Below are 71,827 nucleotides of genomic sequence, written 5' to 3' on the forward strand. Positions count from 1 at the left end.
GGCTTCTAAACAAAAGGGAACTCTTTTCCTCGGTGTCAGTTTGCTAGCAAAGCGGTGGCTGGCTTTAACACCGGGAAACACTGCACCCGGTAATGAGTATGTCAGTTTTAATTCATAGAAAGAACCGTTTCCTTCTCTGCTTTTATAGTGGCAATCGGGGAGGGGGGAAGAGGGAGATCCAAAATTGTGAGAGATTCTAATCTCCATTACTGTGCGAGGTGGGAGGTATATTTTCAAATAACTTCCACTTGAACAATCGGTAACTGTAAAGCATCCCTACATTTAAAGCGGTATTTCCCAGACAACACTAATAAGGCAGGGTAGCCTCAGGGAAGCGTTAAGCAGGAGGTGGATTGACCTTTTAATTGTCGATCAGTGACCTGAAGGGTACCCAGAGGCATCTAAGCACATCTCTTCCTTTTGGTCTGCTCCAGAAAGAGCTGTCATCGCAAGATGCAGCTAGTGAGTGAGGCTCACGATTTCGCTGTTCATCCGTTTGCGGGAGGGGTGGGGGAGGGAGAGAGGAAAAAAAAATATATATTTCCCACACTGCCAGAGTAATGCCAAACTCTCTGTGAGTGGGAAGAGCAGAGCAGATGCTGGAATGAGATGCCAAAGCAGCTCCCCTTTCCCCTGCGCTTTTGGGTGCCTATAAATTGCTCCAGCGCGCTCGTCAGCCTCCTCCTCTCCTGGCAGGTGGCACCCGGGCAGGATCCCGCTCTTCCTCCGGCTCCGGCTCCAGCTCCGGCTCCGGCTCCGGCGCGGCGCGGCGGTGCGGGCTCTCGGCGGCGGGCACCGGGGAGGCTGCGGGGCGGCCGGGAGGCGCGTCCCCGCTGAGGACTGTCGTCTCTGCGAAAAAAAAAAAAAAAGAGAGAAAGATAAAAAAAAAAGAGAGAGAGAGCGAGCGAGGAGGCGAGCGGGGCGATCGCGAGAGGAAAGGCAAGTTCCAGGGAAAGTTGACTCGGACTGGCACAGCCTGCAAAAAAAAAAAGTCGATCGCCAGCGGGAGGATAAAAGTGCGGGCGGCCGGGGCGCGGCGGCAGCTCTCCCTCTGCCTCTCCCGCTCCTCGCCCGCCTCCCGCCGGCTGCAGCGGCCGCAGCCCGGCGCCGCGACCCGCCGGAGCCCCCGCCGCCAGCGGCAGCGGGAGGGCGGCGAAGCCTCCGGGGAGCCGAGCTCGGGCGGGCTCGGCGTTTTTTCGGCTCTGAGGAGGTCCCCCGCCAACCATCAAGATTTTGTCCAAAAGCAGGCAAGAGGATCGCCCTGCGCTGAGCCGGCTGGTGGGCAGCAGGCGGCGGCTGATCGCGGCCGGCGCGCTGGGGGTGGTGATGGTGCTGCTGCTGGTCATCCTCATCCCGGTGCTGGTCAGCTCGGCCGGCACCTCGGCGCACTACGAGATGCTGGGCACCTGCCGCATGGTCTGCGACCCCTACGGCGGCACCAAGGCGCCCAGCACGGCGGCCACGCCCGACCGCGGCCTCATGCAGTCCCTGCCCACCTTCATCCAGGGGCCCAAGGGGGAGGCCGGCCGGCCGGGCAAAGCGGGGCCCCGCGGCCCCCCGGGGGAGCCGGGGCCGCCCGGCCCGGTGGGGCCGCCGGGTGAGAAGGGGGAGCCGGGGCGGCAGGGCCTGCCGGGTCCCCCCGGGGCGCCGGGGCTGAACGCGGCGGGGGCCATCAGCGCCGCCACCTACAGCACCGTCCCCAAAATCGCCTTTTACGCCGGCCTCAAGCGGCAGCACGAGGGCTACGAGGTGCTCAAGTTCGACGACGTAGTCACCAACCTGGGCAACCACTACGACCCCACCACCGGCAAGTTCACCTGCTCCATCCCCGGCATCTACTTCTTCACCTACCATGTACTCATGCGGGGCGGCGACGGCACCAGCATGTGGGCCGACCTCTGCAAGAACAACCAGGTGGGCGCCGCGCCGGGCGCCGGGGAGGAGACGGGGACGTGAGAGCAGTGGGCGCCGTGAAGGCAGAGGGCGCCGGGGGGGAGCCGGGCTCCCTGAGGGGAGCCAGATACCGTGAGGGGAGTGGGCGCCCGGGGAGAGCCGGGCTCCCTGAGGGCACCAGGTGCCCGGAGAGAGCCGGATTCCACGAGGGAGCGGTCGCCCGGTGGAAGCCAGGCTTCCTGAGGGGAGTCAGGTACCGTGAGGGGAGCGGGCTCCTGGGAGAGCCGGGCTCCCTGAGGAGAGCGGGCGCACGGGGCGAGAGCTGGACTCCCTGAGGGGAGCAAGTGCCCGGGGGGAACCGGGCTTCCTGAGGGGAGCAGGCGCTGTGAGGGGAGCGGACGCCCGGGGGAACCGGGTCCCCTGAGGCGAGCGGGCGCCCGGCTGCGGAGCTGGAGTTCCTGAGGGAGCGGGCGCTGTGAGGGGAGTAGGCGCCCGGGCGGAGCCGGACTCCCTGAGGGGAGCGGGCGGAGCGGCGCGGCGCGGCGCGGGCGGGAAGCGGGCGGCGGGTGGGGAGGGGGAGCCGGGCGGCCGCTGGAGGCGTCGGGAGAGAGGGGTCCAGGGCGAGCCGCCGGGGGAGCTGAGGGGAGCCGGGTCCACGACCGAGGCGCGGTGCGCCGGCTCGCTTCGCCTCGGGTGCCCGAGGACCCCTGAGGGGCCGGGGGATCCACGCAGAGCCGAGGCCGCCCCGGGCCGCCGGGTGAACGCGGACTCAACGCACTCTCTAACTCGAGAGTCGCGCCGCTGTCCGGCCCGGCCCGCGGGCGGAGCACTGCCCTCAGCCCGGCCGGGCCGGAGGCGGTCGGGGGAGAGTGGAGGCCAGGCCGGGGCCGGGCGTTCCCTCAGGAAGGGGAATGTCCCCGGGGAGGGAGGCAGTGGAGCGGGGGCGCCGGGTGAGCTGAGGAGAGGGTGGTCCTGCGCGGGGAAGGGTGAAACGTGAGGGAGGAAAGCCGCCACGGCGCGGGACGGGGCGCCCACACAGCGGGGCTCCGGTTTAGAGGCGCTCCGCCGCCCGCGGGAGGGAGGTTTCCCTATGGCCGGTGACCCACGGTGTGAGCTCGGCCTCCGTGGAGCTCGCCCCTCGGCGGGCTGGCGCCGGGGAAGGCGCCGGCTGAGGGATCGCGCAGCGCACTGGGCCCCCGGGGAGCCGTTCTGCCATACGCAGTTAACGGGCACAGAGAGGCTGTCTCTAACTGTGGCCGGGCTGTCCGCCATCCCTCCTGCTCCTGCTGCCCGGGGGCAGTGCGGTGCGCCCGGGCTTCCCCGTGTCTCCGGGAGCTCGGCGATGCTCCCGCCGCTCCCCCGGCGCCCCGTGCGGGGACCCGCCGCTCAACAGGTCACTGCCTGGGCTGTCCTGGCACACCGTGGGCTGCGGGGCCGGGCCGCCGGCTTTCCCGAGCCGGGGTAGCCCGGAGCCCAGCGCTGCCGCTCTCTCCGGACGTTTCACCCTCCGGCGGGGTGGGATGAGGGGAAGTTGATCCGCTCTACGCGGTGTCCGCGGGACCGAAAACAGGTCCCCGCGTCCCCGCCGTGCCGGGCGGGCGGCGGAGGGGCTCGTTCGTTTGCGCGCCTCCTCCCCCGCCGAGCCCCGGCAGCGCGGCGGGGCCCGGAGCCGCTCCACGGCCCGCCGTGCTCTGCGCAGGCGGCAGCACCGGCCGCCGGTAAATTAATCTGATATGCCACTTAACCTTTTGTTTATGGCTCCTCGGAAGTGCTGTGAAAACAGAATAATGAGGACATCAGCAGCAATTAATTAAATTAGAAAACGCCTACCGTAAATACTGTCTCAGCAGATAAACCAGGACTAATAATAATCGTAATATATTCACTTTGATTTCTTCATACGAAGGCAATATTGTCCACCACGAGAATACCATTTTACTTGCAATTACAACATTAATCTATTTTTGACCCCTATTTATAAGGTTTTAAAGTCTTTATTTTCCCAAACCATGAAAAATAAAAACATACCAGTACTTTTAAAAAAGTAACCAATTATAAAAATTAAATTTAGCCTGAAGTCCAACTGTTCCCAAATATAACTACTTCCAGTACCAGACATGAGAAAAATTAAACTCATGGTGATTCGAAGAAAAATAAAAAGGCAGGGGATTCTATGTATATATTTGTATATATCCATGCAAAGATAAGTATTTAGGTAAATATCTGCATACAAACTATTTAAAATTGATCACCATTTTAATGAAGCAGTGTCTCCTTTTGATTATGATTCATACTTGAAACACTAAAGACTGATGGGATGTGACAGCAGTTAACTTTGTGTATTATTTGTAAGAAAGCTCAGAAATTTTGGAAGTGAGTCTTTAAATGGAGTTTGGCAAAGAAAACATTATAAATTCAGTGTTTTCTCAAAATGAAAAAACCAAAACCATTGGAAAGTGTATGACTTACAGAAAAAAATCATTCCTAAGCGATGCAGAGGAGGAATCTCAAGGTCTTCACTGTTAACACATTGCTGTCTTCAATGGATATAAAGCTTGACCAGGGAAGTGCTGAGATCATACAGTTTAGCTAGTATGTGTGTGCAACCTGAGAGTGTAACTTCATGAAAGATGAGGTGAACAGTCGTACAACTTATGAAATGTATAGTCCATTAATGGTTTAATTTAATGGTTTAATTTAGAGATACATTTACCTTCTTGCAGCAGTACACTGAGAATTCATTTGAGACTGGTCTCCCAGGCTTTAAAAGCTAACCAAACAAGAAGGTAAAACCTCTTAAAAATAGCACACTGGAGTTTACAGGACATTTTTCGCTATACACAGGGCAGTAAGATCTACACTTTGGTTTCTAGACTTCAATACCCAGAATCTTTTTATCTTCAGTTATTATGTACTATGTAGAATCTTAAAAATGAAATACCCATCGCTGTTGTAGTCAGTGCCCATATGCTGGCTCCGTTAGGATAGTCACTAATGCAATTCGAATTCTCCTTTACCATCCACAGAAACACAACATTTTAGATAAATCCATGAAGTAGCATTTCATTATGATGTAAATGGAAATCTGGAAAGTAACTGAAACCATTTTGTTTGCCAGTATGCAAGATACTAGTTGTCTGTGAAAGTTTTTCTACCTCATCCATAGCCTTTTCACACCTTCCCATTTGCCCTTTCCATTTGCACTACCAACAACAGTCTCAGCCCATTATTTTCTTTGGAGGCTATTTCCAGGGTTAATGGCCCAGAGCCTTCAACTCCACCCTGCCCGTCATTAATCCAGAGGAAATACCCAGTGTTTAGAATAATTATTGCTTAAACACTAGCAACATAGATCGCCTTTGTAAACAATACCAGGCAATTCAGGATCAGGAAGTCCTGAAATAGTTGGGGTTTATCATCATGCCATGTATCATTTTAAATTTGCAGACTGTCACACCACTGCAAGCCTTTTAAGCCTTTCTCATTCTTCTTACAGGATGTATAAAGAATTTCCAAGTACTGTGATTTTTAAGCTGCATAACGCCATAAAATCCTGCATGGTAAAAGAACCCCCTCCTTTTTAACATTTCAATATTAATCTGAAATCCTATCACATGAAAATTTAATTTGGAAATTTATCATTTAAACTTTGAAAGGAATCCATGGAAAATTGTGACTTATAGCCTATTTTTTCAATTCAGAACAGATAAAATCCCACACACGGTACGCCAAGTCATGCATTATTACTTAGTTCAGGTTTGCAATACCACTAAATCACTTACTGCTCTGTAACTACGCTAGAACAAAGACAAGCAACAAGCAGATGATGTGTTACACTGAAATAAATCACATACAACTAAGTTTAAATATTTTACCAAACAGGGTCAAATTATATATAAATGATTTGGAGACTTACAATGCTACAGACTATTCATTGCTGGAAACCAACATACATCTTAAAATTACAGGCTAAAATTACAGTTTGCTAGTAATGTCAAATTTAATCAGTAATGGAATAGCAAGGGCAAAATGGAAAAAAAAAAAAGTATGTTTCAGTGAAAGCTGTAAATGAAAAGTCCTCAAATGGCTTGTCAATTCCAAAACCTCTTAAAGCAAATAACGACCTGCCTATGATTTTTTCGAATGTGCATCTCTTACAACACACAGAAATTAAATGTTTGCTTACTGAAATGTGGCTGTAACAGTTTTTCCAAACCCCAACTGGGATCCTTACCTGTTTGTGTGCATTGGCGTGTGCCTGTGTGTGGGTGGGTGTGTACTTTTGGATTCTTTTTGCAGCACAGTCCTATTGGTAGTATGACAATAAATCACTTCTGGAAAAAGTCCAGCCTGGTATCAATAGGGTCTCACTGTGGATCCTCGCCAATGTCAATCAAATGTTCCACTGACATAAAAGTTACACCAATGTAGAACTGGCACACAACCAGATTCAGTGCTCCAAATTCCAGGCGTTTTTATGCATATATTTTGAAAGGCTCCAAATATTTACAGGAGGGCAAACAGTTGTGTATTAATCAGATGACCGAGAAAGAAGCAGGTTATGGCTTTAGTTTCAAATGTTGTATTGTAGGAGAAAACAAGCAATAACCATAGGAAAAAACTACAATATATGTCGCCAGACATTTAAAGTGGCAACTTATGCGTGCGGAATAAAACGCTGAGGATATGCTTTAATTTCACCATGCAGGAAAAATAACCTGAGTTTTCTTAACCACTCATTATGTATTTTATGTAGGTTCGAGCTAGTGCGATTGCTCAGGATGCTGATCAGAACTACGACTATGCCAGTAACAGCGTGGTTCTTCACTTGGAGCCAGGAGACGAAGTTTACATTAAATTAGATGGAGGAAAAGCACACGGAGGAAACAACAACAAATACAGCACTTTTTCTGGATTTATTATTTATGCTGACTGAGAATGAGTAAAAAAACCCACCAAACCCGTCCAAAAATGAAGCTTGCTCTTCTAAGCAATGGATTTGCGTGGCAAAAGTCAATGAAACAAGCACCCCAGCAGAGAGCGACCACCGAACACCTCAGTAGCGGGGGAAAAAAGTCGAATGCTACCTGATTCACATCTGTACAACGCAGAGAAACCTTACGTTAAAAAAAAATCACAAAACAAGTTAGACAGATGTGCGATCCACTTACCGCCAAAGCAAATACTTCCTCATTGTTAGTGTCCATGTGAATGAAGTCCTACATAGATCAAATTTTTATAGAAAAAAAAAAAACACCCAAAAACCTAAGGACGCTGAGTTATTTCTTCAGTGTATATGATACTTTGATGTGTTATGATCTTGCTGCTTTATCCATACTTCAGCTTTGGTTCTTGTGACTTACTTGCTAACAATGATGCTTGGAGTCCACTCATAGTGTGGTGAGGAATGATTTTACAATAAAGGGAAGAGGTAATCAAAATATACTTTCTCTCTCCAAAGGAATTGTTTGCCTTGTACTTTTCTTATCCTTCCACTTAAAACTAGAAACTAATCAGCTTCGAGCCTTAACTCAATGTTCTTGCTTTGTAGGTTTATATTAGACTTTTAGCATAAAATCAATCCAGTGGAGTTGTTTAAATTTTGTCTTCCCCTTAGCTGTGTTCTAAAAGAAAAAAGGATAGAAGAAACCTTTTTTTTTTTTTTCTGGAAAATATAACAGTTGACAAACTATTCTATTGGATCAAATCCCTGATTCCACTGAAGCCAATGGCAAAACTCCCATTGATGTTAGTGGAAAAAGGATTTGGCTTTTAATTTGTAACCATGTGTAAATATATATTTAGACAATATTACAGGCCCATTCTTGATGGTTAGTTGTGTAAATATTTAGCACGCCTGGCATCTACATTCTCAGACTAAGGTAGAGTGTTTTATTTGCAGCAATTAGTCTTCATTAGTCTTTTAGCACTTAGTCTGTACTTGGGTACTATTTTTAATAAAATAGTTATGACTTAACATACTGCAGATGTTCAACTAGAATTTCGTAGGAATATAATGGGTCAAAACCTTATTTGTCTTAGGTGTCGTGTCTCACTGCAGTTAGTGGGAATTATTCCCACAAAGGAAGAGTGGGAGATCTGACACGTGAGGAAACGTTGTCACCCAGACCTTTTCCGTGGTAGCTAGTTACCAGTTCGTAGTAAGGCGTGCCTATGGAATGGACACAGATAAGCATATTACCAAAAATGATATCACATATGCAAAGAAAGAAGCAGATATTTACATGCAAAAAAAAAAAAGTGTGTATTAAAACCTATTTTTCTCATTCATATATATATATATATAGATATATATATATAAAGTCTCAAAGAAGTTTAATCCATATAAAGGATTAATGGCTTGGAGAATTAAACTAAACACAGGTACTATGAGTTACATAGTTATAAAAATGCTTTAAAATCAGTCATACCAGTAATGTCCACAGAATACTTTTATTTGGAAAATGGACTTCTTATTTGTTTTGGTTTTGGGAGGGGAGGCTGTCTATTTCTCTCAGGTTAAAACTTGCAGATTTCATTCTAAACCTAAATTTTAGCAAGATAATTAACTAGCTCCTTAGCACAGTTGGTCATGTTATTTATTTTTAACATCTTTGGCAAAATCAAGGTAACATTTCTATAAATTGTTAGAGAGTAATAGAGGCTGCCCCTAGCATTTCTATTTCATGACATTTGCCACAAGCAACCTTGTCTAATGTACTAAGGGTACAAACTCAGATTTATCTGCACTAAAATGTTGAGAGTGTCTGCCACTGTGACAAGAAAGCTCTTCAGTGCTGGCTGCTCAGTAAAAGTCTGACGAAGGTTTTACGAATCTCTCTAAAAATCGCTTATTTGGATGAGTGAAGCTTTTCTTAAACAGAACGTGTTACTCTGCTTCTGTTTCGAGTCGTCCAATTCAAAATCAGTGCTGAATCAGTCTAGGCTGATTGAGAGTATTGCCAGTCTAACTCGTCTAGGATTTATAAAGGGACGTTTTGCTGCCAGTTGCTTGTGTATTATCGCACCAGAATGGTTAACACTTCTACTTTATGACAAAGTGCCAACCTATATCCGTACACTGTAGTGATTACTCCTGGGTTGTTTTTTTTCCTACAAGGTAATGTATTTTACTAACCAATGTGTAACTGACTTCATGTCTGTTTGTTCCACTGTTGCTTTTCTTGGTTTGCGCCCTCACAACAGCAGTGTGGCTAGAGATTTTCTACGTCGTATCGAACAGTAACGTGCCAAGCTAGAGATCAGTTACGACTTAGCAATGCGTATTTACTAGGGTATTTATTGGAAAAGCTCAACGCTACAAGACGTATATTGTCAAATTTGAAGAAGCTTTTGAAATCAGGCTACTGCTGCTACTGGATAAGACCATTTTTTGGATAAATCACCCGCCCTGGTTAAAGTTAGACAAGAGCAAAGACACACTTTATGTGAAAAACACACGTAAGGCAAACATTTCTTCCTTTTTTCATCATATCTTGATATACTGATTTGTAAAGACTTATATCACAACCTTTGTTATAACTATTGCAACTCATTAAAACTGTATTATGTAATATATTTTGACTTTTGGTGTTGCATCCTTACAAAAAGAAAAGAAGCTCAGCTGCATGAAGTTTCACATGATTGCCGTGGGATTCCAAAGGTTCAGGATAAAAAATTAATGCGGTTAAAACCAGACATCCGTAATAATACTGCACATAGTTTAAGAGGTCATCAAATTGCTTTATTCAAAAATATATTTTTCCATGTATTTTTTACACTTTCAGTTAAAAATAAGTAAATTATTAAAATAGCAAGAAGCAATATCTTTTTAGAATTATTTGAGATTTCTTTTGCCTTCTGTTCTCTACGGAAGCTATTTAAAAGTCCCAGACCTTTTATCAAGCATTATTTAAAGAATGCAGGTATAATTAGAAAATTGTCAATATTACAAGGTTTAAAATCATCCCCTGGAGAAGGGGAATTTAATTGAAAATCATCATTTCCTTCAAAGTCCAGATGATGCATCTTCAAAAATATTTTTGTGTAACTTCTAATAACAGTATTAGATTACTTTCTAGAAACAATTATTTTAAAATGTCAATTGAAAACATTTTGCAGGTAGGCTTATATCCAGTAAATCATTCATGAATAGACTTCTAGAAGGGACAAAATGCAGAGAGAATACATAATTTTGTTGTTCTAATTAAAAATAAGAGTCATAATCAGTTTGTTCACATGTAATTCATAACTTCTAGTTTCTCTCAAAAGAACCAAGTTTTAAAATGACTGCTCTCCTGAAACAAATCTGAATTTTATCAAGCTTCCCTATAAAATAGGAATATTTATTCATTATTCCTATTTAAAAGTCAACCACCGCTTTGGATTTGCTTGGAGTATTTTATCAATTTTATCTTGGGATATGCCTCTAATTAGCATTTTAGGAACTATATTTTTAAGGATATGTGAATATCCATGACCTCCATATTTCATCAACCTATTCTTAGTGTGCACATCATGAGCGATCAGAATTCTGTCTTCATAGCCTTCATCGATCAGCATACGAATCCTGCAGAAATAAGAAGCACAGCCATCAGTGAAAGGTTCTCGCTCTGCACCAGCACACAACTCAGCAGCATTTACGTTTTTTACGTTACTGTACAGCTGGACTGTATTATAACTGAAAACGCTTGTTTTTAGGTACTCAGAAGACATATTCTTTATACTTAATTGAAACTCAAACACTTATTGAATGAAAAAACCCACTTCTGAAAATGTAGCACCACACATCTCAAAGTGGACAAGGAAAACTCTTTCTAGCTGGCACATGGCTTTGTATTCCCACTCCCAATAAGTCCATGGAGGAATTCAAGAACTTCAGCACCACTGAGCATAGTACACAGGTTTTATACACACGAGTAAGTAATAATTTCCTGTATAAACTCCTTCTCGGCACAATCGATTCATGGGGTTAGTTCCTGCTGCTGTACAAAGCCAGTCCCATGACATTTGTTAAGAACCAGACTCTGTGTGTGACGGGTCCTTTAACAAGCCTGTCTCATTTACACAAACACTTCCGCATCTTTCGTTAATTCCCATTTGGCAAACCAGGTTAATAAAAATTTCAAGTTGTCAGCATCGTATTCCAGACAGACAGTTATCACCCAAACACGTTTCAAAGACGTTCATTAAAGAAGAAGATAAATAAGAGGCATTGCCCAGTGCTAGCACATGCCAGGAAACAAGAGGCGTTCATACAGCAGCCCAGCTAAACGCACCCGGCAAAACCACATCAGCTCAGCTCGGAGAAAGAAGTAATGCTGTTGGTCACTCCCTTGTAACAAGTCCTTCTGTTCCACATCTCACTCTGGGAACCTTAATCCCTTGCTCAGCTCATTTTTTAGAATTTATTTGGTGGGTGGCTGTGTTGCATGACTGTTACGTCTCCCACGAAGCTTCAGTTTGGTTTGGCAGCAGATTGCGGCACTGAAGCAGCAGAGACAGACAGACCAGACCTGGAAAGGGCTCATTCCTCACAAAGGCACTCAACGCCGTCATTTGCCAGCGCTGTGAAATTCTAATTCTTACCTTCCTGACTCTGCTTTGATTAGCAATGAAGCAAATACTAGTTGTATAAGTAACCACACTGTATCTGAAAGCCCTTACTGTCAGTTTTTATTACAATTAGTTACGAGGAGATACACGTAGCAGGATCAAGTCAATATGGGCAGCAGGAAGAAGGCAAGTAAGATAGAAGTTGGGAAAAAATTAGCACCTTTCATAAAAACACCATAAATAGTGCCTTTTAGTGCACAACACTATGTGTACCATAGTATTACAACATCATAAATACCTTCTCCAGCCTGAAATAGAGAGACCACACGCCAACCAGAGAATGAGAGCAATGACACTGGAGGGATTAAGTTTCTTGCTGACCAAACATCTTAGAATCATCTCCTTTCACATTTAGACTCATTTCATTGGTCAGGGAGGCATATGAACCTTTATATTGCATATTCATTGCTACTTTTTGCTCATTCCTGTAAGTTTAGTTAGTGCTTGCTTCTGACTCAAAGAAAAACTGTCCCTGAAAAAATTCAGTTTTTAACTTGCATTGGCAGTAGGCTGTGTTTGAGTAGGTACGGCATGACTACAGAAGTTTACGTTTTGAACCGACAAGACCTGATCGTGTATTTTCCATTTGGTATTTCCATCAACACGTGTAAAGGTCAGTTTGATTTCCACCTTCTCTGGAGCTGTTTGACCAAAAAAAACCCCAAAAAAACCCAAGGAGATTGCCACTGCCATCCTATGTCCAGTGTGGCTCCATCAAAAGCCCCACAGAATCCATTCAATGGCACCACACAATGAGAAGACAAACCTGTCTCATTTTCTTTCTATAGACAGCCTGCTGCAAGAAATAGCCAGATGCCAGAAGTTTAAGGAGAGACGTCAGTGGCTGAGCAAGTCTCATGGACGGAATGAAAACTTTGCCACGGTTGAACAGGCGCTTGTTAACCAAGGCACGGTCCGTTCCTCTACACACCATGCTTCTGTCCGTGCTGACCTCCCGTGGCACAGGAGCGGGGAGGAGGCACAGGGGAGGGCAGCAACTTTACCCATTCTAAATGTGAGAACTGCAGATTCATTGCAACAGTTTAAAATACCGAGTGCAAGACTGAGAGCCCTGTTAAGAGAGAGAAATGATTTCTAGTGTGAAAAGCAGCAGCAAACGCTTGTCAGTAAGTGGAATAGTAACCTCGGCACCTTAAGAACAGCCTGAAAACAGAGAAGAAAAGTTTTGAGGCTAACCTGACAATGAGGGGCAGGGAAGCTACGTCTGAAATGTAAGTGAAAGCTAGTAAGTTACTTCATTAGTGATCAGGGATCATAAAATCTTTCTCATCAAAGAGAAGGAACAAATTGTTTCTGACTCTGGGAGGGAAAAAGGCACAGGCAGGACGGCACCCCCCCCTCAGAAACCTGCCACTTCACTGCACACAAACACCGCGGACCAACACCCCAGGAGGATCACATCCCCGGAGAGAGTGGAAGGAGTGAGAAGCGCATCCCCAGCTGATCCTACTTGTCTCGGTTTCTGCAAGGAATGCACCTCCTTGGCAATACCTTGGTTTAGCGCAGCACAACAGATTTGCTGTGCAGCTGAGCCGAGACTGCGTGTGAGATGACGAGAAGCAGGGAAGAGGTATCCTGCCCGTGGGGCCAGTATTTGCACTTTGTGAGCCTGAGGAGCACGGGAGTTCTGAGGAGACGGGCATCGCATCCTTCCAAAGAGAGAAAGGGCAAAAGGAGAGGGGGAGGAGAAGCGATAAAGTGTTTGGAAGAAAAAAGTTTGGTTTTCAGGACGGAAGCACAGCATCAAATCCACCAATGACAACCAATCAATTTTGCTCGGTTAGCGCCTTCGTGTAAGAGGCTCAGATGATGCTTAGTAGCAGCACTAGGTTTCCAACACTATGCTTCAAGCAAAAGCCAAACCCTAACAGAAATCCAGTATCTCCAGTCTTTTCTTTTTTACAGTCTATATAAATGCAGTAACTGATAAAACTCAACCAAATCGGCATGGAATTAGGACACAGAATGAAGTTAAAAAAGCTCTTGATCTTTTTCTCAAGTAACTTTCTACAACGCTATGATTCTACATCTTCCTTTGCAGGCAGAAGAGATTATACATGCTGCCCTAAAGACGTGACAGCAGCGGAAAAAAAAAATTGTTGTTATTTTAGTATGAAAAAAGACAATTTTGAACAGGAAGCAGAATTATTTTGTGATGCCCTTAAAACAAGTACCAATGATATTAATTTGTCAGTGGTAATGCTATAACTTAAACAGCATGGAAGCAGATACCTTGCAATTCTTTCGTTGTCACTCGGCATGTCAATATCAGGATGGAACTGGTAATGAAGAAATTCTGTACCAAATAGGTCATACTCTAAATAGCATCCCAGTTTAGCAAATTCCAGAAGTTTCTTGGTATCAAATATAGTCCTGCAGAACATATATAATGCAAAGTCAGCATTGTAACAGGACGAAAGAAAATCTCATGGTATGAGGATAGGTATTTTGTGACTTCCTACTTGCAAGGAACAAAACCAATACCCTAAGATTTAATTCACCCTTTTGAAAACCAGGACGCCTGTTTGACATGTGCACCTTAAGCCAACACACGACATTGTCTTTCTCACATTCACCTGGGACTTCATGCATTAAAAAAACCAACAAAACAAACCCCAACTCTTTCCCCATGAAATAATGATAATCCTTAAATGGAAACAGGAAAGTTACTTACTTTTGATATCACTAACTCTCTCAACACACACCCTACCAAGGAAGGACATTTAAGGAGGAGGTTAATTCATAGTGACATTTTAAAAAAAGACAATGCATTACTTACACAAGACAGATTTACTTTCCCAAAAGAGTTACAGGAGACAGCTACATCCAGGGCTTGTTTCATCCATCACACACCGGTAATACACAACTTTGTCTTTAGTTTCTATTCTGTACAGTGATGCTTCTAGATTGTCATTAGAACAGCAATATATCACTGTTTGCACTGGGATCTGGCCAGAACGCCTTAAGGAAACGTTCTCACCAAAATACATAATGGCAGTGTGAGTACCTGGGACACGGGCTTTGCAGAAGATTTGAAAAGTGAAGGAACAAAGCTACCAAAACCCACCACTCTTTTGGAAAAGAATGGCAAAACAAGAGCTCTCTAGAATACCTTTTTTTTTTTTCTTTCAAACATTTTTACCAAGAATATAAGTTATCCAAAGGGAAAAAAACCCCACACAAATGATACATTATAATTTTATCTTTATAACCACAACATAGTCTTTTTCATCTAAGGAAAAAACAAGATTCCACAAGAACAGCACAGTTAACCAAAAGGGCAGTAGTTTAATCTTTTTATTATTGCAGATATTGATGTCACAAAGTAATTTTAACCTATACAATTGCATCACAGTCTGTTGCTATGGAAATGTCTGATGTCACAATTTCAATATTATGACTTAACAACAGAATCAAGTAGGAGGAACAGATGGGTTGAGAGAGAGAAAACCCTTGTTCAAACAAGCCTGCCATCAGCAGGAGTCTAAGACTTGCCAACTGTAATTAATAAAAAATGTTATTTTAAAATAAATGTTACAGTTTACAGAGATTGAACATTTAACACCAAATGAGTTTTCAAAGTGCAGAGCAAGAGAACGGGTTATTTTAGATCCAGCCCCGCTCAGTTCACAGGGAGACGGTAGCGAAGAGTATCCAATCCTGTGCAGGTGGCAAAAACCACCCAACGATCTATGTCAAAATCACAGCCAGAACAATTTCTTTTAAAAACTATTGTTAGGGTTGTGCTTTTGGGTGCTCTGTCCCAGGGAAGAGCAGGAGAGCTTAATTTCATCAGCCGTTGGGACCCCTTGCAAGCCACAGGGATGTAGCAGCAGCAGCAGTTCCCAGCTCAAATTGCTGATCTCCAAGCTGGAAGTAGGTGTTTGGGCAATCCGTGTCCCTGAGCAGCCCTGAACGCACAGAAAAGGAGGTGGGACACAGGGAAGCATCCTGTAGTTCGGACCTCATCTATAAATCACTGCAGGGACATTGACCATTATCAAACAGGCATTCACAAGTTTGTGTGAGCCTTCTAACAAAAGCTACTCAAGTGAATCGATGCTGATCTCTACCAAGGTATTTTTATAACCTTAAACCCTAATAAACGGCCAAAGCCAAGACTCAATAGCTTTTGCTTCCCAGCCTTTATCTACACCAGTTTCACTATGGACACTTGCTACCCTTTGTTCTAAGGTGCTAAACTGCAAAACATGGTAGCCAGCATTTTAGTTTTATCATTTGACTGTAAATCCACCTGAAAACGACCATGCTTGTCTGTGTCTCAAGCAGACATGAAATATGGAGCTATGTACAAATTTATCTCACATTTAAGGGACTGGGATGCTCCCACGTGGATTCTTCTCACTGGATGAGACTTAAAATGTTAAATGCACGTTGCAAAGCCAAACTTCACAGCCATTTAGAGTCTATGTTATAGCAAGTGCCAACCTGAATGTGTGAAAGCAATGATAGGAGGAGTATAAGAAAATGTCATATTGTGCATCAGCGGCTGTAGTGAAACTGCGCCTCTGTCTCGACTGTTTTCCTACTTACATTGCTTATTTTCCACCAATAAATCACTGAATTCAATGATTTACAACAGCATATAATGGCATAAAAAGGTAACCGGATGTTTATATTGTATCAAAATGGCTATGTAAGTACTGACACCTGCAGCTTGCTCAGTCTTCTTTCACACAAACATTTAAATTCTCAGTTTTTCTCTATCAATGAGAGAAAAATACAGCTATAGATACAATAGAATGCAGGTAAATATATAAAGAAAGCCCATACCACTTATATATAATCAAATATAAATAAAATTTTGTGGCACTGAATTTTATGCTCCTAAAATCCCCAAGTAAAACACTGAGCTCTGTGTGAATACAAAACACCTGTAGCTTGATTTTATATAGCTGATTTTATATAGCTCTTAGAGCCTATAACCATTAGAAATTTGGAGCACAGTCCTCTTGCCTGCGTTACACTCACATTGAGGGCAAACAATCCAATTGCTGAGAATCATATGACACAAACAGTCTCCGTTATTCAGCAACTGGCCAAAGTAATCAATGCTTGGACATCTTCCAGCTCACCATGAGCAGCACAAGGTCACACAAAACCGATTTGGTAACAGAGGCTGTGTTTCTAAACTGGAGAGAGAAAATTCCTCTCCATGTCTGACGTCGGGCTCTTGGGTTTTGCTCTCAAGCTAACTAGAAGTCAGCTCTCTGGTCTATATATATAAAACCCAACTATGTTCTTTTTCAGCAGTATTTCTTCTGTCTGGTAGCAGAACTGAAAAGATCTGACTTCTGCTTTGATCCAGAATCCAGACAAATCAAGGAGTTCTCCACTAGTATCTGAGAGATCTTGTTCAGGCCCTTAAGAGTGCCCCAGTTTGCAAAAATGCTGGAAGCCCCGCAGCTTCCCACCCAATTTGGTAAGAGCTGCTCAATGTCCAATGCTTTGTAAACGCAGTGATTTGTGGAGGGATATGAATTAATGGAATCCCCATTTTAAAAAAAACCGTGCCTCCAGTTATTCCTGACGTCACTTGAAAGAGTGTTTAAAATCCCTAAATCTCTTTACCAGTGTGAATCTAAAAGCTGATCCTGACTGAAGTGCTGGGAAGCTGATCAAGGTCTATATATGCAGTTTCTTATTTTCAAATCAGTAAACTTGAAGATAATTCTTCACGTTGTGATCCTAGCGCATGACAGAAACCTAGCTATTTGCGGAGTAGCTCCCTCAAACCCCGGTGGGCTGTGCCAACACTTCCGTAAGTACAACAGGAGAACAGTCTGCTTACCTGTCGAGGTGAGACATGACTGTCTTTGAAGCATCAGCCCCAGCTTCCTGCAGAATGCGAATGATCTGGAAAGGTGCATCGCTGTTCCGGCCAGGATGGATGATAACAGGGCAGCCGAGCTGTGACTGAGCCTGCGCTGTTGCCTGAAGGACTCGGTGTTCACTTGGAGTCAAAGGCCAGGAGCAACCTATTTCTCCCACCACACCACACTTGATGTTAGTCCCATCCGCTCCATTGAGTATCTCATCAACAATAATGTCTGTAAGCTAGAGAACAGGAAAATGAGATTTTGGGTTATTAATACCATTTGTGTTAAATAGCATCAAATTTGGCCCATGGACACTGTGCTAGTTATACTCCTGAGGTCTTTCTGAACTTATTTAATTAACGGTTGGGTGTGTGAAAGCACTGCAGTTAAAATCTGGTTTCTGTCAACTAACATTATGCTAGCCATTCCCCAAGACCAAAATAAACACAGCGCAAATCAATTTAACAGTATCTACTCACACGGTTGCCTGGCTTTGCCGGGAAAGCTGGTCTACATAAAATTTGAACACTGATTTAGGCTGAGACTAATTTTTCTTTAAAAACCCCAAAGTTAGCTCGGCATGAAACCTGTGCTTTGCAATCCTGAATTAGCTCCCAAAACAATTCAATGTAAATTCTTGCAAAACAAGGGCTCAGAGAATAAGGAAACCTTGTGACTCAGACAGGGAAAGGAGAAATTTTGGCAAAGATCCTGAAGAGATGAGTTGAAGGCAAATCCTCCTTGTGGGAATGCTGACATAAAACAAGAGCTCCAATGACTTCAGGACTAGAAGAAAAAAGCTCCGCTGACAAACTTACAGGGTCAAAATTAGCTTCCTTTTAAAATATTCCAAAGCAAAAAAGACATCAGAATCTCGTAATAAAAGCAGTTTGTTATAACAGCTTTACTTTTTCTTTTCCAAAATAGGCCATAAATCGTAAAGAATACACTCAGAGTTCAGAGCACAAAATGGTACTGATGATGACCTTCTAACTCTTTGGCCCTGAATGTTAGGGAAATCGTGATTTTAAGGAAGAAGGAAGTGAAAAGAGGAAGAAGGAAGATTTGCAAGCAAATACACAAAACTGAAAAACCCCACGGACATTTCCAAATAAATCTATAACAACTCCACATCTTGTCTCCTCAATGGCCTCATGCAACATATTGGTAAATACTCAATCTACACGCAAAATTCAGTCCAACTAATTACAATTTACAGCAGGTTTCTGCCCAATGCTTGATCCCATGATACAGAATTCACTCCTTTCCTGAAGAACATCTCTCCCGCAGCAACATCTTTATGTCACTGAATAGCTCAGCCAGGGCTGGCAACAGAATATTCAAATTGTCTTTGCTGAATCAGAAAACGTATCATCACTGCAAATTCACTGGCAAATGAGGAACCTCCAGTTATCACGGATCAGTCACTGCACAACCCTTTCTATCTAAGTAAGCAATTGCCTTCTAGACTGGAATAAATTTTTAAGACCCGCTCATTACAGGACACCTGTGGGTGTCCAGCAGTCCACCAAATACAGAAGGGAAACCTTTGCCCCAAGAAATCTATTTGTATCAAAATTTAAGCAATGCACGAATATTTAGGAAAACTAGTACTGTCCTGTACAGCTTGGGCAGTCTGGTTGGCAGTGCTGCATCACTTGAAATCTGCTAAAGTTTTGACCATTGATTTTTAAAATGAGTTTGACTCATTTTTAAACTGTGATGGATTTTTAAAAACTTCTCTCCGCTCTGTTCACCTGCATTTACAGCCTCCTGCCTTGGAGAGTTCCCTTCCCTCTTATCCCTATCATCACATTTTCTTAATAAAAGATGAAGGAGCGTTTATTATTATAGGAATATCTAGGGACCTTGGTCATTATTAACACATTGTCTTAGGCACTGTACAAACAATTCAATGTAGACTCTGCCCTGAAAAGTCTGGACAAACGGTAGAGAAGAGAGATATAACAGTCAGCCCGAGCAAAGCAATGATTTACAACTGTCCTGTAAATATTGCAATTATTTATGCTTTTTACAAGAATTCTGAGGGATCTTATTGGGAAGCAATTAGCCAGAAAAAGAGACAAAAGAGGCAGAAGGGATATACTCCTTTCTTAAAAATTGTAAAAAGAACAGAATAATTGGTATGGAACCAGATGCCCACACATGAAGCACTTTATTCTCCTTTTACTGTTGCATTATAACAAATCCCTGAGAGAAAGTGGAGCTTAAGAATTGGAAATGCTGACAGATACTACCAGCACACACAGGTAGGGTTGGTCCAGCTATAACACACAAGCAGTAATGCTGTTCCCTAGTTTTTCACATTGAGATCTTCCAGATTTCATCTATTTTGATGGAACTTCCCTCCAACTTTGACTCACCCACAGATAATTCCTAGGAGAGAGACTCCAAAGCAATGGTTAAGACTCACCTGCTCCACTGTCATGGCCTGTGTCTGAGAAGAATGAGTGGAATCCACATAAAACCCAGCCCCAGCAATAATATGGACCCCAGTTTCTTCAGCAAGTTTCTTCAAAGTATTCATATTCCGACCAATTCCTGTGGTTGTGTTTTCCACAATCGTCCCACCACCTGCTGCTTTAAAATGCAACAGCTCCTCCTTCACAGCATCTGTTTCCTGATACAAAAGAAGGTTTTCTTTATGGCTGTAGGGATTTTGCTTAATCCAAAACAAGTTCTTCATCTCAATGGGCCCATCAGACAGAGGCTCTTGGCCTGGAGAAGGTGGACAAAAACAGCTGCTGTAGTTCATAGTCAAGTGTTCATGAGTCAATGTATAGCCAAGGCGATCTGGATCCACAGGGCCCAAGACTGTCTGCGCTTTCCCTCCCAAGGAAGGCATTTTTCTTCAGCAAAAGGAAAAAAAAATCAGATTAAAAGGGTCTGCAGAGGAAGAAGAAAGGAAACAAAAACACTTCAGATGGAGCAAACATTTCTTACAAAATCTCTGAATTCCCTCCTCTCTCTCACATGCGTACCTACATGCTGTGTGTGTTCGCTCAAAAGTTTTCAAACCTGTTTCCAGTAGAGTGGTCAATACGAAAAACAAAGCATTTATTTTACTCAGCTGTGCTTGTATCAGTGCTCTAGCAACATAAAAATACCACATTCCAGTACAGTGAAACCATCATCATTTATTGCTCTATAGTCAATATCACATTAAGATAAACGTTTCCTATTTAATAACAACCACTGCATGTTCATTTAGGATTCTCTGCTTTTCAGCAGCTGTTAAATTTTGTCAGCTTGAGCCACCAGATGAACATACTTGGCACCAAGGCTGAATATTCCTTACTGCTACGTTCATTTTATTTATCTGTGTCCTCCAAGACTCACTATCCCCCTCGCATGCCGAGGAAGCTGCCCACGTTAGGGCACCTCATCTGGCCCTCTGTATGAGGAACGCCAGGATGAGGGCGTTCTGCTCCTCAGACTTCAACAGTGGCTCAGGTTCTCCTGCCAGCTGCGCTGTGGAGGTCTGGGACAGCCCAGGACAAATCCTCCAAAGCCAACAACGGTCAATACAGATATGGCGTGGCTCCCAACCAGCAGGGCAGAAGCCAAAGTGCTTTCCCCACCAGCTTTATCGGCCAAATATTTTACCAATTAAGAACAGACCTTAACCTAACAATTTATGGGGCTCAGCCTCTAAGACACTTTTTTTCTTCATCGTTAACATGAACAAAACAACGTTACTTCACAAAGCTTCAAGTGAGTGGTGACAAACATGTACGTTGAGGCCACAATCTGCAGTTGGTTCATGTCAAAGGCATCTGCCCTCTGCAAGTCTGGCCCAACTCGCTACAGGTCCGAATTAGCTGCAGCTCTCCCCATTGGCATTTTGGGGGGATTTTTTCCTTTTGGGGGTAGGGGCAGTCTTTTTCATTTATGTGCCATATTAACATTAAACAGAGCTGACTACCCAGCTCATGTTAGATCTTCCCGATGCTAGTTGCAAGAGCTTGAGGATAAATAGTTATAATCCCTAGTCAACCAAAATCATCAGTTATGAAACAAAATACATGTTTAATCATGTCCAGAGGGTAGGACTAACTAGAGCATGCATTATTGATTAAAGAGAGAGGTCTTTGCCACTTCTGTCTCCCTTTTAGTGAATAATATCATAAACACGGGTTTGTTACTGGTGAAGCCCTCAGAGGACACTTTCCTTTTAACTGCTAAGGTTAATCTACCAGGATGACACAAAAACTGAAATCTGAAGGATGCTGAACTCTACATATCAAAGGGCACAGGAACGTCGAGGTCTCTTTGGGGATACTTTCATCTCAGGAGAAGCAGTCGTTGTCAGAGTACCAAGGCAGGAAAGGGACCTGGCCCCTGCAAAAGGCTGATATCACCTGCCAAGTGGAGTCTGTAGGGCTGGCAGTTATTTTAATACGAGAACTCGGCCATTCTTGAGAAAGGACTGACTGACTATGTTTGCTTGCCTTGTGTAAAAGCAGACTTAGGAAGAACTGTTCTTTTATGAATTTAATTTCTAGACCAGTGTGTTGACTTGTTTGAGAAGGCAGAAGAATAATTACTCTCATAGAACAGACTGCTGCCTGATTAATACAGTGATTTATTTTTTTCCAAATAAATTAAGATGTGCATGATTTCAGAAAATATTATTCTTGAGCAAATAATTAAAAGCAAAATACCTGTCTTAGTCAGAAACTGCTGCTGGCTGCAATTCAATTAAGTTGTCCAACCCAGTCATTAATTCTATCCTTGAACAAAGCTGGTGCTTTGCAGAGCAACCCACTATTTTGGAGAAAGTTCAATGATCTGAGTCATTCTTATATGTACAGCAAAGAGACTAAGATAATTTGAAGATAATTGCATTACCTTTGTGGGGTTTTTTCCCCCTTTTTTTTGTTTTGTTAAATATCTACACTCCGAAATTCAGTAAAACCCTGACAGCATAAAGAGTGATATCTGCTCTCTGCATTGGAGACACTTTTCTTTCACTATGTTCATTAACAATTTTCAAATCCATTTATTAAGTTAGGAAAACAAATCCATACAAATATTTTGTTATATAAATATATAAATTATATAAATTTTATTATATAAATTTTGTATATAAATATATAAGTATTGAAGTTCTTTTGATAGAACTTCACACAAAGCGATTACAGTCTTTTTCCTTAACAAATTTCCACTTCAGTTTTTTAGTTATTTAATAGCTCAGTTACTCAAAAGGGCCACTCTAATTGAATGTGAATTTTTGCTCACTTTCAGATTACTACTTTGATAAAAAGCTGACTTTCAACATTCGTTCCCACTAATTCCTTTCTGACACAGGTAATTTAGATTACCCTCAATTAATCTGGCCTGACCACTGCGAAGACCCGCGGCGGTGTGTGTGAGAAGTTCTTATAGCCTGAGGCTGCCGTCTTCTGATTTATAACAGCAGGAAACATTTAAAATCACCAGTTCCAGTGCCAGGTTTCTCTTGTAGCAGATACCAATCTGTTGATTTTTTTACTCTAGATTTCAGATTACAGCGCACATACAGAGCTTACAGAACCAATGCCTACTATTGAACCTTTTGACTGAGGTCAAGGATTTTTATAAATAGAAGTAGCATCACAAAAACGTAACCTGACACAAACGGCATTTAAAGTAGGCCTAATTTTAGCTGCATGAAAAATATGATTAATATTAATGTCTGTGCCTGCTTACTAACACAGTTTTAGAAACCCACCACTTTTAATAAAAAAATTATGAAAAATAAAGACAGCCAACAACCTGTGACTGGAACTATTTTTAAAACCACTGTCCTGATATCTTCCCTACTGTCATTTACACAGACAGCATGCCCTGATTATGCTATAAGGATGCATTACTCCTAATAAGATTCACTTGATGGAACCAGAATATAATTAGTGTCTTTAAAACAGATTTTAGGTGCAAACAGCTTTTAAATGGAATAAGGACTGCTGCTTAATTAAAGCATGTAGATGTTGCTAGAGAAATCAATGTTCGTGTGCTTTACTAATGACTTGCATGCCATGTTTTACACAGACCTTTCTTCTGAGAAAGTTTCTTCTTTCATACACCAAGGACTAAATTCGTATCACCTCGTTTAGCCATTTAAAATGATGTATGTCTTCCACAGAATAATCATCTAGACCGTTGTCACAGTGGAGATGGAAAGACACTCACCCAGTCTATTTGGAATGTTTGTAACACAACAGAACAAGTCACTTTCTGTAATACCGGCCTCCTTCCTTGGCTACAGAGGGAGCGACGCAACAATCCTGGATAGGACAAGTCTATTTTAGATGGTCCTACATAAGATGTGTGAATTAGAGTTACTGAAACTTAACCCAGTCTGAGGGGAGGGGGAAAGGTGCCGATTCCTATGACAAACAATAAACAGGCAGGCTCTTATCTGTCAAGAAACGGTATTTTGGTTTTGAAAATCACTAATTTATGCTGTGGGATCGCCAAGGTGCTCCTGCACAGAACAAGACTTCTCTGCTCTAGGTGCTGTATAAACAGAGAAACACATGGTATTTCCTGAAAATTACATACTCAGATAAAAATATGAGAATTGCTTTAAGAGATAACCAAAACTTGCATTATTTCACAATGCCTGGAAACAATACCTTAACATTTCTGTAATAAACTGTGGACAAATCTTTACAACCATCGATCGTATGGTGCATAAAATATGACGCTCACCATTAGCCAACTATTAAATATTGGAGAAGTAAATATTTTTCCTAGAGGTATTGTTAAGAGAAAAGAGACTTGCTGCTAAAAAGGTCATGGTACTGCATTCCTGAGTCTGGTGAAAACTCTACTGAGTTCAATAGATGTTTTGCCTGAATACTGATGACAAGATTTGTGTTTCCGCTTTTCCCATCTGAAAGTTGAGCTTCAGTCATCGTGTCATTTTAATGGGCCTGTAATGGGAAGTCTCTCTAGGTTTGGATTAGTTGCTTCCTACAGTAATCTCATATTGCTGAAACATTATAATCGCATAAACACAGTTTCCACATGCTAACGCCGCATTTGTTTTGATTCGGTAAGCACATTTTAATGGTATTAGCACAGATTCTCTCTAGACTTGTATGGGAATCATTTTATTGCCTTCACATTACAATGTGAGATTATAGCAACACTAAATCCAGATTGCTGTGACATAAAATTTACCAAAAAAGCAAAAAGAATGGCTCAATAGGTATTTATTATATTCAGAAAAAGTTAAACACAGCTGCCATTTAGAAACAAGGCTGCCCTGGCTGCATCAAGAGCCTTGTGAGTGGGTCTTTCCTTTATAACCACGCAGTCCTAGGAAATGAGACATAGCGCAGGTTCGCTATATATTTACACATGGAGGAAACGCTTTGAGCATTCAATTCTTCTGTGATCAACCTCTACACAGCATGGAAAAGCCCCAAATTAGAAATATATGACACAACTGTAGTAAATTACCATTAGCTAGACTATGCTGTGTTATCTCACCATTCCCCACGTGTAAATATTTTGCCACAAGGGAAAATGTTAACAGGAAAAAGGAAGAGAAGAGGCAGGGGGTAAGAGTACACGTGTAGACTTTGTCAGGAGGAATTTAAAAAATTAACTTCTTTCTCTCTTCCCTCATGCTTCTGCCAACTCTGTAGAGGTTCACAGGGTGGAAGGAACTCAATACTACCAATAGAGGTTCTTTCTCTTCCCCACCAGACAGGCAAGTTTTCTAACTTCTCTGACAGACAGGGGCCAGATCTACTTCTTCCAAAATTTATTCACAAGCACTAATTATGGGACAAACACGCCTGAAACCCACCTCTCTCTCTCATACACTGGTTCCAAAAAGCATGGCTTTTTCGTTCATGCAGAGCATCAGGGAAGTGCAGGTACAGGCGGCTGCGGAGCAGAGTTCACCACAGCTGGCTGGGTGAGAGCCGCAGTAGGAGTGGATCTGTATCTGCTCCAGAAGGACAGAAACAGGCTCACCTGTCATCTAGCCCAGCAATTCCCTCTGCATCAATGTCTGCTAAGGTGTTGAACAGCCTGCGATGCTGTACTCCTACATGGGTACTCTAGTTGTCTCTGTGTTACACGAGGTAACAGCACACCTCATATTGCTTTGGGGCTATTTTGCGCAAGAAACAGAATTTGGAAATGGATTAAAAGTACTATGAAAAAATGCAGACTTCTGGGCAAACTCCTGTGTCTTCCGCAGAAATGGCAGATGTGCTTCCCTGAAGGTGACGCAGATTATTCTCATTAAAGTCATATTTATTCTTCCCTGTCTTCAGAACTGACATTGGTCAGAAATGACATTGGTCTTTTTCTTCTCCCAAACTGGAGCTATGAGGTTATCATGATTTGCTGAAACTTCAAGCTAATTCAGAAAAATGAGCCAAGGAAAATAATCTTATCTATTCAGAGGCAGTGTTTTCTTTTTTCACTGCCTTCATACGTTGTTAATTTAAAAAAAAAAAAATCCACACCAGTATCGTGACAGCATGCCTAGTGCAGAAGTGTACTAGGGGGACAAGGACACAGGATGGATAGTGCTGGCCTTCCTCCTAGTTCTCAGTCAAACTGCATAAGGACGGCACGCTCGTACTTCCACGAGCATCAACACCGAGGCAAAGCCTTGTGTCCTAAGGATCGATGTCACACGGCAGATTTTTCATGCCTTGACTAAAGCTCTTCTCAGAGAGGAGGGGAACATTTACAGTCCCTCTCTCCTACAAGAACTCCTGTCTAATGCCACAAGAGCATATGTTGCAGCTCTTCTTTAATGGGGCACCTGCAGTTTCCCTGCCTTTTTTCCTGACACATACTGTTCTGGAGATACTCAGAATAGCGGGTTAATGCAGTGGCCTTCAACAACCTAGCTCTGGTCGTTGAAACCAACGGCCAACGACATTCAGAAACATAAATTTCCTTAAGAAGCCAAGCTAAAAGAAACACCAAATATTGTTTTGTACTAGATTTTCTATATAGGCTTTGTGTAACCATAAAGCTTTTACACTACAGAAGTGAGAAGGGACACCGGGAGTAAGGCTTTATATTAAGTTACAATACATGCTATGAAAAAAATTAGAACTCTAGCCAAGCCTTACATAACCCTACAACAAAAGTAGAAGTCCCAGCAAAATATGCATGTACACACACCACAGCAGTTAGGTCGCTTGAGCGGCACTGGCAATATTCTACAACCTAAACCCATTGGTTTTAAGTCCCTTAAATTGTAAGAGAAATTTAAACAGTTACACATATGTGAAAGGCCCATATATTGATTTGCTGCCCTCAGCACACTTTGGGGAAAGGAACTGGGCAAGTGAGAAGCAAAGCTTTTAAATGTTCACCTGAAAGGGTAAGTGAAATTTTCACCGTGTAATCCCTGTGTTGCTCAGCTAGTGGCAGACAGACAGCCCTTCCAGCTTCTCATGGTTTGAGGGTCACATTCTTGCTCTAGCTAGGCTTTGAGCCAGACATACATAAAACAGGTTTCTTCCTTACAGTTGAACAGCCACACCAGAGCAAAGTGCAGCCTTTCACAGTGATTTCACAGCACGGCCGTGATCAAAGCAAGCACATGTCATCTGCACACGACCACGTACGCACATGTACAGTGATTTGCCCCAGAGGCAGAGTTTAAGCCACTTAGCATGTAATACTTTGCACACTTTTTTTTTTTTTTCAGTTTGATTAAAGTTCAGTTGTTGTAAGCACAACAGAGTCACACTTTTATTTTACCTTATTTCTGTGCAGATAACAGTCTCAAAACCTTGGCTTCTTCAAGCAAAGTTACACTGAAGATTCTCTTCCTCAGAGAGATCCGAGACCAACATCCCCATAAGTGGTTTTTCATCAACATCTCCTTTAGAAGAACTTCAGGGGATTTTACATTTTGGGCAGCTTCCAAAATTACTCCTGATAAAAGGTCAGATAAAAATTCTCCCCTAGGGTCCAACGTTACATTAATTACATTTTACATCCACACATAGTGTTTTGGGGCTGAAAATCAGGACTGAAGTCACATTATGCTATATGCAAATATGGGCCAAGTCTTGCATGCTGATGCATGCATTTGTATTCTTAAGCCTAAACAGAATCATATTCGCTTCTCATGGGTGCTGGGCTACAAGCACACAGTCTTTCTTGCTAGGACAACACGATACAGGAAAAAAGTTTGTGCTTTTCAGAAATGCTTGTCCAGTCTTCATTCCCTCTAAACTTCAAATTTGAAACTTATGCACACCCATAACTCTAGGATAACTCACTGCTAGGATAAAATGCCTTTCTTGGGTTATTACCCATGTACATATTAATATCAGACCAAAGACATGGCGACTGCTTAGAAAATTCTAAGGAAGCTTTTCAATTTGTGCCCAGTACCAGTGTTGAGAAAAAGATGAAATTTTTCGGGATGCTCCCTTTCCCTTCCAATACAGCTGGTAATGCAATGACTTGTATATTCTCCAGAAACACAGAACACCTAAGTTCAAAACTGCTCTAAATCAAACCCAGGGCCTTGAACCTTAGGTTTCCACATCATAGATGGATTTCTAATCCTCCACCTACCAGACGGGTGGCCAGACTGATGCAAGCAGAAGTCTCCTTTCTCTTTTTTCATGAAACCTTAAGAAGTCTTGGTTTCAGCTTACTAAAAAATGAACCTTTTTTGGTATTTCATGTTTTGAAAGATACAAAAAATATTTTAGATCTGCATCAAGTGAAATAAGAAATAAAATCCACAGAACGTTCAGAGAAACAGTCCTTTAATAAACACAGAACTCGTTGGTGCCATATGTTTCACTATATACTGATTTTTAGATGTGAGGAGCAAGCTGACGGCAGCTCCCTAACCGCGGAGGGAAGCTGTGACACTTGCTCCTGCTTCGCCACGCATTAATTTAATAAGTTAGCACTGGTCACCTATATGAAATGTAATTAAGCATCTGAATGCCACTGTTGCCACCTTTGATTATAACTACAAATATGAATGTGATGATGGTGACACAATGGTAAATATTATGTCTGTTAAATTCCAAAACATGAGAGGCATTCACAATAATAAATGACACTTATGTGGTCTTTCATATGATGATCCCAAAGTACCTGACAAAATGATACAAAACTACCTATTACAAGCACTGCTTCACCCGCCCCTGAAATACAGCCCCCAGCAGAAAGAAGGCAACAACCTTTAAACACTACAGAACATATTACGACAGAGGACGTCAAATAATGTACCCAGCATAAAGCACAGGGGAATTTCATACAAGCAAAACACAATTTTCCAAAAGCAAGTGACCTCTGGCTAAAAATCTGTTTCATTCAAGAGTTACCACAAGCCTTTAGCATACAGAAGATACCTTAACAACAGACATGCCTAAAAAAAGAATTGTATCTACAGGTTTCTTAGAGATCATATAATGTACTTGCTAGGCCAAAAGATGCTTGTCTGAGCTCCTCACCAACTGGACTTCTACGCATCAACTCAGGACCGCATCACCACAACACAAGACCTGCTGCAAAGGGGCTGACAAACACCCAAGGCCACTGTCAGGGAGTGGTTTAGCTACAGCGCTGAACCCCACGTGGTGGGGGGACCCAAACCTCCCTCGCTCGGAACCAGCACTCCTCTGCAGCTTGCCAAACCGGTGCAAGAGGAGGAGAAAGCAGGGCCTCTGCTGCAACTGTGCTCCACAAAGGGCAGCACACCTCAGGCCACGGAGAAAATGCACGGTGTCTGGATCCCAGCGAGGCTCTCAGGCAAGGCTGGAGCTTCGCTGTTGAGCCTCCTCAAGCTTAAGCAACTCTGGAAGCATCTTGCTGAGGGCTGAGGGTGCTTCCAGATGGAGAGGCAGCTGAAGGCAGGCTCTGAAGGTCCCAGTTTTGGATTGAGGCATTTGTTCCTTCACGGAGCCACCCTCGGGGCTGACGGGCGATGTGTACTAGAGAGGATGTAGTTCCAGTATTTAACTTGTTATGACTGCACAAATATTAAATACCAGCACTAATATTAGCAGCGTGGCTGCACTCTCACGGCGCAGCCCGCCCGAGCTGGGGGTTACTCGGCTGGTAACTGCCACCTGATCCTGCGAAACGCTTCTCCAGAGGGAGGAGGAGGTGTTCATCCCCCCAGCCTCCAGGCCTGCTGCGGGGCTCCCGGCGGGAGCCCTGCCTGCCCCGGCGCCGCTGTCCCGGCCGCGGTCTCCTCCCGTGTCCTCTCCCCGCCTCACGCCCGCCGTCCCTCCGCCGGCGCTGCTCCGGGCTGGCCGGGCCGCCCTTCAGCGTCCTTATCCCCGCGGAGCAGCGGCCCCCCACGCTCCGGCACCCGGAGCTGCGCTCCCCGCCGCCGAGCGCAGGCCCGCCCGCCACAGGCCGCCCGCCCGCCTCAGGCCTCCGCTTTCCCGGCACGGCCCCAACCCCGCCGGACGGCGACGTGCGGCCCTTCGCCACTCCCCGCCTCAGGCCCTCCCGGGCCGGGCACAGCGCGCCAGGCCGACGGCGGCAGGGGAGGAAGGAGCTCTCGCTCCTCAACTCCGGCGAAGTTTCCCGGGCCCGGCGCATTGAGGGCGAGCCCGGGACGGGTCTGGGCCGCGAGGGGAGACGGGGTGGCTCGGCGGGCTGAGGAGACGCGCCCCGGGGCCCCGTCGCGCCCGCTAGCTCACCCCGCGGGCAACACCCTCCGCCGGCAGCGCCTCAACCCCGCCGGCCTCCGCAGGACACCCTCGGCCGGCAGCCCGCCGCTCCCGCCCCGCTCGGGGCGGGACTTCCCCGCCGCGCCCGGCACCGGGGACGGCAGCGGGCGGGGGAGCGGGGCGGGTGTGGCGGCGGCGGGGACTTTGGAGCCCGGGATGAGCGGGGCGGGGGGGAGCACGGCTGTGTGCCGGCGGCGGGCCCTGGCGCTGGGCCCCCTCCCCGCCAGCCAGCGTTCGGGCTCCCCAGAAGCCCGTTCCGCCTCTGCGTGAGGTGCAGCCGTGTTTCGCGCCAGCGTGGGCTCCAAGCACAAATGGAATGGGTGGATGTGAGCATCCTTGCCTGTCCTTGCTCCTACCCCCTGTTTACACAGCAGGGAAGGAGGCTTGGATCCACTGAGTCATTTTGGGGGGTTGGGAGATGGCGCTGGGTGCTTGGGCTTGCGAGAGGCAACATTTTCTAATTCGCCCTTGCAATGCAAATAACGGGGAAGGTTGAAGAGTCGCTTCGCGGTACTCACAAACAGGGTGACAATGACAGAGATTCTGGATAAAAATGCAGGTGGAAAGCATGAAATGAAAAGAGAGCTGACACCAAGTTCTTACACTTTCCACCCAGGATCTCAGAAGTGTCTTATTTCCCTAAGGCTCACGGCATCCTGTGTGGTACTATTCCATTGCATAGAAGGGTGAACAGATGCTGGCAACGTGACCAGCAAAGGCACAAAGGGCGGTGAACACCTGCAGCCCTCGCACACAGCCAAAGCTGCAGCAAAGCCACCCTGGGCCCTGTGCAGATGTGTTACCTGGACCCGGGAAGGAGACCTCAAGCTTTTCTGGGAGAACTACTTGCTCTTTTTGTTGCTCTCCATTCCACTTTGACTCGTTCCTGGTCCCCATTTGTACCAGGTTGGGGCTGGCAACGGCCCTGCATCCTACTGTGCAGAGCCTCAACCCGCACCCAGCCCTGCAGCTCCGTGCCTGCAAATGGGTTCTGGTGTGCCGGCCTTTAATTCGGCTGTGCATTGCCTGGGGGAGCTGGATCCTCGCTTTTATTCAGATCCCAGATAATCCTGTGATGCAGAAAGTGAGTGGGCAAAACTGGGAATGAAAGCCAACGCATGCTGGTGCTTGGGCCTTTTATCATCTATCTTACAGTGAAGGACAAAAGTGGAGGTAGTGGATGAAAAATGAGGAGGGTGCAGAAGTAAACAACTTTAGAGAAGCAGGAGGTAAGAGAAAGTTGTGCTTTTATGAAAGTGATGGAGAAATGGAATTGTGGCTTAAAAAAGAAAAAAAAAAGAAAAAAAACATTGTGAGATTACTAGACCTGAGGGGTAAGGTCCACAATGACTGGTGGTATTGGTGTGGGGAGGGCTCAACATTTAGGATCTCAACTGAAAGGGAAATTACTGCCCATTACAGAAAGGATGAAGAAGGTGAAGCAAGGGTAATGCTTGGGGTCTTTCCCATTAGCAGCCAGTCGCCACGTATATGCAGCAGTGATTAATACAGATAGATGGCTAGGGCTAAGCTGCTGGGATGGTTCCAGTTGTCAGCATCACTTGTTTTTATTTGCTTCTCATATGAAGTCAAGTGAGTATGAGTCCTGCAAAGATTAAGTGGAGATATGAAAGCCTGTCATTTATAATGCCTAGTATTTCAACATGTTCATATTGCTGGGCAATCAATGCAGGAGAAATTATGTATGAGAGCTATGTTAAAAATAGTCATGCAATGCTTTATGGGACATCATTTGTCACTGGCCATATCAAACCTGTTTTGAAGATTTGCGATGAATTTTACATAAGGCCTGCGCTTCTACATCTCTTTTGTGTTTTAAAATATAAAAGCGGTATTAAAACTTGGGTAGGTACAAAGTAAAACCATATTCAATCTGCATTTTTACACACACGGAATGAGCTTCTCTTTAGAGCAATCTTCAGTATGTCCAAATCAAAGTAAGGTACTATATTTTTATTTTTTATGTCCTTGACTTCAACCTGCTACAAAGCAGGCTTGTTAAACATAAAGTAATGAGACTGTCTCGTTCAGACCAAATGTGTAGTGAACAGTGAAAACAAGTCAGCAGCTGGCAGAGTCTATACATATGACACTGTATTCACAATTTAGGTGATATACAACCTTATGTAATCTATCTGGCATTTGTATCCCTTTTCCTGAGCCTGCAAGCCAGGCTGTGGGCTTCCTAGAAATATTGAATCGGTTACCACATTAAATGACTCATGAAATTGGGGGAAACAAAGCTCCCCCAAACCCCCTCAGCTATGCTGCCACACAAATAGCAGTGGCAACTGTCAGTAACATCGCAAACTAAAATATCTGTATTGCATGGTTCAGAAACAAGGAGAAGCGTTTTACTACTAAAGAAAAAGATGTTCTTTATTTTGCCAGGTCTGCACTAAAGAAAAGGATGGTGTCAGTAGCTTTTGTAGAATTTGCAGCCTGCTCAGGGCTAAATAACATTGCATGCTTTTGTCCCCCTCTGTCATGCAGTGACCAAAAGGGACACAGAAGTCAGTGACTGATCCTTTTCTCATTTGGGACACTGTTGTGAACTCTGTCCACTATTTAACAGGAGACGCAAAATAAGGACCAGACACTTGCAGTGCATGAGCTTCAGTGGCATCTCTTCCCTTTCCAGGGGCAGAGGAAGAAGAGAGCAGACCAGTCAGTGCAACGCCAGACTGGATGCGAGGGAGTGCTCTTCAGGGTGACAGCACCCAGAGGGTGCACAGAGGTACCCAAACCCGGGTGGGATTTGCCAGGACAGAGAGGCTGTGACAGCCACACTGCAGCCCGGGTAGCTATGGAAACAGCTGAGCCGCTGCACCAGGACCCCGGGGACCAAGCGGCCCTCCTCCAGCCTGAAAATCTTCTGCTCAGGGCTCAATTACCCAGGTGTTACAGAAGATATAAAAACCATGCCATGTGTTGGTTTACTCAGAGAGCAATTGATAATGCGTACACTAGCTTAAACACAGTATTTTTCTTCTTTGAAACAAGCCCCTTTCGGGGAGCTGGGGTAACAGTGAAACTGTGTGGAATTCACTACGCCAGCTAATGTAACTGGAAAAACAGACAAACTTCCAGGCACAAACAAGCACTTCTTCAATATGATGCTGTATATGAGTTTTACTTCTGGTGTGACTTGAAGACAAGAGAGCTCCAGTTTGCTTTAATAAAAATTAGTGACTGAAGACCACGGGTTACTAGTATTCTTTCTTCAGAAGGAAAACAAGGAAAGGAAAAAGGGGCAAAATGTAATTTCAAGCAGTATTTGTGCAAGGGCCATTGCAAACATAAGCATTTGCACATAGCGTTGAGAAATGGGAAGTGAGAGTATCACTTTGCGCACATATACAATCCACACTTTACAAGTTGGTAATATGAATAAACAGGAACCCCAGAACATAAAAAACACTGCAAATTCATGAGCAAGAGTAAAATATGCAAAATTTAATCCCTCAGGGAAACTCTTTATGATAAAACGGCCTCCCCCCACACACTTCCAAAATGATTCCATAAATTGAAAGGGTTAGAAAGAATAATTTGCTTGTCAGTCTGGCATACGCCTGTTGCTCTGAAATGACAGAACAACAAACAGGAGTCCTTCAGTTCCTGCAGGAGATGAACTATGGTAAGCAGGGTTTCAAAATCAACCATGACTGTTTGGAAGGGACTTCAGGTGTGCCTTTTTTTGTTTCAGAAGGATTTTTTTTTTGGTTAGCAGTGTTATTCAAAGAGGATAATGGCTGATCTTGAAAAATTCTGATGTGCTGCAGATGTAGGTACCAGTCTGAGTGTCAAATAAAAATGGGAAGTAGGCAATACATAATACTTAACTGGAAATAACACAAAGTTATTCATTAACAGCAAAAGTAAATATGTTTCTGAAGAAAATTAAGTTACAGTTTTCTGGAGGCAAAAGGCAGAACAACGTTGACTTTGACTAAAGACTTACTTAATCTTATATTCTTAGGTATTATTTGAGTTAGTGGAGGATATTTAGAAATAGCCAAGCTAGGCTGATCATTAAGAAAGTTTGCAGAATTCAGCTTTAATATTATTTCAGAATGCCATTTCTCTCCTTATATTTGGAATTAATGTCTGCTTAAAATACATACTGCAGAAGAAAATAAATTACTTGTTATAACTGAGAGAAATTGGAGGACCAAGCATAGCTTTCCAGCCATTGAATACAATTCTCTAAGAACCTTCATCTCTTTTTTCTTTGTCTGACTAGGCTAGAAACTCTAAGATGGTACCTCTCCTGTTATCTTGATTAATATTTTAGGAGGGTAAGTATTTTCAAGCTTTTGTTTGATCTGAAAAATATTTTTACTTTTTTTTTTTTTTCACAGAGAGGAGTATGCAGACAAGTATTCCTGGGAGTCTATAAGCTTCTGAGGTATTTTCAGAAAAAAAGCATGTGTTCGCTTTCTGAGTTAAAAGGAATTTTTTCAAAGACACGTACGTAAATCTACTCAATCTATATGACAAGTGACTACGCAGATATTTTTTTAGAAAATGACAGGTTTACTAGTCACATATAATCTTAAACTGCGGGTGTCTTACTATTGATGATTACACAGTGGAGAAACAGAAGAAAGAGAGGAATGAAATCCCTGGTTGCGCTGCTAGAGTAGAAGATGGGACAATGGGGCAATTTGCATAATTTATAATGGGCTTTTGGTTCAGAGCAAAAGGTTCCCAAGTAATCATTTCCAGCTCTTTTCAAGAAATAAAGATTTTTTTACAGATATAACAACAAAAAAAATTAGTGTGACTTTTACCATTTCACTCATGGATTTCAACATCATTTTATAGTACTACGTGGAGGAATTTTGGAAACTTCTGCTGCTTTGTTTCTAGCTCAGTGCTAGGATGACTTCATTCAGTAGCACAAAATTCAAGCTTATTTCTGCCAGTGATCAGCAATAACACACATGAGTAACCCAAGAGTGGTCACTTCAGCCTGCCACTTTACCTTCATTCTTTTGATAAATCCCAAGAGCTGCAGATAAATGGGTTTGATACCATCTGTACTTGCAATTAGTACCAAAGTTACAAATATCTTCGTGTGGATGTAATTGAGGGCAAAACTTGAGGCCGTTAGATTTCAATTCACTGTACAAACACAATTTCTTCCAGTTAGTTGCCACCTTTTAAACTTTATGTCTTTAATGAGAGAAACTGAGAATGAGAAAGCTCTTTAATGAGGGGAATTGAAATGGAGATGGCTCTACAGGCTCAAACTAAACCATAAAGCGAGGCTAGACTGTGTTATTTTCCCACTAACTCACTGGATCAAACCCTATCTCCTTAAATCAATTCCCTACCTCCCATTTCTTTATTGCAAACAAGATTTGTCCTTTATAGCTGCAAATTTCCATTGCTTAGGAAAAGGCCTTTGAAGGTCATGGGATTGCTTATGTTTAAGAAAAGATAAAATTTGGCTTACAAGCCTTCGGCTTGTTTGCTTAAAGCACATTTTTATTTTGTTTAAATGTGTTTCTCTGCTAATTTTGGCACAGAAAGATGCTCTTAAGTAGTGTTCTTTAAACCTAGGAGTTAATTTAGGGGCATGAGATCAAGTCTTCTATGCCCCATGCTCTGAGCAGTCTTTTTGAAATTAGTGAGAAGAACATAGCCCTTGTTCTGTCCAGACGGTTGTTGAATTGTGAGCATTATTTAATAGAAGACACAACTGATGGCAATTTAGAAGCATACAAAGTTAACATGAAACATCCAGGCTGCTATCCAAAATGGAACAGATGGATCTGAAATTGGTTAATGCTAGATCAAGGAAAGCTCAAGTATTTGTACTTATTAATGCTATCTAGGTTACCCCTAGTGATCCCGGTGCACCCATGCATGCCTTAGGTTGCCTGTACTTTGCTCTAAGCTAGTCTTGATGCAAAGAACTACACAGACGGCAAAGGAGTTGTCACACGATGCCTTTAACCATTTCCCTGTTGAGTAAAACTTTGATAGATATGTCTCCAGCCATCCACATCCTAAAAGTTTTATTCGTGATGGCTTCTTTTTTAAAACTTATATTATTGGTCTATATTTTTTCACAAGTAGAGTTTCTTTATTTTCCCTTCTTGCAGTATGGCCATCTGTTACCCCTTCAGCTTTAACTGCATCTTCTGGATGCTTCTTTTATTCGCACTTGTTCACTTACCCGTTGTTTTCACCTGTCTCTCTAAGTAATACTAAGCATACATCTTTCCATGCTTCAGTGTCCAGCTTCTTGCTCTGCTCTGTCTTCTCAGTTTTTGCTCCCTGTCATGGCTCATGAGACACACGGTTCAAAAGTTTCTTTTAGAGAAATGAAAGATACTGCATTTTCTCCAGTCTAACTCTTCACTTTAACCTTGATCTTTTCTCTGACTTTTTCTTTTATTTTGATATAAACCAATGTGTAACACTAGACCAAATAGATGCCGCCCCATATAATGTAATATATTATTATTTCTTTTTTTATTAAAAAAATAATATTAGTTTGTACTTACAGCAAAAATGTAATTCAGCTTTAGGCCTTACAGAATTGTGTTTGGGAGATTATGCAACAATTGTTCTGATCCATGAAATTAACTACCAAACACTAATCTTGATCAGATTTCGCACACTAAAAGCGGATTCAATTAAAAATTTAAATGCCTGAGGGTTTTACTTCTGATTTGTGAAGCCGAGCTCATTCTTACCAACCCTGACTATATTGCATTCCCCCACCACCTGAATGAGAAAAGTAATTTCCACGTGGAATCCTCTCTTTAATGCCACTCTTTCTGGACAACACCAGTATATTTGGGAGGGACGGTCTCTCCCACTCCTACTCTGCTGTCATATTTTCGGGCAGTAACGCTGCCGTGATGGTAGGTCTGTAAGTGACCTGGAAGCTCCCCTGGGATCAGATTGCTATGTAAGAGCTGAGCCCTGACAGTTTGCCTGCCCTGCCAGGAACTTGCTTTTATCTATGGTAATTGCTTTTAGAGCTGGATAGCAAAGAGGCTCTTCTCTGAGATTCCCATGCTTCATCCTTGCTTGTGGCAGACCAGTTTCACAGCTGCTCCAGCCCATTTAGGAGTCATTTTTCTTTCACCTAGTGGATATAAATCTGCTGCGTTCCGCCTCCAATTCAGCGTCCCTCTGCTTCGCTTTAGGACTTGCCCATTCAGCGCTGCTTAATGATCCTGATCCTGCAGTCCCTTGGCGTTGACCATAAGTTGGGTGGGAGAGGGGTCAAGTTTGAGGCTGATTGATAGAAGCAGAAATGACTGCCCCTTTCAAGTCAAACTAGGGTGAGCAATTTCTGCTGGCTTGCTCAATCTAGGATGCAGCCGCAGTCCGTGCTATTTAAAAGCAAATGTTTACAGGAGAGAACCAGTTTTCACAAGGCAAACAATTTTCTCTGAGTCTAACAGATTTTCTAGTTATTGATCAGCACAGCTACTTTTCTGAAAGGGAAAGAAAGAGCTATGGGGGTGAGCAGCAAAGTGGCAGAATTTACACTGTATTAATTTGTATCATACCAACTGTATACTAGACAGTGTTGCTTCCAGCAACTGTAGAAATTTCAAGGCTGACTACTGTCACTTCCAGGGGCTATTGCAGCAGCTGGGAATCGCTGGAGTGAGGGTGACCTGGATTTACCTTTTTCCTGCATAATTCCTCAGTCACAAAATTTCTAACAGGGACAAGAATCCAGCTCTGAAAGTAAAAATGTTTCCCTTCTGCCTTGTGCACACCATGCAGGAATTGATGTAGCCATGGGGAAAGAGGAAAACTGACAGCTCCTCGAGAGCAACCAACTGGAGATCAGGCAAACAAATAAAAGTGATTTTCTGGTATTGAATGTTCGTGGGAGAAGGACAGGGCAAAGAAAAAACATGTTTTCCACTTTGTCATTACAAGGAGCTCCTTGAGTTTTTATATCCATATTTTTTTTGTTCTTTAGTCAAGTGCCTGCTTTAGACAACGCTTTGCATCGTTAATTCCCCTGATGCTGCAGGCTGTTGCATGTGGGAAGCCCTGTGCTCCCATGTGGAGCCTCACCATTTCTAATGGTGTGCTGTGTGGGCAAAGGCATTTCCCCCTGGAGAGAAACTTTCAGCGTGAGGTGCATTAGTCACTCTTCCCTTGTTTGTGTTGATCTTCCAGGCAAAAAAAAAGGAAGATAAAAGGTAACAAAGAACTGAAAGCCACACATGCATCCTCATGCACATGCACGCAGAAGTACACATGCACAAAAACAGGCATCGAAAGAAGCTATTTTTCTGTTGTCTAAATTATGAGCTGAGAGTATCCCCTTATATCCTGAAACAGCCTTCATCAATTGCAAAATCTCCCAGGGAGAGATTTCTCATTTTTCCCATGTTTTGATTTCCAAGGATAGAACTACAGTTATTCTATATGTACTTTTTTATTTCTATTCGTATTTGCTGCTGAATCTTAGTTTTACATCCAGATGAAGAAAGTCAAGGACAGTTCTCTTTCAGCTGAAAACATTCTTTCTTTAAAAATTTGGCTGCTGTGTTCTTTGATTTATTGCCTTGCTTATGTTGGACAACGTACCAAGTCTCGTGTCACAATATTCCTATTATGAACGGGAGTGTTTTTTTCTCCTCTCTCCGTGATAGATAAATCAGAAGAGCTCACATTTGAGGAGACAAGCTACAGTTTGCTGTTCTGAATATTATATTAATTATCTCAGACACTGCACTTGGGACACTGTACCTGCCTATTTAATTGCCTTGCAGAAGCTGTAAGTCTGAGTTCCTGTATTGTCATGCAGATTGTATAATCAGTTACTCCTGTGCAAAGGGGTGTGAAAATTGCACTTAGTGAAATTCCTCCTCTTGTTTGTGCCAGTGACAATAATCATACATGGAAGCTCATGTTTACAGGGAGATCATTTTCTGAGCAAAACAGATGGGACAAATTAATCAGAGAAAATAGGCACATTTTACAAATTTGGGGTATATTTTTGTTTCCCATTTGAAAAGCTATCAATCTGGAAGTGTTAACTTGGTATGAACATTTAATATAATTGTCTCTAACATGGGTGCCAGTTTGCTAGAAATATGCAGATCCAGATCCAGGTACTTGTGTTTTATCAAATTGTGGCTTCTTTTGTTAATTAGGGAGAATACTTACAACTCAGAAACAATGTTACATGCTGGAGTTTTGGAGTCAGACAGACTCAATGCTCAGGGCTTGAAGTATAGTGATTTTCCAGACAGTGGCCCTCAAAACGCTATCCAGAGATGAGGATCCCAGTCATGGCTTCCTTTCAGTCATATCACCCACCTCAGGGACCCTGAGAAGTAGATGCTTCCTTTAGCGAGGACGCCTTTACACCGATATTAAAATATACCTTAAATTACTGGAAAACATGACGTTCTGTAAAACAACAGGGCATTTGTTGTTAATTTGTCTAAGTTGCCTTAAATAGCTATTTTGTGTAAAAAAGAAGGTACTCGGAGACTGTCTGCTGCCAGTAGAGCTCTGTAGGTCTTTCTGTTGGGAGCGCAGCAGAACCAATACACAGTAGGTCAGCTCCAAAATATGCCTGCACATAAAATAAAGTGGAGAGCAAACGGCCATAAAAAACCTGGAAAAAAACTTTGTCATTGCCTATATCTGAACCTGATGAACATTAAAAAAAATATCTGCCAATATTTAGTAGAATGAAGACTGGGACGTTATATTAAAAAAAGACTGAGCAACCCTTCTGAGCAAGCTAAATGTCTCTATGACCGATATCATGAAAGCAGCTCATATTATGAAGCACCAAAGAAAGAAAGGTGTGAAAATATCTGTAGGACTGTTTATACCCCTCGCCATGCTCCCACAGAAAGACCCTATTAAGTCAAGGTAAATTGTGCCAACTGCCTTAAAGTGGTGCCTGTCTGTTCTAATTTTTTTGATACAGCAAGCTGAAGCTTAGTGTGATAGTGATTGTACTGACCTATTAAGGCTGAAACTGGTAGGAAAATGCAATTGTCAGCTACAGCTCTGTTACTGTGCTGCAACAGAAATATTCTTTTCTTGCACCGTTCTTGCTCGAAAGGGAGAGAGCGGCCACTCCTTTCATTGTCTAATTAGATAACACTGGTACGTTTTGCTATAAGGATGCATTTTAAATGCCATTTTTTTAAAAACACATTTGGCTGCCTGAAGACACTATCAGAATAAATTAGTTACGCTGAGTGCTGCATTTGAACAGTACCTTTTCCACTGCTTTGAAAACAGAGTAACTCCACACTTTGAGTGGTTTATTGCAATTCAGTACAACTCGTGTCATTCTGCTGAACTAGGCTGGTGACTCTTCCCGTCTTAATTTTTTTTGTGTGAATTCAGTGTTCATGAAAGATGCCAAATTAACATCCCTGGAGACTTTCCTTTATTTTTCCAGAGGACATTCAGAGTATCAGTGGTGAGAGTTCAGTGTTTGCTACCCTGCCCTAGCAATGTGACATTTAGTTGACCACCCCAATGGAAGGAGAAGGCAGTTCTGCAGAAGACTCCTGCAGGCTGGGTCTTTGCCTGTCCTGCTCACAGTGCCTCAAAAGGAGGCATTGCAGTGCTGTGTGGCATTCAGAGCTAAAATTAGAGATTGGGTCCTGTCTGATAGGTCTTCCTCCATCGTCAGGTCATCCACGTCACTGGCCTTTCCTCACACAATTTTCCCAGGTCTGTTGCTTGCTATGGGAAAGTGTTTTGCCAGGTTTGGATAAAAGTGCTGAACATTGATGGATATGTAGATATGAGTCCAAAAATGCAGATGATGGACTACCTGCTTTAATTTAAGCACATACTTGATATCATAGTCCATTAAACTTATTTTACTAAGAACTCTCTGCTGATAGTCACTTGCTTAATATTGAAAGTTGTTGAGTAGTGATCAAATCCTTGTCTAACACTTTATAAAGTAATTTAAGTCCAAGACACAGCTTCTGTTTTAGGTACCAAAACACGCAGACTGAGGGTATGGGATATTTTCGTGTGTGTTTGAGTGACTTAGAAGCTAACATCCTGACTGATAAGCAAATGCTGTTCCTAGTGCAGACAGGACTTCAGGTTCAAAGAGATATATTTTTGAAACTATGACATAGCAGGTGTCAAGCTTTGCTTGCTTCTTCCACTTAGAATTCAATTGTTTAAACTTTACACCTGAGTACTTGGACCATGAACAATTTATTTGAAGATGCCAGTCAAACGCTCCCAGCAGTACAAATACTCCCAAATGCACCTGTGTTTGATTTTGCAGATACGGAATGAAAACTGGTTTACAGTGCAGGTGAAAGCCCCCAGATTTTGTTTCTTAATTAAAACTTAGGTTTTGGGGGTTTTTTTACATATGTAGTAGAGACTGGGAGAGGGGCAGCAGGAGGATTTTCCTGCCTTTTCTTTAAAGACCTGCAGAAGCATTTTTAAAACTACAGTTTCAGTGAAATACCCAGGAAGGAATTATGACATTATAACATTATCAGTAGACTTACAATAGGTTTTTCTCAGGATTTGAGTTAGATTCCCAGTCCAGTGATACAATTTACTCCTATACTTAGTTGACCTAGTAAGAGCCAGGTAAGGCTTACAGAGATTTTTTTGGTACAGAAGTCTTAGCGAAGGCACTGCTAACTCCTCTAGCAGCTGAGTTGTGAGTCAGTGAACACATGGGTCAAGAACAGGGAGGGGGCAAAGCAAAGCAGAGCCCAGAGCTCTGCTATTTAATCTTCCAGTATATAAGTGTTGCATCAGGAGAGACATCATTTTCCTCAAGCCATCAGTCTGTTCGTTAGTGTCAAGTCTTCGTGTACTGAAGCACCAGGGAATGTGTCTTCCCTCGCTAGGAAACCAGATCGGTGCAAACCTACAGAATATATCAGTTCTACATTAAAGCAGCATAAAGCAATTGGTGCAGTTTAATGTGTTCATGGGAGCTTGCTTTGGTGTAGCTAACTTAAAGAGAAGGTCTTAGGTCTAGGCTGCTTGTAGTCCTACAGTTTTGAGGGTATAAGCACGTGCTATAAAATGTGGTAGGTATGTGTTATGCTGTCCAAAAATTCCTGGTAATGGATTTGGATAAAACATTGTCATCTTCAAGGCTTGGAGTGTGGTTTAGTATCGATGTGCACTGTTAAATAGCTCTTGGGTTTCAGATTAGAGCTATCTGTATTTTGCCATTGCGCATGTAATGTAAGAGCATGTAAATCAACTTGGCATCTCACTGTAGGAAGGGTGCTTCATTTAGGTTAAACCTAGGGCCCCAGTGTCTTTGCATGGCAGACTATTGAAACAGGGGTGTTTTCTGTAACTGGGGGAGCAAATACAAGCAAATTACAGAATCACAGAATCACAGAATGATAGGGGTTGGAAGGGACCTCTGGAGATCATCTAGTCCAACCCCCCCTGCCTGAGCACGGTCACCTAGAGCAGGTTGCACAGGAACGCGTCCAGGTGGGTTTTGAACGTCTCCAGAGACGGAGACTCCACCACCTCTCTGGGCAGCCTGTTCCAGTGCCCTGCCACCCTCAAAGTAAAGAAGATCCTCCTCATGTTGAGATGGAAGTTCCTATGCTCAAGTTTGTGCCCGTTACCTCTTGTCCTGTCACTGGGCGCCACTGAAAAGAGCCTGGCCCCCTCCTCCTGACACCCACCCTTTGAGTATTTATAAGTGTTGATAAGATCCCCCCTCAGTCATCTTTTTTCCAGACTGAAGAAACCCAAATCCCTCAGTCTTTCTTCATAAGGGAGGTGTTCGAGTCCCCTAATCATCTTGGTAGCCCTTTGCTGCACCCTCTCCAGCAGTTCCCTGTCCCTCTTGAACCGGGGAGCCCAGAACTGGACACAGTACTCCAGATGCAGCCTCACCAGGGCAGAGTAGAGGGGGAGGGTGACCTCCCTTGACCTGCTGGCCACACTCTTCTTGATGCACCCCAGGATGCCATTGGCCTTCTTGGCCGCGAGGGCACATTGCTGGCTCATGGGCATCCTGTTGTCCACCAGGACTCCCAGGTCTCTTTCAGATGAGCTGCTCTCCAGCAGGTCAGCCCCCAACCTGTACTGGTGCATGGGCTTGTTCCTTGCCAGGTGCAGCACCCTACGCTTGCCCTTGTTGAATTTCATAAGGTTTCTCTCTGCCCAACTCTCCAGCCTGTCTAGGTCTCCAGCCTTCTGGTGTGTCAGCCACCCCCCCAGCTTTGTGTCATCAGCAAACTTGCTGAGGGTGCACTCTGTCCCTTCATCCACATCATTGATGAGTATATTGAATAGGACTGGACCCAGTACTGACCCCTGGGGAACACCACTCGTCACTGACCTCCAACTAGACTCTGTGCCCCTAAATTGTCTCATTGTGATATAAAAATGTAGACACAATTGATTAATAGTAGCAAAAATATGGAATATCTTAAGAAACTTCCTCTCCTGAAAACAAATTGGCATTTTAGGTGTGAACCAGCTCATTCTAATGTGGTTTTTCGTAACAAGTCCATTTCCTCATCCCCTCAGAATACTCTCGGTTTATGTATCTTTGTATAAAAAGTCTGCGTTTCAGATGTCTGAGAACCAGTGGATGCTGACAAAGAGAATTTCCTAGATACCTTAGACTGAAGGTTTAGTTCCTGCCCTCATAATATACTGAACACAAACAGTGTTTACCTTTTCTAAATCTCTTGTCCTTGAATATATTTATAATTTTTTCCTTCATGTAATCTCTCTTCTTAAAAATGCTTAAGCAGAAAAAAACAAAGAAAATACCTTTTATCACATGATTGTTTGAAGCAAGAGCTCCAGAAAATCACCTTATATGCAATGTGCATTATACATAATTAGTTTGTATTTCTGAAGCCTTAGTCATGCTTCCAAGTGCAGCTTGTAATGAGGACATATTAAATAATTAGCAGCAATTGCATGCTGAAATAATGCTATGTACACATTAACATGAGTCTGTTTAGGCCATAGACACACAGACTTTATAATTGCTGTCTGAACAAAGTTACAGTCAAAGTTATGGATGATACTGGTTTGCAGATATTGAGATATTGTTCAGCAGCTGTAGTCCTTGAATACGCTGAACATTTCCAAAACAAGGTGAATATTCTGGAGCTATATTTTTAAAAAACGGTAGTGCCCCTGAACTTCCTAGATTCATCAGATAAATGGCTTTTAGAGATTCATGAGTTTTTCAGAGTAATGTTTTTTCTGTGTAAAATTAATTTTTTTAAAAAAGGAAAACACTTTATTTTTCACACAAGACATAAAAATCTCAACATTTACATGACTGCTTCTCATAACAATTTCTAGAAAGGGAATTTTAAACTTGGAAAATAAACTGCAGAAGGTGTGATTGATGTTACCTGTATTACCTAGAACTTGAGTACTTAGTAAGTCTCACAAAATAATTGTCAATGGGAAAATAATTATCTGACAGGAACAGGATATCTGTTCTTGGCTTGTTGCTGTTCCATTGTCTTGCTAATTATTTTTGAATCATCATGCTAAAATTTACAGATAGATACAGAAATCACAATGGGATAAATTATGTATGCTCTACTTACCTGAAGAACATATTTTTTAAGTTCATCCCCATATGAAGTCTTATATCTAGACTAAGAGAATATTGATCAGGTGAGGGCATGACTCAGTGGTTCTGAAAATGACATAGGAATCCAAGCAGATAACCAAAAGAAGCCGAGCCCCGAGTCTGAGGCCGTATGCAAGACAGCAGTGTAATTCCTGTGTACTTACACCTGCCAGTATCAAAAAGAGGAAGATGGAACTACCTCAACACTATAGTGACAGTGACTCAAGTCGTACCTCATCATTCCTTCCCATCCTTGTCTCTTCACAAAGGATACTGAAAACCACAAAAAGGGCTCTGGGAAAAGTTTCAATGAAGAGTTAAGGTTTGGAAAACGTGAGAATAAAGAGACCCAAAAAGCTCAGTCCACTAATTTTCAAATATTGTTTACCAAGTATAAGATTAAAAAATATGATCCTTATCCATTAAGAAGAAGTAGCTGGTTGTATGCTTTTTCAATGGTTCCCTCAGTAATAATTGTTCAGATGTTGTTAATGTCTGTGAAGACCATATGACTGCTGCTGACACCACTGTGGAAAGTTCCAGTTGTAAAAGAGAACTACATTTCATTGGCGACTTGAAAAAATTGTATGAAATACCTTAAAATGCCTTGTTTTTACTATGTGTCTGCATCAATGTGCCAGAAGGTATGCAGTTAGATAGCAAGCTGTTGGCCATTAAAGATGGATTCATATAGTTTGCAGTTTAACACTTGATAGAACTGAATTTGAAACACTTAGCTACAGTTTTGCTGATGTTTTTAATTGTGAAGGTAGCTATCTTGCTGTCAAGCTTTTTTTCACTTCGCTGTGAAAGGACATTTTTTCAACACCTTTTTAAGACTCTGAAAGTGTCTCTGCAGCCACTAGTAATATTAAATAAGTCCAAATAGGAAATGTTTTTCAGCCTCCTTGGAAAAGTTTTCTTGATTGCCTGTACCACATGGGGATGGACCCAAGTATGTTCACCTGTTTTCAAACTGGAGAAATGAGAAAATCAAATAGACTGGTTCTCATTCAGGACAGATATAAATGTTGTGTCAATAGGGGTACGAAAGAGAAAGCTTATTGCTTGTCTCAGGTTTAAAAGCACAAGTCACACCAAGTAAAATAATGGGGGTTACAGCCTATCCTTCCTTCGCAGTTCTGGTTCTGGTCTTGCTCACCTCAGAATGACTGAAAACACAGTATTTTGGCTGCTCGTCTGAGAGAAAAAGGCTAGGATGCAAATATTAGCTCTGAATCTTTTTTCTTTTCTTTACCTCCTTGCCCCAGCATAGTCATCTTTATTGAAGCACATCTATTTTTTGCGCAGACTTTTGGTTTTGAGCAGTTGAGATATTTGTGACAGAAAGCTATCTTACCAGAAAAATTCCTACCAACTCCAGTATTGATCTTTTGGAGTCTAGTAGCAGGACTCTCATTCTATCAGGAATTCCATCAACAAATGTAAAAGTAGAGAGTTCAAGGCATATATTTTCAAATGTTTTCTCTAATTTGAGAAAGAGAATTCACATCTCCCATCGCCTTTTGCCTTGCTTCTACAAATAAGCCAGATTTCTTTCTTCTTACTTGAAAATGTCATTATGCTTGTTCCTTCAGCTTCTCTAAGCCACCAAAGTGGAACATTTCTGTATTTTGTAAAAGAAATATAAACTTTGCTACATGAATGTCTGCCTGGTTCTAAGTAATCTTTATACGTGATTAAGTAGCGTAACTATTCTTTTGTTGCATTAAGATAAAATAACAACTTTTATATGTAAAAGGCCAGATGACTCTTTCTGTTTAAGCTTTCCCAACTGTAAATGTAGGGCATGAGAGCTAAGGTACAATTATTAACATGACAGAAAAATGCATTACTGTGGTATCGTATTCAGTGTGCAGGAGGGGTGACAGGGTGGGTAGCACAGGTACAATGTAGGGATAGATATCCAAATGCTCACCGCTGCAGGTCTTCAGCTGTACCCTCACCTTCTGAAGTGGGAATAGAAATTGTCATATAAATAGATTTATTATCTCTCTGAAACATTTATTTTTAACTCATGATTCCTCAGCATCCATCGCTCTAGATTCCTGCAGCTATAGTCATGCAGTTTATAAAAACCTGCCCTGCTCACAACTTTAAAAAGAAAATGAGTTGCTCTTCCGATCATCAAGATAGTTTTTCCCAGTAAAACAACTGTTTTCTTTCCCTTTACCTAGCCTGTGTTTGCCTTTTCTGTTTGGTGCCCGTTATCAGACCATGCCATTCTCAGCAATGAAAACTGAGTAAAAATTGCGATCCCCTCGACTGGCTCGTTAGCAAACTTTGGTGTCTAATGTTGAAAAGTTTGACCCCATTCAGCTAAGGGATTCATGGCTGAAACATGCAAAATGGTATATGTAATGAGTAGGAGATTGGAAGAAACGGTTATGAGAGAAGAGGAAGAAGTAATAACATTTTAAACTTGTTTTCTTCCGAATCTGAATTGTATGGCATCTGTGTGTGTGTTCTTGTAAACAAATGGCTGCGTATCGCCCTATGTGGCTATAACTGCTCTGTTCACTGGAACTGCCAGCTCTTGTCACTGTATTTCTGTTGTTGTAAAGAGGACGAAAGTCTTAATAGGGTTTTCCAGAGAAGAGAAAAGTGGAGGAATTTGCACCAGACCTTTGTGTTAAGAGGTTGAGAGTCCTGACTTAATAGAGAAAGGGTCACAACCGAAAATTGTCCTCTGAGTATACTCGGGAGTCTCTCTGCCCCTGCGCTGGCAGGATTGCTCACAGTTTTCCCTAGACTTGCAAGAAAAAACGCTGTTGTGGCCTTTATGGCAAGGCTTTGGGATGTCACGTTCCTTGACAGATTGTGTGCAATTTGCCCAACGACTTGGTGCCTGTCTGCCTGGGCTAGAGCTCGCTGCTTTCCTTTTTTTGGTTGTTTTTTTTTTTAAGCAAAATACAAAATATAGCCTTATCACAAAGCTTATTGGGAACGATTTATTTAAAAAGTAAAACCGAATTTTTTTAAAATGAATGATTTAAATAATTTTGCTTTGAAAATTTTTTAGGCTTCAGGTTTTCAACAAAACTGTTTATAGGGTAAAATACTGCGGGTTATTTTTTAAAGGTATGTAAGAACAAATAATTGGAATTTTTAACCAGCTCCAGCATACACCTCTATGGATTAAATCACATTCCTAGAAGGCTTCCCTATGCTTTTTTACTCTGATCTGGTATATCTACTCGTACGGAGTATTCTCAGAAAAGATGCTGTACATTCAAATGAACCCACCATAATTTCAGTGAATACCAAAGCAATTAATAATGATTAAACACTTACGTTAAATGTCATTCTCTGTATTTCAGTTAGAAAAGAATTTCTGGCATCTATTTTTATTTGAAGAGAGTCACATTGCCCACAGAAAATTTCAAGTGCATACTCAAAAGTTTAGCAATTAGCATAGATCAGAAGGCCAGGAACAGAACAGACAGCGAGAAGCGGTTTGGAGTTTTGGTTATTTCATGGAAGGCATGTGCCTTCTCAAGCTGTTTCTTTCCTGGAGTCAAGATGAGAATCAACATGTGAAAATAACTATTTCCGGCTTTTTTTTTTTGAAGAAGAAGAGAAGAGATGGGAGAGGTTTCTTTGTTGCTGTCGTCACATTTGGTTATGGAAACTCAGAGTGGAAGTTTAAGTGCATCCACTTTCCCCAGGTCTTTCATCAGCCTGAAGTGTTAAAAAAAGGGTTTTTTCCATGTAATTCGTCACAGTGGGCCTTCCAGCTGTCACTTCTGAACCAGCCTGCAGAGCTAATGGAGGCCCCCTCGCCCCGTTTCCTTTGTGACCACACATATTTTTATATACACAGACACTAATAGCATGGGGGGGGCAGAACGGAGACAATCAGAGCGGTTTCATATATCTCTGGACATATAAAATACAATAAGCCTTGTAGTGGGGTTGAAAAGAAGGTGAGGATATAAACATCCTCCAGGGACAGTTTGTCATTGATTTATAACAAAATCTTCTCCAAAAATCAAATTGAAATGGTTTCCATTTTGCGTTTTGCGGGCTCCACTGTAATAGCAGCCTCGTCACCTTTCAAAGGACGAAGGGTAAAAGAGTGGTAAGTTCAATGCTTGTACAGCAGTTCAATATATCTAGCCACAAGATTGTTGAAATTATTCCCCTTTTCTGGCATGGTTGTGGGCTAGACGACATGCAATTGCTGAACTTGTAATAAGATTCAGCAGTTCTGATGAAAGCAAATTATTTATCACTCACTGCCCCTCTTATAGGCTTGATGGTGTTTATAACTATTTACCCAGCGTCTTTCACCACACAGGACAGAGTCTCCCTCGCTAAAGAGGAAGAAAATACAGGCCCTGACTGACAGGGTACAGAGCAGATGGGCAAACAGATAGTGCAACTTCGTCTTGGTCACTTCTTGTGTGGTGGCCTTTATGAAGGAAGGAACACACTTTTTTTTCCCCCTTTTTTCTCAGGGTATAGCAAAGTGACATTAATCTGCCATGATTGAGATATCAGTTTGGTTAGCAGGCACGAAACAACCTTAAGTAAAAGGGCAGAGCATCTTGAGAAATGTTGGTTGTTAGTCTTCGGTAACAACCCGATGGAGAAGCCCTGAAGTTGTTCAAATCACAGCCTGCCTGCTAAGTGGTCTTCGGGGAGGCTGTTCTGCATCTAATCCCGCCGAGAGAAATATGAACGGGAGTAGACTGGAGATCAATGTAGGTGCCTTGCTTGGGATATTAACTACCCCACCTTCACTTCTGACTCCTGCCGCGTGACAACTCTATCCCCAGAGGGGCAGAGGATTCTGCTGGGTTCTGTAGCAAAGTCTGTTGAAAGCAGGAGAATTGACATTTTGCTGATTATCTCGACTGCTTTGACATCTCACAGGCAGTACAAATGATCACTTATGTAAAGGTTATTTGAATAAAGGTAACATCCCTTGGTGTGACTTAGCTGTGAAAGCGTTCCAGTTCCCTTTAGGTGTCCCTCTGAGATTTCTATTCTCCTAAAATGTGCATGTATTTCTAATTTGCCTGTGGGCTAAGAAAAAGCTGGAATCTAAAGTCTGCAGAGCTTGTCTGAACTGGCAGAATACACTGAAACCAAGGCTTATTAAAAAAAGCTCTTCCAGGGCTACAAACAAGACAGGGGAAAGAAAAAATTGGAGACATTTCTGTCTCAGGGAGCTCCTTTTACTAAAAGCATCAAAGCAAGGGTGGGAGCAGCCGGGGAGCAACTGGGATGGATGCTCCTGCCCGCAGAGTTACTGGGAAAGCGAGGGATTTGCTCTGCAGCGGGGAGTGTTTGTGCGCAGCCCAAGGGCTGTCCGCTCCCCAGCGGCACGGGGAGGGTTCCTCTGGCGGCATGGGGAAGGAGCCCCCCATTCCGGGCAGCCTGGGATCTGAGAGAGAAGTCACACAGCTTGAGCTCTCATTTAGCTTCTCAGTCTTTGCGAGCCCTTGGATCACGTTCATAGGGTTTTCTCAGAAGCTCCCCTTGGGGCTAGAGCTGTTGGGGAGGGAGAGGTGTGCTGGCTTGTTTTGGTTTTGAAGCCAGCATCAAACATTTTGAGATGAAACTATTTGACTCCAGGAGCTGAAGCTTTAAGTAGCACCATTAAATGTTGCAAAGGGCTCATGACTTTTCAACAGCAAGATGGTATATTAGGTGTGGCCTGGACATTCATTCTCCAGCGCTCCAGCTGTGGGGGAGCCTGGAGTGGTGGTACGGCAGAGACACTTCTGGAGAATCCCACTAGAAAGGGGAGCCCATATCCTGATGCCCTAAACCAAACCTGCCATGTGCTGTCAGAGCTCTTCGGGAAACTTACGCAGTTAGACGCTGCATCTGCATGCCCATGTAGGCATTTTCTTCATTAACTGTAGAGCTAACTATATCTAATTAGTGTACACAGACATATCTGAAACGTGCAAAAATCTGCCATGGAAAACTGCAAGCATAATTTTAGATATTGCCTGCCTTCGTGTCTGAAAAATTCTCAGATACTTTACTGCACTGATAGATACTGTTAGACCATAAGCCAAAATGACGTTAACCCTGGTTAGTGAAAATGGTACGCATCTGTAGGTGAGTAAGACATTCGGTTTCTTTGAGTACTTGTCCTGAGTTCTGAATTAACCTGATGCAAAATCGTTTTGAAGAGATTGAACCTCGGACTCATCCCAGTACTACTGTGTTGTGCCATACTGTGGGAACTGTGGTCAGAAGCATTTGAAACACCCCCGTGTCTCAGAAACTCCCTTAGTTACGCTCCTGTGATAAACTGGAGCTATGGGAAAGAGGCCACTTTATGTGCACAAATGTGCTGACTACCTTTGTAATTATGCTTTGGTCCTACTTCCAGCCTCAAGAGGGGTCATGTACATGGTGCAAATGTAGGTTCACATGTAGATTTACAAAATAGCCAATGAAGTCGTATGAGGGTCACATGGTAGTTGCATGGACAGATTTCTTATTGCTCTTTTCAAAAGAGTTTCTGCTGTAATGGCAGGGTCTCTCCAAATATACTGAAAAAAAGCTCACATTTTTACATTCTGTGCAATGTAGCTCAAAAGCTTTGTACCTGAGTAGGAATATTCCTTAGGAGGCCTTTCTTATTAGGCCATGGACCAGAAATCCTGGTTTACCTTAAAGACAACAAAACTTGAGCCTCCTGCTGTTGCACAGAGAAATTTTCATGGCTCTGGAAGTAGTAGCAAGGTTTCCATCAGAAAAGCACAAAACTTCAATCACCGTTCGCAAGAGAAGATCTACACTCTCTACTGACACTGAAAAGCTATAATACATTTGAGTGTGGGGAAGAGAACTGATGATTTTTTCTGTGTATTTTGGTTGTAAAGTTTTGCTAGAGCTCTTTTTTAAAATGAAAATGCTGTACCATAAGTACATTAAGAACATGAGCTAATGCCAAGCTATAGCAGACATCTGGAATTGCCTGTTGGATTGATAATTGCAGTAAATTAGTGTATGATGATTTTTATAACAAATTATGAAATGCCAAGTTAATTATTAATTATTGGACACTTGTTATACAGTATTGCCTGTCAATGAATGACTCCATCTGGTCCAAAACTAATGCAAATACTCTAAAGCAGGACTGTTTAAAAGAGTAGGAAGGACTTCATAACGTGCAGAGTAAAAGGATGACAAAATAGCAAAGAACAACTATTTCCAACTTTTTATTTCATTTGCTTGGTGCTTACGTTCGGTGAAATTCTTGTTAGCCTTTCCAGAGCCTAGCAGTAAGGGACCTTCCCTCCATGCAGAGCTGATTGCGTGAAGTTCCCATGCAATACAGTCTGCCTGCTAATCCATGGTCTCACTGACATGGACGTCCATCTGCTGTCCAAGACAAGTTCGCTGGCAATGAGAGAAGAAAATTTTTCTCTCTTCCAATTGTCATTAGCAGACTTTTGTGAGACTTGCTGTATTGAGGAAAAGCAGCCATTGCTAACACTGTGTGGAATACTGACTGAGCAGCGTAAGGTGAAGTGCGCTCTGGAAGCCCGAACTGGAGTAGCCATCTTCACTAGGGTCATTCTAGGCAGCAGAGAGTGCCACTGAAGTCACATTTAGTGACCATCCTTTGGCAGACTTTTTATAGGAGCTTGCCATGGTGATCAGATTTGTTCCTAAGTGTCCCCACAATAAGTGCACTTGATCAACCCTCACCTTGCTTGCTGTAGCTTTCTTACTATTTTATTGTATTTCACCATTTGCCCTCCGATGAGAGCAGGAGGTTTCCTTTGCTGGTTATGTTGGTTGACCTCCCACAAGCCAGCCTCATTTCTTTCTAAAAAGGCATTTCAAATAAAGAGTTGCGGTTTAATTGCTGAAAGGCATTTGTGCATGCTTAGTGATAGCAGTGTGACACCAGAAACAAGGGCCTTCGCTGGTGTGACTTATTGTCACTGTAATCCCACCATTCAAGTGGGATGTGATCAGCTGGCCCAGCTTCATACAAGTGTTGCTCACACCCAAAGCCATGAGGGTTTCCAGGTTCTGGGTCTAAATATTTTTCTTCCCAATTGGAAAAACAGGACTGCAGTTCTGAGTTGGATCTCTCAAACATCACTGAGTCAATGTGGATTATTCCTCCGCCTTTTGGGTTTCATTGTGATTTGGTTTTGATGATACACTCACAGCTTCCCCTTAGAAAGGATTTTACTTCAGTTACACAGCTGCTATCGACAGCCAGCTAATCACAACCATTTGAAATCTTTGGTCCAGGAACTCCACTGGTGTCATTTCAGCTGACACGTACTGATTTCCTGAAGGCAGCTGAGGATGTGGCAAGACGTAGAGACCTGTCTTGCAGCCTCTCTTACCTATGGACTGTTTGAGTGATCGGTTTCTACAACGCGGCCAGTTATTTTCTTCTCATGGACCACAGTAAATTTTTAGGTTTTTCTTCCCAGCTTGTTTGTTTTTCTCTCTTCCTTCTACAGCATCAGCGGCTTCTGGGTTTTTTCTTTTTCTTTTTGTGTGATCTGTTTTCTGAATCTTCCTCTTAATTCCCTGTTTGACTCATTTCTCTGTGCTTCCTGCAAAAAGCATTTTGTTTTTATTTCTAAGCAACATCTGACCATCTCTTCTGTCCTTCCGGCTTGTCACCGTACTCCCTGCCAGAGAGAAACAAATGTCTCATTTGCCAATGCATTTTCCGCTTACTGCTGTCCAGAATTCAAGAGTTAATTCTCATTCAGACTCATTCAAACACAGGCAATCCTGAAAGGGACTTTCACACTCGCCACAGTATCCTTCCTCCATCAAAACTCTTTTTCAAATAAAAGGATGTGGTTTAGGCCCTGACCTTGCCCAGGTGAGTACTCAAAAGAATTTTCTGGATTACACCCCAAAAAGTGCTTTTATCTTCCACTGAACAAATCAGGTTGCTTTCTTGCAGACCTCCACCTGTCTCACGATCAAATCACAGCAATTAGCAAGTAAGACTGATATTCTGCAACTCAGTTGCCACTTGACTGCAGGATGTCCTCAGCGCTTCTCTGCTTTTTTCCCTTCCTTTGGGTAGTGCTGCTGGTGGGAATCACCTCATCTATCAATTGCAGCGGGTGTCTTCTCAACGAGGGTTGCGACTCTGCAGGCTCCTGTCACCGTGAATAGTCACACTCACACCAAGGGCAGGTATTTCTGATGTTTTATGAGAGTAACAGGTGCAGAAATTTGGTATGGAGCATTTCCACCAGCACAGGAATGACAGACAGAGGAAGAACTGAGAGAGGAAACACGTGTAGGGTTCAGGGAAACCGCAAATTTCCTCGATGCCTTTTGAGGCCACTGGCCCAGGACAAAGCCATCCACTTGCAGTTTTCACATGTAGTTTCTACACCCTACATGCAAGTGTAGGGTGCTGCACCTGGGGAGGAATAACCCAATGCACCAGTACAGGTTGGGGGCTGACCTGCTGGAGAGCAGCTCATCTGAAAGAGACCTGGGAGTCCTGGTGGACAACAGGATGCCCATGAGCCAGCAATGTGCCCTCGCGGCCAAGAAGGCCAATGGCATCCTGGGGTGCATCAAGAAGAGTGTGGCCAGCAGGTCAAGGGAGGTCACCCTCCCCCTCTACTCTGCCCTGGTGAGGCTGCATGTGGAGTACTGTGTCCAGTTCTGGGCTCCCCGGTTCAAGAGGGACAGGGAACTGCTGGAGAGGGTGCAGCAAAGGGCTACTAAGATGATTAGGGGACTCGAACACCTCTCTTATGAAGAAAGACTGAGGGATTTGGGTTTCTTCAGTCTGGAAAAAAGATGACTGAGGGGGGATCTTATCAACACTTATAAATACTCAAAGGGTGGGTGTCAGGAGGAGGGGGCCAGTTATTTTTCAATGGTGCCTGGCAACAGGACAAGAGGTAATGGGCACAAACTTGAGCATAGGAACTTCCATCTCAACATGAGGAGGATCTTCTTTACTTTGAGGGTGGCAGAGCACTGGAACAGGCTGCCCAGAGATGTGGTGGAGTCTCCAACTCTGGAGACATTCAAAACCCACCTGGACGCGTTCCTGTGCAACCTGCTCTAGGTGACCCTGCTCTGGCAGGGGGGTTGGACTAGATGATCTCCAGAGGTCCCTTCCAACCCTATGATTCTATGATTCTATGGTTCTCACGCTGCAAACCGATCAGGAAGCTGGATACAACTAAACACTGCGTGTTTGAATGCATACAACCAATTTAAATAAACTCAGTGAAGCAGGTTGTCCATATGCCAGAAACACAAATTATTCTATTGCTGGTGGTTTTCTGGCAACAGGGCTAATATTTTTTTCCATGTTTTAGTTGCACATGACTGTCTCAGCTCTCCTGAGCACCTGTGGTCAACCTTTACCTTCACAGCAGGTACGAGCTCACGGTCCCTAAGAAACCCCTCAGTTCCGCTTATGGTTTGAAGGTAAAATGACAGATTCCAGGGAAAGATCCAGACTTTCAGCAGATGCAGCTACTGAGTAATATCTATTCTAGAGTCTATCATGCACGAATCCTGGCTTTCTGCTAGAAGTAACTGTCTGTTTTTATGTATATATTTTTTATTTGAATCCTTGGCACCCAGGGACTGACTGGATTCTGTCAGATTCCAGAAAGCGAGCAGCAAAGGCAGAATTTAGCAGTTTTATCTCAACTAACAAACTATGCTTTTGTTGATTTATTGTTTATTTTACTTCTGCGTTCAAATGTGGTGCTTAAGAGCTGTATTTTAATTGCAAATGAAAGAAACATAGTCTTCCTGCTTCTGTGGGCCGAACGCCTGCCTTCCAAGAATGACTGAGAAGTGAAGGCTTCTTTGCCATTCTCCTGGGAAACCCTGGGGGAGATGGGGAGCATGGAGGGGCTCGGTGGTGGCCAGGGCACAGGGCCTGCTCCGTCGGGTGGCCAGCGTGCTGTCTCAGCCGGCGTGGGAGGCTGCCTGGCAGAGGCGGCGAGGCTGCGTGGGAGGCTGGAGAGGAGGCTGGGGGAGCACCGCGCCACGTGGAATCCGGCACCAGTTCCTCCCAGATGGGGGACATCAAGGAGGCATTAAATGCGGGCTCAGGGACGCTGTCCTGACTACATGATGTCTCTGAAACCTGTTTTCCCTTCCAGGTGCTCCAGCTCTCTCAACTCCGCGTTTGTTGCCATAGTGAGAGGACCCAGCTCAGACAGCAAACGCTTGCTTTTATTTGACAGAGGTCCAAATAAAAATAAGGGCAGAACAGTCCTGCATAGTCCTACAGAGAATCCTTCTCTGTCTTCAGCGTTTGTCTCTCACCCAGTGAAAATGCAGGCTCTTGGAGAGATATGTGCTCAGGACGGCACACTGCAACTTGCCCTGGGGAACTGCACTCAGGACTGGAGCTTCTGGGACATACCAAAGAGGCAGGGGATGCAAAAAGAAGATGTAGAAATGCCGAAAGAGTAGTTCATTTCTTTCCTGTCTGAGAAGTGTAAACGGTGTGGGAAGGAAGAGAAGAGAAACATACTCGTACTGCCCACAATAGCATGTTACAACCTCTCCAAGCCAGAGGGGAGCAATCCCACAGCCAGGAAGGAAGGACAGACTTCTCCCAGGACTTGAGCTAGCTGTGCTGTGTTTGTGGACCTCTGGAGTGCTCTAACATACAGCTCCTCTGTGGTGCATGTGTATCCTAGGGGTCTAGGAAAAGGCTTTTCTTTATGCATGTGCCGTGCAAGTCAGCAATTAGGCTTTCCTCCCTACCAAGACCTTTCTACTAGCTTTTAATCTAAATACCAGCTGATATGCACACTATCGCCTCAAAGGACTCAGAGGAAGGTCTTGCTCACCTCTGTTAAATGACCATCCTCATTTGTGACAGTGCCATGAAGGGAAGCCCTTCAAGTAGGCTGAACAAGTGTGCCAGTAGGATGAAACTCAGTCAAATATCTCCTAAAACAAAAGACAAACACCCAGGTACAGGAGGCATTGATCATGCTGTCTGTGTGATCAATGGGACTTTTGCCAATGACTCCAATGGGAACGAATTGGCAGGAAAGCGAATAGGAGATATTTGTAAAGTGCATCAGCTTTGCATTCGTAGAAGAAAAAGCAGCAACATTAGCAACTATCCCATTAGGAGGTGCTCAGGGAAATCGAGATGCATTGCTTCTATCTTCCAGGCATTAACCGTACTCTAACTTCTGATTAGAATATTTAATTGGACTAAGCCCCATTTTTTTCCCCCTGTATGCAATGTAATAGGCTCAAGCAAGAAGTTAAGTTTAAAAGAAATGAGAAAAGTCTCATACAGTAGGGTGTATGAGGATGTTCTTTCTTCAGAGACTGACTGAGACACCAGTAATCCCTCCTCCTGGGAGCGCTGACCTGTACCATGGGCAAACCAAGAAGTGACACTGTTGTCAGTGTCTCCAGCTAGACAAGCAGGGACGTCACATTTAAACATGACCTTCACTACTGCATATTCAGTAGGTGAGGGGTATCAGCCCTCAGCCATCTCACTTTGCCATTGCCCAGTTTGTGAAAGTAGAAGACTTACCAAACAGGAAACGTGGGACATTAAACTCAATTTGCAAATTTGAAGGCCCCTTCTGAAAATGTGATCCCTGGTGGTAAAAATCTGTGTTGAAAGATACAATAGCATAAGCAGGAATAGTAATTTCTTGTGTTGACAAAAGAGCAGCAATTGCTCTGGAGGTTACCCCTGGAACACTGATTCTTTGCATGACCTAAAACTGGTGACTTGGCAATTGCAGCTGAAAGCAAAACTTATCAGAACACCAGATACTGTGTTAGATTTGAGCTTTCTGCATCAACATAACCCCATTCCTGAAAGACAGTTTTCCTGATGAAATAGAAGCATATTCCATGACTCTACTAATCAGCTAAGTTTCCATATGTAATGTGATTCTCTTCTTTAACCAGATTTGTTCCTTCGTCTCGGTTCTCTAAAATACCATCTTGTAAGGCTTTGACAAACTACTAATTCTTACTTTCCAACAGTCACTTATGAAAAACTACGGTTTTGAAAATATTGCCTTTTTGTGAGTAATCTCAGCCTTTTGCAGTAATGATATCCCAAAATACTTCTGGAGACAAATGTTTACCCTTTATTACAGAAGCAAATGCTCCTTTTAGAAGTAAATGGGCAGTAACTTACATGGCATCCTTCTTTATCAGCAACATGGAAAAATAAAGCAATACTAAAATATGGTTGCAGCAAAGATGTCTTCTGGTATGTAATTTTCCCCTCTTTCATGTAAACGGCATTTTGGTGTTTTATATGTAATGGTATTATATGGTATTTTATGGTATTTTATGGTATTTATGGTATTATTTTATGGTATGGTATTTTATTTAATGGTATTTATATGGTATTTTATATGTAATACATTCTGAATACAGAAAAAGGAATCCCTTGGTAGAACTTGCTTTCTCTACTAACAAATGGCTTAATGTTAGTAAGTAGGCAATATTCCTAGCTTGTAGCTTTTCTTGTTATGTGTGACATCATCCTAAAAAGTGAGACCACTGTTGCACCAGAAAATAGTGTAGAGCAAAAAATTAGAATACCATGAAGAACTGGGTGACTACAGGACCGAAATAGATTAGGTAATAGAAAATTGGGTAAAATATAATTGCAGTTAAGAGAGAGTAACAGAATCTTTTGAGGTAAACTGGGAATTCATTGGTTTGAAACGAAAAAGGAGAAAACTGGGGGGCGTTACTCAATGACAGAGTGGCTGTAAGCGATAATTATCATGCAATTATGAAAAACTCAAATTTGATACTATTGTAGCATACAAAGCATTTTCAGAAAAGAAGAGGAAAGCATAAGAGTCATCGTACAATACAGATTATTGGAAATAGCTCTAGCTATCTGTGTGCTAGAAAGATGAATTCCAATTAGAATTGGTGCAGGGAGCGAGGATGACCAGAGGGATGGAGATTAAAACATTTGGTTGTTAGAGCTTAGCAGGCTGGCTGGGTGGAAACTGGGAGAGCATGTGATTGTGCTCTATAAATGCATAAAGGACATATGTAGTCAGAATGTAGAAGAGCTATTTAAGCAAGAATCAAATAAGCACTGAACAAATAAACATATATTCTAAGATGGAAATTAGTAAAAAAGCATTTCTAATTGTTGAGATTCTGGAACAGCCTCATCAAAGAGGTAGTTTCAGCGGTCAGAACTTGATGAGTTTATGAGAAGAAGTGTATAGTATGACTGTCTGGAGTTGCAGAATAAAGGACCCAAGAGTTTCCTTCCTGTCCCAGTTCTTACACTGTGTTTCCTCACTTTCCCAAACAAGCCAGTGAAGAGGAGACAACAAAGACTTACAAATGGACAGGAACCTCGAGCCAACAGTCCAGTTCTACTCAACACTCATCCGTGTTTCCGCAAGATGAATGGCCATGGCCAAATGATCATGTTCGTGGCCGTTGCAATGGCTTTTCTTCAGAAAGTGTATAAAGAGTCACCGTCTGACACCAGGGAGTAAACTGTGTGAATCACTGTCTTCCAGTTAAATGTCATCATTGCCGCAGTATCTCAGACAGCCACTTATGGTAGGTATCCTTGGTTGGGGCTCAGCAGCAGAAGCCTGTGCAGCAAAAATAGACACAGGGTCCTCCCTCTGTTATACACACCAAACTGCTACACATGCAACATTCAGTTGCTAATGTGACAAATGACAAATTCAAACTGTGCTTAACTGATTCGAGCCTATTCTGGAAAGTTTCTCATCGAGGCAGCACGTTTCCTTTCTGCAACAATTTCTGTCACGGAAGAGTCTAAGGAGTAAAGGGTCTGGGACAGAAGTAGTAGTAACAGAAAATTATTGTTTTCTGCTAAAATACTCTACTTAAAACATTTGTGTTGTTGGCCCTCCTGCCACCTCTCTGGGTAATCATTCCCTGCTTTAAAACAGGTAATTTTTTTTCTTCTTATGTCACATGCAAAGTAGTATTTCTTGTCTTGCATCACAGATTTTCAGTCCTGATTAAGCTTCAACCACTATTTTGTGTCAAGAACAAAGCATTTTTTTACTGTACACTGTAACTATATTTTCCATGACTGAGTAGCAGAATGCTGCAATTCACCCTCAGCATTCAGTTATGCATAATGTGGGGGGGAAAAGCACTGAATTAAAATGACAGAGTAGTCCTCAGCCTCTGAATATTATACTAAGCATGCTTTGGCATCTTATATTTAGGGTGAGCTATGTTACGCTCATTTCCTCTTCATGCAATTTAGTTAATAGCCGAATTCAGTCACAAAACCACTTGTAAATAAACACCTTGTTACAGATTACAGCATTCTCCATCCTCATGGCTCTTTGGCTCAGACTATCAACCCATAAAATCTGCCAATATTGTATATTAACTTCTGTCATGTTCGAGTGTTTTTATACATCAATGGAGCAGCTTGTAATTTCACCATATAGGCTACCTAGTTCTGGATATCCAGCACATATCAGATAAATAAGCTGTCCAAAGAAGGCATTTGTATTGGATGTTCACTGTTGGTTTCTTCCCATACTGCCCTCAGATGCAGAAGCTGCCCCGGGAGATGAATGTGCCAGGATAAGTTATCTGGGGCTCATAAAATCTTTTTTAGAAGATTGAAATAAAGTCAGTGCTTGCAGAAGACAAATCAATTGTGACATTTCTGAATAGAGTGCGATGCATTTAATTAGCACAAGACATACTGGCAAATGCTGAATTACCCAATAAATCACTGAATGCTGGAACCCATACCGAGCCGGGAATCAGCTGTCTTTTGAGATGTACAGCAAGTGATAATAGGAAGATCTGGCCATTTCTCCTCCATTTTCTGCTAAATTTCTTCCATTTTGACATTTGCATGCCAGACCATTTTAATTATTTTAAAGTATCAAAGAATTTCTCCAGCCTAATCTGAGAAATCTGTGCCGTTATCTGCATCTGCTGAAGACTGAAACACATGTCTTGTGATATGCTACAGTTTTGCTTTTCACTCCAAGGCAAATGATGGAAGTTTAGCCCCTAGGAATAAAAGTATTTATAAGAAAAATGTGCAAGGCTGCTCCCAAGGGCAAGGGTGGTAGGACTGGGCCCTGTAGCGAACATTGACATTGGCCTCCCCTGGGTGATGAGCAGAGGGGGCTTCAGGCTTGTTGCGGCTGGTGAAAGGGGAGTGGATGAGAGGCTGAGCTCCGAGGTATAAATGCTCCCTTGCTTGAGGTTCCTGGCCACCAGGAACCTCACCTTTGTACTGTGAAGAGGTCAGGGCTGAAAGCAGCAGCAGGGTTATGGTCACGTCTGGGTGCATGTAGACAGAAGTGCCGTCCTTAATGTGCAATCCCTGAACATTCGCTACGCCCTCACAGCGCTGCCGATACGCCAGGTGTGTGGCAGGAGTAATTTGGTAGGTGTTCAACAAAACTTTTATTAACGTATACGAAATCTGTCCAAGTGTTTGCAGCGCTCTCACCACCTTGCTGTCCGAGCACCTCCCTTTCATCTCACTTCCCTGCGTTTTGCTTCTAAACATTACAAAGAATTCAGTGGCTAGGTGTAATTTCCCAGAGACGAGGGCACATAAGGTACTTAAGAAAAAAATAAACAAAACACAAAGAAATGTGTAAGATCCTAAGGTATATATGTGCCTTTTGAATATTTTGCACTTAGTATATTTGTATTTACATCATATTCTTGTTTGCTTGTTGCTATACAGCTTAATCACAGCTTAAAAATACATTTGTTTAATGGGAAGTGATTTTACTGTTTCGAAAAACTTAGCCTCAAGCTAGATTGAGCTATCTTTAGGAATAAGATACAAAAGACATACACAACTGTACTGCTAATTTTGTGCCTATGGTGATAGAAAGCTGCATATGCAACTACAGCCATGGAATAAAGATTTTGCACTCATTAGAAGGTCTGTAATTTTTAGAATTTGGCATTTAATGACATTCCACCATGGAGAGGTGGCCTACAGTCTCTGCCCAGCATCCTCCATTAGGCAAAAGACGAGAACATGGCCTCTTCTCAAGAAGAAATCCAATTGCTTTGGGTGTTGCCAGTATTTGATATTTATTTAAATCTGTGTTTATCACTAGTATAAAAATAAATATAAATTTAGCTTCAGTACGTAGGCCTAATTTCTCTATTTCTTCTGGCTGAATATGTTCACTGTAACATTGACGTAAAACATTTCGTAACCCATCCTTCTTCTGTGGATAACTTATTCTCTTGTCAGTTTTACATGGTCCCATGTTTGTTTTCAACCTAGTAGTTAGCACTGCCCTGTGTCACGTGGTCTAAGCCACCCTACCACTCTTACAAATAAGAAGTACAACTCAGATGACACTTGTGCCTTCTCCTTGTTACTTACAACTCCTTGTCCTCAAGGAATGAGCAGGGTGTCCATTGGTGCTAGTGGAGGTTGCCCACGAGTAGAACTGGAATAAAACAGACTGAAGAGCTTGTAATTTTTTTTTCTGTCCTGTTTATATAACATCAGCGGCCTCCAGGTTTTGAAAATAACTTTAATTGTAGAGATGCCTAAGAGTAATTAGTGTTTGAAATGATTGTTGTAGACAATGGTAATTAGCAAATATATACAATCATTCATATTTGCAGAAAGTTGCAGCAGAGGAAATTAGGAGACTTTAAAATCATATCCTAGTAATTTAAAAATAAGAAAACCAAGATTAAAGCAGCCTTATGATAGATGGGAAAAGGGTGAGAGAGGCAAAATCCTCCTATACCCTCTGTACCCTCTTGTGCCTAATCCTACAGAAGGCTGAGTTCCCTGAACCTCCAGGTGCTGCAAGGCTTCCTCTTGCCGTATATTTCACTAGTTCTCCTGTTATACTCTTTTAAGGCAATGAAGCACATCATTGATTACTCAATTAGCCATTAAGCAATACACTGCCTTCCCTTTTCTGTGATGAGTGGGTGACATCTCTGCTTTGCTGTTTATGAAGTGTAGTAAGGCCACAGAGTTGGAAAGAGATGTGATTTGTATTCCTCTGGTTCTCTGTGTCTTTTGCTAAGTTCAGAGCAGGAGAACAATGAAACAAGGAAATTAGTCCTTTGTGTTATCCATAAAGATGATTATATCATCACTTCCTGAGGTTTTGAGCAGGACTGTTTTTATCACAACACAGTCCAACAAAGGCCAAGGACCTAGAAACTCATTACTGTACTCTTGCTCTTAGTGTGCTTACAAAACTTAGTTTTATACAAACTAATAAATGGTTACAAATTCTTAAGCTTCTTAGTGTGGAAGGACATGTTAATTAAGATGAATAAACTAAGTTGATATACATAAAATATTGAGAGAGGGATTTCCAGTTTGGTCTTTTGCTCCAGTTGGGGTTGTCCAAATAAGGGATGCTACTTTTCAAGCCCATGCTCACTTACCTGTCTTCCAATCAGTGACTGTTACATCACTTCTCATGGGCCTCTATGCCAGGGTGACAAAATGTAGCCACACGGTCCCTGATTCCTCAGTTATCAGCAGGGACAAAATCAGAGCTCCTGTTCCAACTCCTCAGCCTTCTACTTCCAGTGTAAAGCTATGTGATTTCATTGATAGACACTACCACAATTATTTTTTTAAAACTGATTGCAGACCAGCACCTGACTAAAATCTTTTGCGAGCCTCTGTGTCCAAAAACACCCGTGGAGAATTTCCCAGAATACTATCAAAATGAGTGTGACCTCCAGCAAGACCGTGTCCCTCTTCATCCCCTTTATCCCCTGTTGGCGAGGTGACCCAGTAAATCCTGTTCAGGACCAGTGCTGAAGGTGCTCTGAGAGGGAAGCGGATTTTGACGTTAGCATTGCCCGAATCCTTCCAGTGCTCCCAGCTCTCTGGCCTTGGGGCTTTCAGATCAAAGCCGTGGCATTACTGCAGAGAGCAGAATGGTTTGACAAAAAGAAAAAGGAAGGTCTGCCAAAAAGAAATATTTTGGGGTGTATTGGGCGTGTACTGAATATTTGGGGCGTATATTGGAAGCATCACCTTCGGTTCTCGCTGGAAGCAGCTCGGTAGCCCACGCAGACCTGCTTGGCACAGGAGCACCAGCGCCTGTCCCCCTGCCAGGTTTCCCGGGGGCTCCTGCAGCCTGGCCTTAAAACAGGGATGCTGTGCCCAGCCCAGAAAGGGAGCCAGCTTCTGATCCTGGTGAAACACGGACACAGAACAACAGATCTCTCTGCTGAGAACTTCATCTCACTTTGATTTAAAAACAAATAGTGCTGAGACAAACTGTGGGTGATGACTGCTAAAACTTCACTACAGAATTAAGAATGTTACCTTGGGGGAGCCAAAAAAGAAATGTTTTTGCCCCCTTGTACTAAATCCTAATAAGCCTTTTGTGCCACTTGTGTTACCATTCTGTTCCTCTCCTCCAGGTCTTTAAGTCCTTTGTACTGTTTTGAACCCCCGTCATGATTCTGTTACTTCCCAGTGGGTGTCAGAAGCCCCCAGTTCATTTTGGGTGTCCTTACGTTTGTGCCAGTGTCACTAGCAAAAAATTTTAAGCACATTCCATACTAAGACTTGTGCTTTGAGAATTCCACCACTAACTTTCCCATTTCTTTTCCCATCCCAGTCAGTTTGTGAGCAAATTTATGATTCTTACACTAATGCCGATCTCTTCAGGCTTAACTGTTTCTCATATGGCACCATATGTAGATTATCTTAAATTTAGGTAAATGAAATTTAGGACATTTCATCAGCAATTACCATACAAAACCCCAAAATATCAGCACAGTTTGGCATCATCTACACTGGCCAAAAAAATGTACTTCTATTTCCTATATGTTTCTGTATCTTTCAGTTTTCTCTCCTTAAAGATTCTTTCTCAAGTCTTGGGTACTGTTGACGGGCCTGGTGATTTTATCACTTCCTCATAATTATAGATATTTGATCTTTGATGTGTGGCACATGTCCCACCTAACTGGTTCACTGACAACCCTTCATGGGGAAATTCCAGTCCCTTCTTTTGTATTTGCGGAGCTGTAGGGATTTGGCTTCCATTGTAAATGTGCTAATTTCTATCTCCCTTCCTTTGCTGGTGTCAACGAGACCCAAATCTGGCCTTTTGTTGGAACCAGCAAGCGACAGCGTGTACACAAAGCTGGGAATGCGGAGAGGGGCAGATGGGATTTCAGAGGCTGTTTTTGATAATTTGTCCTTACACATTTGTCCTAGTACACATGAGGCATAACAGTAAGTGAAAGAAGGGAAAATTAATCATATTGCTAATGGACAATTTGTCTCTGGGATGCTCCCCAGTGATGAGGGTCCCACACAGGCTGGTGCCTTTGTAAAATTCAAGCCCCAATGTGCCACAGTATGTATTTTGCTCTGTAATGTGGAGTTTACCTGCTGCATTTGACTTAGAGAAGCTAATTAGAATCATAGAATCATAGAATCTTCATGGTTGGAAAGGACCTTTGACATCATCGAGTCCAACCAAACAACCTACAATCTCTGCCACTACAGCATGCCCTGAAGTGCCACATCTAGACCTTTCTTAAATACCTCTAGGGATGGTGACTCAACCACCTCCCTGGGCAGGCTGTTCCAGGGCCTGACCACTCTTTCAGTAAAGTAGTTCTTCCTAATATCTAATCTAAACCTCCCCTGCCGCAACTTCAGACCATTTCCTCTGGTCCTATCCTTATTCACCTGGGAGAAGAGGCCAACACCCACCTCTCTCCAACCTCCTTTCAGGCAGTTGTAGAGGGCAATGAGGTCTCCCCTCATTCTCCTCTTCTCCAAGCTAAACATGCCCAGCTCCCTCAGCCTCTCCTCATATGACCTGGCCAATTGTGAGCTTCATTGAGCTTTTCTGGACCATATGCATCTTCATAGTAAACAGCAATCCTTATCAATTTTCTTTCTGCAATACCTTGCACTAACAAAGAAAAGTGAAGCTTTAATTGGTTATAGTAAGACTGATGTATTTTATATCTTATATTTATTGCAGCTATCGTATCTTCAAAGTACCTTTTTCCTTACCACTCCAAATATGAGTTGGCATTTGACAGTATGTATATTTTGGCAGAGATGAGAGCAAGTTACCAGGCTGATGGCATTTTAATTATTTTATTGAGATGGCATTGGCCCAGAATGCTTGTTGGAATTTACAAATGTGCGTTGATTTATATTTTATTTTGTAAACCGGGCCCAAGAGGCTGACTAATTAGAAACATGACTCAAAGCTATAAGGGGTACTTATTGATTCAGATCATGAAAAGACCAGAATGATCAAAAGCAAACATCTATCTCCCTCTTCATCTGGGGTTCAGGAGGTTAAGTGCTATTTGTCTCAAATCCCTGGCATTAGCTCTGTCTTTGTAATGGAGAAGACAATTAACATCTATGTCTATTCAGTTTTAGTATGTACTGTATTGTTTAAAAGAATGTGCTTTTCATAATTAAACCATGCACAATGAACTGTTATCAACTTGTTTCATTAGGTGATATTTTGCTTTTTCTCCTCTTAACTTATATTTTTCATTCTATGTATTTAAAGTCTGGAATGTATGGCTTCATTTTAGAAGAAATAACATGATTGGCTAAATATACAGGTTTTGTGCTGCAAATCTAATTTGCATACCATGGCAACATACAGTAACTTCATTAGTTACTTGGGACCAATTTTAAATGGCATCAACACTTCTGTGTTGCCATAATGCAGAAAAAACGCTAAAATGTTAATGCATTCATAGGGTAGTCACAGAAAAGGCAAAGCAGAAGTGTTTTATACTGTCTGTGCTGCTCCAGGTCTCCACTGGAGCCCGGCTTCAGGATTGAAACGGAAAGCAATGCGTATGTTGAACACAAACGGGGGATTCAAACTCCTCCTGAATGCAGCTGACAGGGATTTTGTTTTCTGGGGAAGCGAGCAGGCAACGTCCGTACCTGCCTCCTTCCGCCCCGGGTCCTGCCAGAGGGGACCAGTTTTGAGCTGATCTGGATACATTCTTCTGTGCCGCTCAAAGCACTGCAGAGGGACGCTGTGTTTTCATGGGTGTCTCAGCCTTTTTCAGACTGAAGAGCCAAATGTAAGGAACGTGATTAATTTTTAGTGTGTAACATAGCACAGATAAATGTCAGGGTCTTTCGAGCACTCCTCTGTCACTCTGCCGGTGCCGTCTCACCGTGGTGCACGCACAAAGCAAAGCTAATTGCATTAGCACTGGGGTGCAGCAAGGAGCATGTTGGAGCTGGGCTTGGAAAGCGGTGCTCGCAGTCCCATGCCTGCTGCAATCGCCTGTGCCAAAGTGTTCATTACTATGAGCTGGAAATATTCACACCCTCCCACACACAAGGACTGGATTGAGAAAGTTTCATATTGCAGAGTTACTGAAATTATTAAATAGAAAAACAAAGGATGTCTCATGTAGGAGACTAACTGATTCAGGTTTAGCAGTGTTAATGGGAGGCAAGACTTTCCGTCCCAGATCAATGGGCTTCAGTAACGCCTGCCACCAAATCACTGCAATGTCATCGCTGCTCAGTGCTGGAGCAGAAGTGGCTTAATACTCATAGCACAGTCCCTGCAGAAGGAAAGAGAAGGTATTTTCTCTAGCGACAACATTCATAGCCTCCAGCGCAAGATCAAGTGTTGAGCATCCTCAGCTCTCCTTGCTGGCACAGTGACCTGGAGGTGCTCAGGACATGGTGCAGTTGTGCTCTCTGCGCTGAACTCACTCCCTTCCTCAAAGGTGAGAGCTTCAGGTCGGGGCTGATGGCAGTCACAGGGTGCCAGGCAAAACCTAGTTGGGTGTCTGCCCACGTTGTTCCTGCCCAGTGGGTCACCATGTTAAACAGGAGCAATGGAGGCTGAGGACGTGGTGCCGTGGAGTGGTCCACAGGTTACAGACACAGTTAAAATGTTTCCGCCTCCCCCCCGGTTACCCCACCCCAGCTTGTGATCAGTCATGTGAAAGGCTAAGTCGGGTCAACTCCAGTTTGCTCTGACTCAGCCTTTTGCATGGCAGGGCTGTAAACAGTATGTACAGAGGAATCTATTTACAACAAGAAGAAAAAAATATGTCTGGAGACAGCTTTTAAAAAATAGGCTCCTATAACCAAATCTGATTTAGAGTGCAGCCTACGAGACAGCTGATTTAGTTGAGCTAATCTAGCAATTATCTCCAGGAAAAAAGTGTTTGTGAATGGGGGATTTAAAAAAAAGCTCTCTCCCAGAGGAAAAGAATGGAGAACCACTGCTGGAAGCTTTGTCAAGCAGAAATTTCATTTACTCAGGACTTAAAAGATATATCATGTGGCTGGAATAGTAGGTTGGAATGATCTAACTAAATGTAGATATCCAGGTCTGAGCTGGTCAGCTTGGCTATGTTAAAGTCAATGGAGAGGCAGTTGATATGATAAGTAGAGCATAACGCATGATTCCTCTCTTCCCAAAGGTGTCCAAAGGAGATGAATCTCAGTGCTAAAACCACTTGTGCTAAAACCACCAGAAAGGATGCTCCCGGTGACTAGCTCAGACATGGACCCTTGCATTATAGATGTGTAAAGTTAAGTGAACAAACTCTACCCAATATGACAAATGTATTTCTTTTTCAAACATTCTTACCGTTGCTTTGGTTCCATGGATTATTTGAACTGCAATGACCTTGCTTCCTTACTCTTACTGTTTTGTTCTGTACCTTATTCGTTTCTTCGGGCTGCAGAGGCTGTCGAGAGGACATTGTTCTTTGCCTGACATACCTACTTACTGCAAAGCACTGTGTACACTGCTGTATAAATAACATCTCAGAAAAAAAAAATGAATAATTGAAAAGGACAGAAAACTTTGTTCAGTTGACTGAAATAATCTAGTATAAGCTATATGAGAACAGAGGCTACTGGGACAAAATTTCCTAAACGTATCTCTTAAGAATTAATTTTGGCAGTGCTGAACAGAGTTCTGTAAAGATATCAATAAGTCAACAGACAACTTTAAAGACAAGTGGTTAATGATAAAGCAGGGAGCCCTGCTCCAGCTGGAGTTAAGCTTGTTGATGCCTAAAAATCTTCCCTAGCTGGAATGTCCAGTGAGAGAACTGGTCTGTGGCCTGATGTGAGGAAGAAGCCCCTGTTTCCTAGTGGACCAAGAGGTTTTATTTTCCATCTGGGTTGAGAAGTGTTTGGCAGCTGCACTTCTACACTGGGTTGTTTTTACTTTTCTTGAGTGGTGCAGCTGAACCCGCAACCATTTCTGTGGGGCAGCACTTGCTGTCCCACTGCCTGCTTTGTCACGAAGACTGGACCATGAGGATTTTCCAGGAGGGTGCTTTGAGGCTGGATGAAGGGCCAGTCGGGTTCAATTTACACTGCACTAGGTGAGGGATTAGTGGTGAAGCAAATGAGCTTAATGAGGAGTGGACGATTCTTTAATATTACTGTAGATTTCTTCTCCGGTCATGAACAAAACCAAATAATTTTTCCTTTCCTTTGTGTCCTGTCAAAGATTTTGGTACAGTAATGAGACTTCCTTTGGTCTTTTTCGCCTATCTTATTTAGATGAAAAACTTGGTGTGCTTTTTATTGTGTACATTTACATTACCTTGTACACTGTGGCTCTCCCAGGGACTCTAAATCTTGCTACAAAACAGGCAAGTAATTTAATGATAAAAAGTAGCCTACCCCTCATGCATCTCTCACATAGTCATTTTCTTTTCTCTAATGCTTATCAGAGATAATAACTGTTAATAATTCCATTAGAAATTTAATTATTTCTTAAAAATGTTTAGAAATTTTTTTTATGATTTTGAAGTAATTCAAGGGGGAATAATTGATGTGGAGAATGCAAGTTACAACTATTCTTTAGTGTAAACCAGTCACATGTGGGGAAAGCTCTAAGATAGATTCTTTCATTTCCAAGGTCTATTGTTAGGCAAAAAAAGACTTAACGAAGAGCTTCAGTGTAATAGAAAGACATCTTTAATTACTGTGCAGTGACTGCACTGAGATGGATATACTCAATCAAAAAATCGTACTTGCTACCAAACCTGCCTTTGTGCCACTGACAACACCCACCGGGGCACAGAGCTGTGGGACTGCAGGACCTCTGCGGCGGAGTGGAGCTTTTGCATTAACGGGGACCAGAACACGGGACACGGAAATATAATTCTTAATTAAATAAGCAAGTGGTACTTGATACCAGCTGTGTATGCCATAATAATTTTGTCCCTGAAAATTCCCACCTTTGGTACTAGCAACAGTGGGAACTACACAGCGTGCGTTCAGCTGCTTGAGACGTGTTGGTGCTGACTTTACATCAGCCCTTCAGTAACCATCGCACTAGAGCTGTTGCGGTACAAACTTCGCAGGGAATTGGCCACCTGAAGACCCATATGGAGTCCAGACAGGTTTTTATAGCTTGTGCAGGGGTCCAGGCTGCTGTGGCCTTCATGTTATATAGATCAAAGCTGACACAAATGTGTCTACACCTGCAGTCATTGTGCTGGCGACTCAGAGCAATCCAGGGTACACACAGACTCGAGGCTGAATGCTCCTACCTGTGCTAGCAGAATGTATTTTAAAGGTTACAGCATATCTCATTGGCTTATTACTCCCCTAATTAAGATTTTGACCAATGCGTGTGAAGCTGCGTGGAGATTTAGATGTGCTTTCTTGTCACTTCATATGTTTTTTGGCCTGAGGCCTTGTCATTCTTGGGATATAGACTGTGGTTTGTGCTCAGAGACTGGGAAAATAAGTGTCTTTGCTCATGAGCCAGACACAGAAAAGGCAAAAGCGTTTCTGGAAGAGCTGCTTGAAAACCGAAGTGAGAGCTCCTCATCAGAAGGTGCTGGCAAGGAGCTCACTGTGGAGCAGTAAGTTGCATGGGAAAGAAATAGAAGAGGTCAGACTGAGAGGCAGTGGACCTTATATGTCAGAAGCTGCAGTGAGCCCTCAAATTGACCAAGAACATAACACTGAAAAAAGAGAGATCTGCTTATGTGGAGTCTTTATTTTCCTTGTAAAGAGGAGTGTGCAAAAGCATGCTTCACTCGAGACTTTGAAGAAGCATAACTTTGCAAGGAGATGAGTATTAATTATCAATTAATGATTACAGAAACCTCAAGGGCGGACTGAAGGAGGTGTCAGTTCAACACGCACGGGTGGGACCTCTTAGTAAGTAGGAGAGATGGCATGTTGAAAGCATGCAAGCAGCAGGAGACACCCCAGGCCCATGCACACCTGGGTTAGATGCAGCCGGGCAGGGGGTGAGCAGGGAAGAACAAGCCCTGCAGCAACAGGGGAGAAGAGGAGCAGAGACTGTCCATTGAGAGACACCCTGTAGTAGTGCGCTGGGTAACTGGCAAATGCAGACTTTCAGCCTCCCCCTCTTGTGAATGTGTTTACCCCTGTGGATAACCCCATTTTATCGTTTTCATATGTTTGTGTATTTTTTGTCTCACAGATAGACAGGGTGTTAGCAAGGCAAATGCTTCTCTGAAAAGTAGCATCTTCTGTATGCCCATATAATTACCATCTTTTTTTAGGTCTAGCGCTGAGCATTTTATTTTGTTTGAAATAATCACCTCTTCTTTTTTCATGTTTTCTAGTTTTGAGTTGAATATAGTCTTTGTGGGGGTGGGACTAAAAGAGAATTTTCTTTTGTTCTAATGACCAGTATTTCTGTAACTATTTTCTGCCCGTGGCTGTCTTGTAGCTAACAGTTAGACTCAGTCCTTCGGTGTCTGCCATAAACTGGGCCGTGAGGTCACACTGCTGATAAAGCCCTTCAACCTTGGCAGACTGTGCTGGTTGCCACTCTACATTAGACCTTAAATTGTAGCTTCTCGCTGACTTTATACCCTTGATAAATATATATATATGTGTATTTAACTTGCATCTTTAATATACTTTTGAGCCATTCATAAGAAACTAAAAGAGCCAGTATAAGTTTGTAGATTATCTATTACTTTAAGAATTCTATAGGATGCTCCCTGCTTATAACAACACATGCATTCCCTCTCCAGTATAGAACCCACAGATTTACATACAAAAAGCAGCCAGGAAGAAAAAAACATGTGGAAAAAAAATCTACTCACGATCAGACTACCGCAGCCCTCTGCTCTCCCTTTCACCTGCTTCAGCTTCCCCCATG

General features: G+C 42.8%; 2 protein-coding genes across 7 annotated transcripts; one reads left to right on the top strand and one right to left on the bottom strand.

The window, feature by feature from the left end:
* Positions 1-1,176: 1,176 nt before the first annotated feature.
* C1QL3 (complement C1q like 3) lies at positions 1,177-8,142 on the top strand. The gene is made up of 2 exons (XM_074574569.1): positions 1,177-1,914; positions 6,650-8,142. Exons 1-2 carry the CDS (start codon positions 1,327-1,329, stop codon positions 6,827-6,829), a joined length of 768 nt encoding a protein of 255 aa, XP_074430670.1. The 5' UTR covers positions 1,177-1,326; the 3' UTR covers positions 6,830-8,142.
* Positions 8,143-9,612: 1,470 nt separating this feature from the next.
* PTER (phosphotriesterase related) lies at positions 9,613-30,153 on the bottom strand. 6 transcript variants are annotated; one of them, XM_074574567.1, is made up of 6 exons: positions 30,047-30,138; positions 27,123-27,299; positions 19,804-20,239; positions 17,342-17,607; positions 13,762-13,902; positions 9,613-10,462 (listed from the first exon to the last, which is right to left on the bottom strand). In XM_074574567.1, exons 3-6 carry the CDS (start codon positions 20,233-20,235, stop codon positions 10,252-10,254), a joined length of 1,050 nt encoding a protein of 349 aa, XP_074430668.1. In that variant the 5' UTR covers positions 20,236-20,239; positions 27,123-27,299; positions 30,047-30,138; the 3' UTR covers positions 9,613-10,251. The 6 variants fall into 6 exon arrangements, with proteins under 6 accessions (XP_074430668.1, XP_074430669.1, XP_074430666.1 ...); XM_074574568.1 differs by having other exon boundaries at positions 27,123-27,328; XM_074574565.1 differs by having other exon boundaries at positions 19,804-20,276; positions 30,047-30,129.
* Positions 30,154-71,827: the final 41,674 nt, after the last annotated feature.

This window comes from Larus michahellis, chromosome 2, assembly GCF_964199755.1.
Source record: "Larus michahellis chromosome 2, bLarMic1.1, whole genome shotgun sequence".
Taxonomy (NCBI): domain Eukaryota; kingdom Metazoa; phylum Chordata; class Aves; order Charadriiformes; family Laridae; genus Larus; species Larus michahellis.

What these genes read in the sequence shown, in the direction of transcription:
- PTER (XM_074574564.1), bottom strand. Translation starts at nt 20,235, where the DNA reads ATGCCTTCCTTGGGAGGGAAAGCGCAGACAGTCTTGGGCCCTGTGGAT. An exon ending in AGGCCATGACAGTGGAGCAG is followed by an intron (nt 17,608 to 19,803) that starts GTGAGTCTTAAC and finishes CCTGTTCTCTAG; the next exon opens with CTTACAGACATTATTGTTGA. An exon ending in GACAACGAAAGAATTGCAAG is followed by an intron (nt 10,463 to 13,761) that starts GTATCTGCTTCC and finishes TTATTTCTGCAG; the next exon opens with GATTCGTATGCTGATCGATG.
- C1QL3 (XM_074574569.1), top strand. Translation starts at nt 1,327, where the DNA reads ATGGTGCTGCTGCTGGTCATCCTCATCCCGGTGCTGGTCAGCTCGGCC. An exon ending in ACCTCTGCAAGAACAACCAG is followed by an intron (nt 1,915 to 6,649) that starts GTGGGCGCCGCG and finishes TATTTTATGTAG; the next exon opens with GTTCGAGCTAGTGCGATTGC.